Below are 72089 nucleotides of genomic sequence, written 5' to 3' on the forward strand. Positions count from 1 at the left end.
TTATGTTCAAGGTCAGAATACGCATAGAGAGAAGAGTGCATAAAAAGGGAATTGCATTCCATTTACGCGCGCTTAACTCGGGTCGGAATAAGGCCCGTAAAGCATATTCCTCCAGTTACTCCTATGAGAGTGTGTTTGGGGGGGATTGGAGAATAATGTGCCTGGGGAGAATTGGAGAATAATTAATCTCAAAACAGGGGGAGATTGATCAACTCTCGCTGACAGATTATTCAAGAGAACTAATTCCTAAATCACCACTTTTTCCCAGTATGGCAGGATACACTGTCAAATGGGAATGTGGATAGATGGAAGACTATCCAATGTAAAAAAAATATATGTGTGGTCAAAACTTCAACAGTACTGGTCTCCCATTAATCTTCATTTATAGTCAGTACTGTACATGTGAATGAAATACAAATAGCACTGAAGTGGAGGGCCAAGAGTTTCATTTGAGGTTTGACAGACAACACAACAAGACTTTGCCAACTCCTGTGTCTGCAGAAAGAAAACTTTGCAGGATAACTAAAACAGTTGATTTAGGGAATCAGTGGGTCTCACCAAATAACTTGTTTTTATTTGACAGGTTGTGTGACTTTAATTAATGTCACCCACTCACCTTATTTGGACAAGCATTCTTAAATAGCCTAATCTCGGGCCTTGAATAGAAATAGTCAGCCTCACAATACATTGGTGTGTGAAGAGCATTAGTTTTGGAGGTTGGGGCAGCTAAGGTGTGTTGACAGGCCTGACACACAGCAGAGGCCTGTGCAACAAAACCAACAGTTGGGCCTTCTGCTTTATTAATTGAAAATGGTTGCATCACCCAGAAGTAAGCATTTATTGATTTACTGACTGAGTCACTGCCTGTCACAGGTTACCACAGAGACACACAGCAGAGTTTCAGGTGAAATAATTGAGTAACTAAAATAAACATTAGTGGCCATGGCATCCACCTCCAGGATGCTGAAGCGAACACACGTTGATCAGGACCCAGTGAACAATAAGGAGGTTGGCTTTTCAGATGAAATGTTTCCTAGCAGCCAAGACATCAGCTGTTCAATGGCCCTTGGTTAACAAAGCAGGCAGGCAGGCAGATTATTTGACATTTTCAACACAAAACCAAATGGGTCTTGCAACATTATAGGGTCTCTCCTGGCAAATTGGCTTGGCTACATCTGACTGCACAAGTAGAACAATGAACAGGTGAGCCGTTGCATTGACAAGGCAAAGGCAACGACCATTGCAATGTCAACAGTGAGTGCATATCATACAATCTTCAATAAATGTGTTCGAGGATCTGTATCTTTGTTGGATTGTTGAGACCGGCCTTGGCAAGTTCTAAAGATATCACATATTCAAAGTTGAAACCAACTCAAGATGATGGCAGAGAACTGGCAGACAAAATGTGCAGAAGAGTGCAGTCAGCTAAAAGAGGTTATGTAATTATTTTAATCATTATTCAGTAGAACCTAATTCCTGAGTAATCATTAGAAATCCAATCATAATAAGCTACTCTGTGTTGAACCCTGTTTGTCCAAATATGTCCAAATAGTTCTGCATTAATGTACCTACATCTGTGACTAATTAGAGAGTATAATCTATTATATAACTGTCTGGAGACACAATCATTTATCTCATGTCAAACAGGGTTACAAATATGCTGAGTGGATCATGCAATCCAGATGTCACCGGAGTCAGAATAATATATGGCATTCCTTTCAGATGTTACTTTAGTCCTTCGGGCCTAGATATTATTTGCCTAAGAGACAGTTTTTTACAGCTTTTGCTGTGCAAATAACAGTGAAACTCAATGCATAACTTGTTTTGGTCAAACAGGCATCTAATTACTGTTACAGTGCTATTCATTATCTTTTCTTGGGCTAAAGTAGGCTACTGATTAGATCCCATGATAGAGATATGAGTAGCAGGCAGCCAGAGAAAGAGGGCATCCCAATGAAAAAAAAAACAATGTGAGGAAGAGAATGTAAATGGCTTATCATGATAGTGTCATCATAGTGTTATCTACATGGTAACAGATTATCAGTATAATGACTTCCTCATGACTTTTTGGTGTCAGGAACTCAGCATGAGGCAACAAACTATGCATACTTGAGTGTACTAAAAGTCCATAGTTTGTGTGGATCTTGGAACCCCAGGTTGCAAGTGAAACTGTCCATGCAAAAGAGGGCGCTTCTATCGTTTCTCTATCCCAACCACCACTCAGCAAGCGGATAAAGAGCTGAGACAAGGAAGTGTACTGTAATACAGAATCAGGTGTTCAGTCAATATAATTAAACTGCATGTGTTATTACACCTAAGGAAATGAGCTAAAGCTGAACTTTAGAGAATAAGACCAAATGTAGTCCCTTTCTTTTACACAGTAGAGTTGACCTCATTTCAAATAGGCCTAATGGACATATTTGAATTTAAAGAAGACTTTTAAACACCTTCATCTGACTTACCTGATCATAACCACACTAGGCTACTATAAGCACCTACAATGTTTATGTTGTCATTTGAGACTTAGTATACAAATGGTGTAGGCCTAAATCTTGCTTAAAAGGTAGCCTAATCATGTTGGTGGAACACTCTTTGGTAGGCCTATGCACATCTTAGTGTGGCTTTATGGTGTGACAATGTTCACACAGGAAATGTGAGTCAGAGGACTCTTGGACTGTTAAAAGCAGGTAGGCTACATCAACTGGATAGGATGTTTTTTACGCATGGGTGGGTATAAATTAGGCAGCAGGAGAAAGTGAGTGAGGAGAAGGGAGACCTAACAAGGCCAGCTGCATTGTCAGCATCTCCACCTGGGTTCGTTATTGGACAGTCCTGCCTGACGTGACAACCACATGTATAAAACAGTCTGGAGTGAGACAGCTATTTTTTTATACTATGATGCGCAGCCTTTAATTCAACTGTGAGGCGCACCACTGAGACAACTGTGTGTGTTGCAAAAAAAAGTAGATATGCAAAAATCATTTGCCGACCTCAGAGACTGACATATCATCGTCTACTCGAATGTGTTGTTGGTTTGTCTGTATTGTAGTGGGAGGCGCAGTGCCTACCTAAAACAGTTACGTTCTTGACATCACCTCGCTCCAGCATGTGAGAATCCAATACTCGATACCAGCCGTTGGGATAAACGGGTGGCAGTTCGCCAGTTTTCCGTCTCCGACGCACTTCGTTTGCCGCTTGGGCGCGGGAGCGACCGTCTTCCGCAATGTATCCAACCTCGTCGGGAGTTCTGAGCAGTTCCAGGGGGGCGAACAGTAGTCTATATAGCCAGCCCATTGCAAGAAGAGAAACCCCGGCGGAGATGCACGCCACGGCCCGGGCTGGGGCACCTGCCAGTCCCGCTTTCCTCCACAGCTCCGGGTATCCACCTCCTAAAATTGAGTCCAACGGGTCTCGCACTTGCACGATGAGACCTGCTACCACACTTATCCCTATAACTGCCATTATCTTGCCGAGTAGAGACATGCTCTGACCCTCCATCCTCTCGTGTTATTTAACCTATAAGGAGATCTTCAGACAGCGTGTATGGGTGTTTGTCCCTGGCTGCCACCCTCTAGCGGCCTGTCACAGCCGCGACACCATGAAAACCTCTCCTCGGGTTCGGCCCACTGCAGCGCTATTGTCGCACTGGTTCCTTTGCAAGATCGGCAGTGTGGCTTCGCAAAAAGACTGATTTAGTAGTGTGTCATACTGTAGGCTTGTCCTCAAGTGTGGCAAAAATGTTCTATAGGTTATTGTCGTGAGGCAGAGCGCCTTGGAAAAGAGATGCGACACTTGGGTGATAGGCCACGCCTCCGATAGATGAGAAGTCAAGTTCGGGATGAGTGTTACACAATAGTCTTTATACCCAGGGCCGGCGCCAGGCATAAACCAATGGAAACATTTGTAGAATTGCAGAAAACTTGCTTTAAACCTGCAACACTTTCTCTAAGCCCCATGGCAAAATGTGTAAAATTGCATGAAATGTAACCTTAAAGCTGCAATATGTAACTTTTTGGGCAACCAACCAAATTCACATTGAAATGTGAGTTATAGATCTGTGATTGTAATTGAAAGCAAGTCTAAGACGCAGTAGATCTGGTTTATGTGCACTATTTCTATGCTCCCCATTCTTAAGTTTCATTTTTGCATCTTTAACTTTTGGTTTTGTACACAAGCTTAAAACAGCTGAAAATACAATATTTTGGATTATTGAAAATATATTTCATGGTACAAGGATTCTCTATACTATATTTGCTTAATTTGTCACAAACAAAAAATAGGCAAACTATTAGAATTTTAGCATCTAGGAAATGGAGCAATTTCTGCATAGTGCACCTTTAAAACTCTCTGCTGTCATAAGGAGGCCACTAAAATGTTTTGCAGCAAGGTGGTGGGGCCCCCAACCAAATCTTGCTTAGGGCCCCCAAAAGGCTAGAGCCAGCCCTGGGTGGTTGTTTGATTTGATTTTGCGGATTTTATATGGCGGTTGGCAACCAACTTTAAGGTGCATTACCTCCACCAACTGGAATGGAGTGTGGACCTCGTTCATCTTTCAATCACCCATGTGGGTATATGCTCCTAAAAACCAATGAGTAGATGGGTGAGGCGGGACATGCAACACTCCCAAGTGTCTAAAATAGAACCAATTCTATTTTAGCACCTGGGAAGAAGACGAGGGAAAAAAGGAGGGAGAGACGTAGAAGGAAAATGGCATCCCTTGAGAGGGCAAGAACAAGATGTCAGGAAAACTGCAGTATTATCATGAAGAGATGTATACTTGGAATACGGAGGAGGAATGGAGGGAAAGAGAGGCAGATGACATCAAAGAGAGAGAGATGTAGGAAGAAGGTGAGCTTGAATAGGCTGAAAATGGCGGAAAAAAGGGAGATAGTTTGTTAAAGAAAAATGGTAGAAAGTTTAAGCAGAGTGAGCTGTAAGCCGGATCGAAGACGGGAGGAGAAATGGAAGCGAGTGAGGGCGAAGTATTGGAGGTGGTAGGTGTGGTGAAGTTTTCGGAGCCCGAGGCTTGCACCGAGGGTCAGGATAAAAATGAGTCTGTGATGGTAGGAGTGACATTTTCTGCTGGTCAGAGGGAGCAGGCGCTCCGTGTTAAACGAAATGGGGACAAGAGATGTGAATTGTTTTGCTCTCAAGAAAAGGGCGCCATTGAAAGGAGTGATTACTGGGGTAGCGGTAAATGTGAAAGCTGACCAACTGAAGGGGAAGATTCCCGGTGTTTGTGATGCTCGTTGTTTGGTGCGACGCAGACAGGGTGGTATGAGTGGTGACACAGAATAGTCGTTGTCTGTTCTTTTGAGTTTTGATGTTGAGTCTTTGCCCAACAAAGTGATGTTAGGATATACAAGTTATCCTGTACAAGCTTTTGTGCGGAATACATTATGTTGTTACAGGTGTCAAGCTTATGGGCATGTGGCAGCAGTGTGTAGGAGGGAGGTTCCTAGGTGTGAGAAGTGTGCATAAGGGCATGAGACAAAGGAATGTGTAGCATTGGGGAAAGTAGTGGTATGTGTTCATTGTAGGGGTGCCCATGGGGCTGGGGATCAGAAATGTCCCGTGCAAGAGAGGCAGGTTTAGGTTTCCAGGATTAGAGTAGTGTAAAAGTAGTCGTACGCTGAGGCAGTGAAGAAAGAGGAAGATGGTTCAAGGGGGAGGGATCCTGAGAGGAGTGGTGTGAGTAGTAGATGTGTACCAGTACAAAGGGATAGGCCAACAAGTGATTTATGCTTCAGCAAGATTTGATTTTTTGCATTTATAGCAATGGTTATCAACTACTGCAGGGATGGAATGTAAGTCGCAGAAAATTGAGGTTGTGTTGGCAGCTGCAGAGAGATATTTGGGTGTAAGAGACTTGACTTCAGAAGAGTTACAGGATGTGTTAAGTGGTGGTGTCCCATCCTTTCAGGATGTTGGCCTGAGGTACAGTGGGGAAAAAAGTATTTAGTCAGCCACCAATTGTGCAAGTTCTCCCACTTAAAAAGATGAGAGAGGCCTGTGATAGGTACATGTCAACTATGACAGACAAATTGAGAAAAAAAATTCCAGAAAATCACATTGTAGGATTTTTTATGAATTTATTTGCAAATTATGGTGGAAAATAAGTATTTGGTCACCTACAAACAAGCAAGATTTCTGGCTCTCACAGACCTGTAACTTATTCTTTAAGAGGCTCCTCTGTCCTCCACTTGTTACCTGTATTAATGGCACCTGTTTGAACTTGTTATCAGTATAAAAGACACATGTCCACAACCTCAAACAGTCACACTCCAAACTCCACTATGGCCAAGACCAAAGAGCTGTCAAAGGACACCAGAAACACAATTGTAGACCTGCACCAGGCTGGGAAGACTGAATCTGCAATAGGTAAGCAGCTTGGTTTGAAGAAATCAACTGTGGGAGCAATTATTAGGAAATGGAAGACATACAAGACCACTGATAATCTCCCTCGATCTGGGGCTCCACGCAAGATCTCACCCCGTGGGGTCAAAATGATCACAAGAACGGTGAGCAAAAATCCCAGAACCACACGGGGGGACCTAGTGAATGACCTGCAGAGAGCTGGGACCAAAGTAACAAAGCCTACCATCAGTAACACACTACGCCGCCAGGGACTCAAATCCTGCAGTGCCAGACGTGTCCCCCTGCTTAAGCCAGTACATGTCCAGGCCCGTCTGAAGTTTGCTAGAGTGCATTTGGATGATCCAGAAGAGGATTGGGAGAATGTCATATGGTCAGATGAAACCAAAATAGAACTTTTTGGTAAAAACTCAACTCGTCGTGTTTGGAGGACAAAGAATGCTGAGTTGCATCCAAAGAACACCATACCTACTGTGAAGCATGGGGGTGGAAACATCATGCTTTGGGGCTGTTTTTCTGCAAAGGGACCAGGACGACTGATCCGTGTAAAGGAAAGAATGAATGGGGCCATGTATCGTGAGATTTTGAGTGAAAACCTCCTTCCATCAGCAAGGGCATTGAAGATGAAACGTGGCTGGGTCTTTCAGCATGACAATGATCCCAAACACACCGCCCGGGCAACGAAGGAGTGGCTTCGTAAGAAGCATTTCAAGGTCCTGGAGTGGCCTAGCCAGTCTCCAAATCTCAACCCCATAGAAAATCTTTGGAGGGAGTTGAAAGTCTGTGTTGCCCAGCGACAGCCCCAAAACATCACTGCTCTAGAGGAGATCTGCATGGAGGAATGGGCCAAAATACCAGCAACAGTGTGTGAAAACGTTTGACCTGTGTCATTGCCAACAAAGGGTATATAACAAAGTATTGAGAAACTTTTGTTATTGACCAAATACTTATTTTCCACCATAATTTGCAAATAAATTCATTAAAAATCCTACAATGTGATTTTCAGGATTTTTTTCCCTCATTTTGTCTGTCATAGTTGACGTGTACCTATGATGAAAATTATAGGCCTCTCTCATCTTTTTAAGTGGGAGAACTTGCACAATTGGTGGCTGACTAAATACTTTTTCCCCCACTGATATATATATATATATATATATATATATATATATATATATATATATATATATATATAGTAAAGAGTTTATAATGTCCATATACGATCATTTTCTTGATAAATACAAACAAAACACCTTTCACTGGTGACTGGACGGTATTAAAAACAGACAACAGGGTGGACGTCTTAATTGCATTCATTTACTTATGAAGAAAAAATGGTTACAATCAGAAATCCATCTGGTGGTACTAGTAGCCTTGCATTTATTTGTGACATAACACAACCAATTTGTATAGCTGTGAATGTAGCATGATGTCAATTATGCATCGGGGAGCCTGTGCTTAGTGAGAGCTACCTCAGAGCTACCTCAGACGGAGGGAAGGCTGGGTAAGGTGTTAGACCACCAGTTCACAAAGCGCATCCTCATCTTCTCATGGACGGAGTTCCTGTTCATGTTGGCGTTGATCTCCAGGTATTTTTGCCCAGAGGTGGTGTATGCAGGCCAGGTCACAGGCACATTGGACTCCCCCTTGTTGGGGTCTCTGTGGCGGGAAAGGGGTTGAGGATGGTAAGAAAAACATAATGGTGAGAACTTTCGATTTATCATAGTTTTTGTGAGGATAATATCACTTTAGAATTTGAAAATTGAAAATACAATATTCAAATTCTAAAGTGATCTTATCCTCACAAAAACTATGATAAATCGAATATATATACACACAGTACCAGCCAAAAGTTTGGACAAACCTACTCATTCAAGGGTTTTTCTTTATTTTTATTATTTTCTACATTGTAGAATCATAGCGAAGACATCAAAACTATGAAATAACACATATGGAATCATGTAGTAACCAAAAGAAAATGTGTTAACAAATCTAAATATATTTTTTCTTTGAGAATCTTCAAAGTAGCCACCCTTTGTCTTGATGACAGCTTTGCACACTCTTGGCATTCTCTCAACCAGCTTCATGAGGTAGTCACCTGGAATGCATTTCAATTAACAGGTGTGCCTTGTTAAAAGTTAATTTGTGGAATTTATTTTCTTCTTAATGCGTTTGAGCCAATCAGTTGTGTTGTGACAAGGTAGGGGTGGTATACAGAAGATAGCACTATTTGGTAAAAGACCAAGTCCATATCATGGCAAGAATAGCTCAAATAAGCATAGAGAAATGACAGTCCATCATTACTTAAAGACATGAAGGTCAGTCAATACGCAAAAACCATCAAGCACTATGATGAAACTGGCTCTCATGAGGACCGCCACAGGAAAGGAAGACCCAGAGTTACCTCTGCTGCAGAGGATACGTTCATTAGAGTTATCAGCCTCAGAAATTGCAGCCCAAATAAATGCCTCACAGAGTTCAAGTAACAGACACATCAACATCAACTGTTCAGAGGAGACTGCGTGAATCAGGCCTTCACGGTTGAATTGCTGCAAAGAAACCACTACTAAAGGACACCAATAAGAAGAAGAGACTTGCTTGGGCCAAGAAACACAAGCAATGGACATTAGACCGGAGGAAATCTATCCTTTGGTCTGATGAGTCCAAATTTGAGATTTTTGGTTTCAACTGCCGTGTCTTTGTGAGACGCAGAGTAGCTGAACGGATGGTCTCCACATGTGTGGTTCCCACCGTGAAGCATGGAGGAGGAGGTGTGATGGTGTGGGGGTGCTTTGCTGGTGACACGGTCAGTGATTTATTTAGAATGCAAGGCACACTTAACCAGCATGGCTACCACAGCATTCTGCAGCGATACGCCATCCCATCTGGTTTGCGCTTAGTGGGACAATCATTTGTTTTTCAACAGGACAATGACCCAACACACCTCCAGGCTGTGTAAGGGCTATTTGACCAAGAAGGAGAGTGATGGAGTGCTGCATCAGATGACGTGGCCTCCACAATCACCCGACATCAACCCAATTGAGATGGTTTGGGATGAGTTGGACCGCAGAGTGAAGGAAAAGCAGCCAACAAGTGCTCAGCATACGTGGGAACTCCTTCAAGACTGTTGGAAAAGCATTCCAGGTGAAGCTGGTTTAAAGTATGCCAAGAGTGTGCAAAGCTGTCATCAAGGCAAAGGGTGGCTACTTTGAAGAATCTCAAATATAAAGTATATTTTGATTTGTTGAACACTTTTTTGGTTACTACATGATTCCATATGTGTTATTTCATAGTTTTGATGTCTTCACTATTATTCTACAATGTAGAAAATAGTAAAAATAAAGAAAAACCCTGGAATGAGTAGGTGTGTCCAAACCTTTGACTGGTACTGTATATATATCCCCCACAGGGTGTGATTACTGTATATGATTGCACTGCAGCTCTTTTTTACCCGGTCCTGGCGAAGTTGGTCCAGTAGGCGATAAAGTATTTGGAGACGTTGCGGTGCTTGGGCCAGTATGCCAGGGGCGTGCTGAAGGGCTTGCCGAACACAAACTGCAGGTCATCAGCGTGGTCAGCCTCCATCCAGCTGGGGAAAGGTAGGACTATCCCTGACATGCGGCTGGGCTCTGAGAACAGGTAGGAGTAGGTGCGTGCAGATCTGGGATAGGGCAAGGAGAGGGGGAATGATTAGATATCAGATATGTGACGCTGGGATGGGAAGCAGCACATACTGGGGGAGAAGGGCTGTGCTAGAGTAACAAGGAGGTGGACTCACTGGGCTTTGGAGGCGTGCAGATAGAGAGCAACCTGGGTAGGAACCAGGAAGATGAAGTCAGTCTCGATCATAACAACAGCCTTCTTGATGGCCTCCTGGCTGGGCTTATCTCCCCAGTCTGCCGTGTACTCTGTGAAAGCGCTGTTGATAGCGGCCTCTCCCTTCTTAGTCAAAGCACCCAGGAGCAGTTTCATATCTGACCTTCAGTGAGGAAGAGAGAGATTAGTCTCAAGAGATATAACAACCTGACAACCCCTTCTTAAGCCAACTGTGTTGGGGACCTGCCCAAAGTGATAACCCAAAGTGATAACCCAAAGTGATAACCCTATTCTTTTTAATACATTTTATTCTACTCCTACTTGTTAGTTAGACTTGGTTGGTTCTATAAAATGCTTTGTGGGTACATCTGCTGTCCCATTTAAGCTACACAGTGCACATGGCCAACACCGAACAGAGTACCCTCTTCCTCCCAGGTAACCAATCAGCCAATGGTCACTCACAGAGGGACGCTCTCGATTGGCTTGTTGACGGCGGGTACATCCAAGCCAGTGAATAGGTGGGCATCCATGCTGTTGACCCCTGCAAGGTAGTCAATGTCAGCAGCGTTGTGGAACAGGTTGCCTGGGTGATCAGGCAGGAAGTCCCCATCGATCACAGGGGAGAGGGCCAAGTTGTCCACTATGGGGGCTGGAGGAGGCAGGCAGAGAAAGACATACCTTTTAATGCTATGGGTAGGACATGGCCATCACTAAATTCCTGTGTAGAATGGTGGGCTGAGGAGATATGTGAGCGTCAGGCTAATGCTCATCTATACAGGCATCAATGCATGCAAATCACAACCTCCTTAGCATCTTGCTCAGTATGCCACAGCCCCTTATATTAACCTCAGTGAATACTCACTGGAGGGAGAACCACTCAGGGACAGGGTACCGGCAAGGGTGAGCTCCTTAGCGTCAATGAGCTTCAGGCAGGCCATCATCTGATCATCAATGGGGCAGCCCACCTTCTCAGCAACCTAAAGAGAGAGGAATGGGGGATGAGACAACCCTTTAACAACCAACATCCATCTCTGTCAGTCCATATTCCACCCCAATGTTACTGAAGTACACATACCATCTCTGCAAAGGTACGGGGGTTCTTGTTGATGCCCCAGGGGCAGAGAGCAACGCCACTCTGGGAGATGGCCCTGCGGATCAGCCCTTTGTTATGGGGAGAGAGCGTCTGTGTGGCGATAAAGTACATTCAAACTCGAATTAGTACATAGCATTTTCTGCATTTGCTAGCCTGTTAATACTGTGGACGGAGGACCCAAGCCGAATGCCATTTCCTTACCTACAGTAACTTTACTTACAATCGTAACAGGAGCAACCTGCTTAATGCTTACATATATCTAACAATCCAAAAAGGTATAACTTAAAATGGTCTAAAGTCCAAGTATTTTCCATCACCCTGTTTATTAGATCATGGAGGTCTCAAAAACTCGGCTGACCATCACTCTGTACAGGACATCATGGTTCAGAATAAGGTATCAGAAGTCTCCCTGTTCTCATTGTTAAAAGTATCAAATGTGGTAAACTAATGTCATAGACACGACAGTTACCAGAAACTACACACTGACAATAAACATATGTTTTATGACAGGAAGTCACTGAATAATCATGATATTATAATGAAGAGTATATAACATTGAGACTGAGGAAACATCATTGTCCTGGCCATTTTTGTATTTCGATATGACTACCTTTGCCCTGAAAGCTCTGTTTTAAAACTGTTAGTCCTCTTTTTAGTCCCACACCTGGAAGCTGACGCTAGCAGCGCCGGCAGACTCTCCGAAGACGGTGATGTTGTTGGGGTCTCCTCCGAAGGCGCGGATGTTCCTGTTCACCCAGGCAATGGCAGCATGCTGGTCCCACAAACCATAGTTACCTGACATGGAAGACCGCTCTGTGAGCCAGCAGCAGTAATCTCCCTACTAACATACTGTACATCTGGCTCCCACAGAATGGCAAAAGTTTCTGATAGAGCCAGTTGATGATTAAAGGTTAGATGAACACAGTAATCTTAATCAGCATTATCATATAGTGTTTTCAGTCACCTGAGAATCACTACATGAAGAAAAGGTAATTGTCATACATCAGCTGATGCGACAACGATTGTACCAAAGCCACCCACCCACCACCCACCTAGCCAGCCAGGCAAAGCCTTGGTTGATACCTACCAGGTCCGCTGGCATCTCCAGAGCTGAGGAAGCCCAGGGTGCCCACACGGTAACCCAGAGTCACCACGATGACGTTGCCCCTGTTTGCAATCTCCTCCCCATCATACAGATAGTTATCCAGGAAGTTAGCGCCCATAGAGCCTCCAACCAGGTAACCACCTCCAAAGATCCAAACCATGACTGGCAGACCAGTGGAAACTAGGAAGGGAGGAGAGATATTTCAATACATTTGTAGCATTACATCATAGTTATACTATTATTAGTATTATGACACATCAGCAGATCATACTGTATGATGTCTTGTTATGTGGATAAAGACAAGGGCTGATGCCTTATTAGCCGATGTCCTACTCTAGTGACAGGTATGGGTGAAAGACACAGGTACATGTTACATACCGCTGAGGCCCTGAGGGACCCAGATGTTCAGGAAAAGGCAGTCCACTTGGCCTCGGGTGTCAGACTGGAGCAGGTTCAGCTGCATGCACCTCGGCTTGAACTCAGTAGCCTTAAGAACACCTGGAAGGAGACACAGGGAGAATCAGTCAGTGAACTGAGATGAGTGTTAGGAAGGCTATGGTCCAATATGGCTGTCCAATATTTATTTTACAATCTGCTTCAGTATTACTACATTGTTTTCCTTGCTGAATGGATGGACATTGGAGGCATTTTATTTTTTGGTACCCACCATCCCATCCAGGGTGACGCTTGGGCTTCTCAAAAATGCCGGGCTTGTCAGCGTAGGGGATTCCTTTGAAGACGTCCATGGTGCGGAAGAGTCCATCAGAATTGACCTTCTTCCCCTGTACCATGCCTCCCTCAGTGTACACCACTCCAAGCTACACATCGACACCCAAAGGGCAGATACCAACTCATTACACATTCAGTAATATATGTAAGTGTGAAACTGTTTTTATTATGCACAAATCTATTCAGTGTTGCTGTTTTATGCATGTAGTGGTGTCATTGTTTTGCGTTTTGTATTAATGAACTGTTGCAAAAAAGGTGTTCAGCTGTTGAATTCACATTGCTTATCAACCTGTTGATGATAAAGATGTCAAAAAACCTGCAGTGAGTACAAATGCAGGTGAAGTTCTTAACCCTTTGTGTTTCACTATTGGTTACTTTATCAGTATAAACAATTTTACATTTAGCCTATTTTATTTGTCAAATTACAGTGAGCTCCAAAAGTATTGGGAAAGTGACACATCTTTTGTTATTTTGGCTCTGTGCTACAGCACTATGGATTTGAAATTATACAATTACTGTGAGGTTAAAGTGCAGACTATCAGCTTTAATTTGAGGGTATTTTCATCCATACCGGGAGAACAGTTTACAAATTACAGCACTTTTTGTACATAGTCCCCCCATTTTAGGGGACCAAAGGTATTGGGACAAATTCACTTATATGTGTATTAAAGTATTTAAAAGTATTTGGTCCCATATTCATAGCACACAACGACTAAATCAAGCTTGTGACTCTACAAATTTGTTGGATGCATTTGCTGTTTGTTTTGGTTGTGTTTCAGATTATTTTGTGCCCCATAGAAATGAATGGTAAATAATGTATTGTGTCTATTTTGGAGTCACTTTTATTGTAAATAAGAATAGATAAACCCCACTGCTAACCTCCCATTATTGTAAAATGAGAGGTTAGCCTGTCTTGGGGGTATGATATGTGAGTCTAACTTTCTCACTCATCATTATTCACGACTCATTCAGGATTATCTGTAATCATGGTAGCATCCACATCAATGTAGAAGTGTTTATAAACATATTCTATTCTTATTTTCAATAAATGTGACTCAAAAATTATTTACCATTAATTTCTATTGGGCACAAAATAATCAGAAACACAATCAAAACAGCAAATGCATCCAACAAATTTGTAGTCACAAGCTTGACGTAGTCATTGCGTGCTATGAATATGGGACCAAATAATTCAATTTTTACTACTTGAATACACATAAGTGAATTTGTCCTAATACCTTTTGTCCCCTAAAATGCACTTTTTGCACTATGTACAAAAAGTGCTGTAATTTCTAAACGGTTCACCCGATATGGATGAAAATACCCTAAAATTAAAGCTGACAGTCTGCACTTCAACCTCATAGTCATTGTATCACTTCAAATCCAAAGCGCTGGAGTACTGAGCCAAAACAACAAAATAATACTTTTGGAGCTCACTGTATATTTCTACTGTATCTTTTTACCTCAATGAGGGGATCAAAACCACAGATAGTTATAAAACAACAACATTATAGCTACATTAAAACACCTACATTATTAACAAATGTCATATTTGGAAATGTGTTTTAGAAAAAGAAAAATAAGATATCTTTAATTACACTAAAGATCAAATAATCAAAACCAAATAAACTAAAATGGACTTACAGTGGCGGCCGAGGCGGACCCCAGGAACAGGGCAGAAGCAACCAAAATACCCAGCGTCTTCATCATGCTGATCCAGAGACCCCTGTAAGCACACCTTTTATACAGGAGGAGACCCCTCCCATCTTTTCTGTTGCAGCCAGGGTTTCACAATGTCCATTACCCTGAGTCATAGTGACCACCACGTATCTTCCCCTCTACCCAGACAGATGGTAACAGAGAAACAAACTCGGGAGGGATGTTGTCATAGTAGCTTCCACGGTGGGCCCTGGTACAGTATATGAAATATTTATTTTTCAACTGATTCAAGATGACCATTTATACTAGGGTCTATAACCCTCAAATTCAACTCTGGACCTCGAAGCCAGTTCTACTGCTTGTTTTCATTGTTCCCCTCTAATAAGTGACTGATTTAGACCTGGGACACCAGGTGGGTGCAATAATTATCAGGTTGAAAAGAGAACCAGCAGGCTCCGGACCACATAGGGCAAGATTTGAATACCCTTGGTATTTATTTTATTTACACACAAATACATACATACATACATACATACATACATATACAGTGAGGGGAAAAAGTATTTGATCCCCTGCTGATTTTGTACGTTTGCCCACTGACAAAGACATTATCAGTCTATAATCTTAATGGTAGGTTTATTTGAACAGTGAGAAACAGAACAACAACAAAAAAATCCAGAAAAACGCATGTAAAAAATGTTATAAATTGATTTGCATTTTAATGAGGGAAATAAGTATTTGACCCCTCTGCCAAAACATGACTTAGTACTTGGTGGCAAAACCCTTGTTGGCAATCACAGAGGTCAGACGTTTTTTGTAGTTGGACACCAGGTTTGCAAACATCTCAGAAGGGATTTTGTTCTACTCCTCTTTGCAGATCTTCTCCAAGTCATTAAGGTTTCGAGACTGACGTTTGGCAACTCAAACCTTCAGCTCCCTCCACAGATTTTCTATGGAATTAAGGTCTGGAGACTGGCTAGGCCACTCCAGGACCTTCATGTGCTTCTTCTTGAGCCACTCCTTTGTTGCCTTGGCCGTGTGTTTTGGGTCATTGTCATGCTGGAATAACCATCCACGACCCATTTTCAATGCCCTGGCTGAGGGAAGGAGGTTCTCACCCAAGATTTGATGGTACATGGCCCTGTCCATCGTCCCTTTGATGCAGTGAAGTTGTCCTGTCCCCTTAGCAGAAAAACACCCCCAAAGCATAATGTTTCCACCTCCATGTTTGACGGTGGGGATGGTGTTCTTGGGGTCATAGGCAGCATTCCTCCTCCTCCAAACACGGCGAGTTGAGTTGACGCCAAAGAGCTCAATTTTGGTTTCATCTGACCACAACACTTTCACCCAGTTCTCCTCTGAATCATTCAGATGTTCATTGGCAAACTTCAGACGGCCCTGTATATGTGCTTTCTTGAGCAGGGGGACCTTGCGGGCTCTGCAGGATTTCAGTTCTTCACGGCGTAGTGTGTTACCAATTGTTTTCTTGGTGACTATGGTCCCAGCTGCCTTGAGATCATTGACAAGATTCTTCCATGTAGTTCTGGGCTGATTCCTCACCGTTCTCATGATCATTGCAACTCCACGAGGTGAGAACTTGCATGGAGCCCCAGGCCGAGGGAGATTGACAGTTCTTTTGTGTTTCTTCCATTTGCGAATAATCGCACCAACTGTTGTCACCTTCTCACCAAGCTGCTTGGCGATGGTCTTGTAGCCCATTCCAGCCTTGTGTAAGCCTACAATCTTGTCCCTGACATCCTTGGAGAGCTCTTTGGTCTTGGCCATGGTGGAGAGTTTGGAATCTGATTGATTGATTGCTTCTGTGGACAGGTGTTTTTTATACAGGTAACAAGCTGAGATTAGGAGCACTCCCTTTAAGAGTGTGCTCCTAATCTCAGCTCGTTACCTGTATAAAAGACACCTGGGAGCCAGAAATCTTTCTGATTGAGAGGGGGTCAAATACTTATTTCCCTCATTAAAATGCAAATCAATTTATAACATTTTTGACATGTGTTTTTCTGGATTTTGTTGTTGTTATTCTGTCTCTCACAGTTAAAATAAACCTACCATTAGAATTATAGACTGATCATGTCTTTGTCAGTGGGCAAACGTACAAAATCAGCAGGGGATCAAATACTTTTTTCCCTCACTGTATATACATATACATATATACATTTATACACACAAACACACACACATATACAGTGGGGAGAACAAATATTTGATACACTGCCGATTTTGCAGGTTTTCCTACTTACAAAGCATGTAGAGGCCTGTAATTGTTATCATAGGTACACTTCAACTGTGAGAGACGGAATCTAAAACAAAAATCCAGAAATTCACATTGTATGATTTTTAAATAATTAATTGCATTTTATTGCATGACATAAGTATTTGATCACCTACCAACCAGTAAGAATACCGGCTCTCACAGACCTGTTAGTTTTTCTTTAAGAAGCCCTCCTGTTCTCCACTCATTACCTGTATTAACTGCACCTGTTTGAACTTGTTACCTGTATAAAAGACACCTGTCCACACACTCAATCAAACAGACTCCAACCTCTCCACAATGGCCAAGACCAGAGAGCTGTGTAAGGACATCAGGGATTAAATTGTAGACCTGCACAAGGCTGGGATGGGCTACAGGACAATAGGCAAGCAGCTTGGTGAGAAGGCAACAACTGTTGGCGCAATTATTAGAAAATGGAAGAAGTTCAAGATGACGGTCAATCACCCTCGGTCTGGGGCTCCATGCAAGATCTCACCTTGTGGGGCATCAATGATCATGAGGAAGGTGAGGGATCAGCCCAGAACTACACGGCAGGACCTGGTCAATGACCTGAAGAGAGCTGGGACCACAGTCTCAAAGAAAACCATTAGTAACACACTACGCCGTCATGGATTAAAATCCTGCAGCGCACGCAAGGTCCCCCTGCTCAAGCCAGCGCATGTCCAGGCCCGTCTGAAGTTTGCCAATGTCCATCTGGATGATCCAGAGGAGGAATGGGAGAAGGTCATGTGGTCTGATGAGACAAAAATAGAGCTTTTTGGTCTAAACTCCACTCGCCGTGTTTGGAGGAAGAAGAAGGATGAGTACAACCCCAAGAACACCATCCCAACCGTGAAGCATGGAGGTGGAAACTCTTTGGGGATGCTTTTCTGCAAAGGGGACAGGACGACTGCACCGTATTGAGGGGAGGATGGATGGGGCCATGTATCGCGAGATCTTGGCCAACAACCTGCTTCCCTCAGTAAGAGCATTGAAGATGGGTCGTGGCTGGGTCTTCCAGCATGACAACGACCTGAAACACACAGCCAGGGCAACTAAGGAGTGGCTCCGTAAGAAGCACTTTAAGGTCCTGGAGTGGCCTAGCCAGTCTCCATACCTGACCTCAATAGAAAGGGAGCTGAAAGTCCGTATTGCCCAGCGACAGCCCCGAAACCTGAAGGATCTGGAGAAGGTCTGTATGGAGGAGTGGGCCAAAATCCCTGCTGCAGTGTGTGCAAACCTGGTCAAGACCTACAGGAAACGTATGATCTCTGTAATTGCAAACAAAGGTTTCTGTACCAAATATTAAGTTCTGCTTTTCTGATGTATCAAATACTTATGTCATGCAATAAAATGCAAATTAATTACTTAAAAATCATACAATGTGATTTTCTGGATTTTTGTTTTAGATTCCGTCTCTCACAGTTGAAGTGTACATATGATAAAAAATTACAGACCTCTACATGCTTTGTAAGTAGGAAAACCTGCAAAATCGGCAGTGTATCAAATACTTGTTCTCCCCACTGTATATATACACTGCTCAAAGAAATTAAGGGAACACTAAAATAACACATCCTAGATCTGAATTAATGAAATAATCTTATTAAATACTTTTTCTTTACATAGTTGAATGTGCTGACAACAAAATCACACAAAAATTATCAATGGAAATCAAATTGATCAACCCATGGAGGTCTGTATTTGGAGTCACCCTCAAAATTAAAGTAGAAAACCACACTACAGGCTGATCCAACTTTGATGTAATGTCCTTAAAACAAGTCAAAATGAGGCTCAGTAGTGTGTGTGGCCTCCACGTGCCTGTATGACCTCCCTACAACGCCTGGGCATGCTCCTGATGAGGTGGCGGATGGTCTCCTGAGGGATCTCCTCCCAGACCTGGACTAAAGCATCCGCCAACTCCTGGACAGTCTGTGGTGCAACGTGGCGTTGGTGGATGGAGCGAGACATGATGTCCCAGATGTGCTCAATTGGATTCAGGTCTGGGGAACGGGCGGGCCATTCCATAGCATCAATGCCTTCCTCTTGCAGGAACTGCTGACACACTCCAGCCACATGAGGTCTAGCATTGTCTTGCATTAGGAGGAACCCAGGGCCAACCGCACCAGCATATGGTCTCACAAGGGGTCTGAGGATCTCATCTCGGTACCTAATGGCAGTCAGGCCACCTCTGGCGAGCACATGGAGGGCTATGCGGCCCCCCAAAGAAATGCCACCCCACACCATGACTGACCCACCGCCAAACCGGTCATGCTGGAGGATGTTGCAGGCAGCAGAATGTTCTCCACGGCATCTCCAGACTCTGTCACGTCTGTCACGTGCTCAGTGTGAACCTGCTTTCATCTGTGAAGAGCACAGGGCGCCAGTGGCGAATTTGCCAATCTTGGTGTTCTCTGGCAAATGCCAAACGTCCTGCACGGTGTTGGGCTGTAAGCACAACCCCCACCTGTGGACGTCGGGCCCTCATACCACCCTCATGGAGTCTGTTTCTGACCGTTTGAGCAGACACATGCACATTTGTGGCCTGCTGGAGGTCATTTTGCAGGGCTCTGGCAGTGCTCCGCCTGCTCCTCCTTGCACAAAGGCGGAGGTAGCAGTCCTGCTGCTGGGTTGTTGCCCTCCTACGGCCTCCTCCACGTCTCCTGATGTACTGGCCTGTCTTCTGGTAGCGCCTCCATGCTCTGGACACTACGCTGACAGACAAAGCAAACCTTCTTGCCACAGCTCGCATTGATGTGCCATCCTGGATGAGCTGCACTACCTGAGCCACTTGTGTGGGTTGTAGACTCCGTCTCATGCTACCACTAGAGCGAAAGCACCGCCAGCATTCAAAAGTGACCAAAACATCAGCCAGGAAGCATAGGAACTGAGAAGTGGTCTGTGGTCAACACCTGCAAAACCAGTCCTTTATTGGGGGTGTCTTGCTAATTGCCTATAATTTCCACCTGTTGTCTATTCCATTTGCACAACAGCATGTGACATTTATTGTCAATCAGTGTTGCTTCCTAAGTGGACAGTTTGATTTCACAGAAGTGTGATTGACTTGGAGTTACATTGTGTTGTTTAAGTGTTCCCTTTATTTTTTTGAGCAGTGTATATATATACATACATACATACATACATACACATATATACAGTGGGGAGAACAAGTATTTGATACACTGCCGATTTTGCAGGTTTTCCTACTTACAAAGCATGTAGAGGTCTGTAATATTTATCATAGGTACACTTCAACTGTGAGAGACGGAATCTAAAACAAAAATCCAGAAAATCACATTGTATGATTTTTAAGTAATTAATTTGCATTTTATTGCATGACATAAGTATTTGATACATCAGAAAAGCAGAACTTAATATTTGGTACAAAAACCTTTGTTTGCAATTACAGAGATCATACGTTTCCTGTAGTTCTTGACCAGGTTTGCACACACTGCAGCAGGGATTTTGGCCCACTCCTCCATACAGACCTTCTCCAGATCCTTCAGGTTTCGGGGCTGTCGCTGGGCAATATGGACTTTCAGCTCCCTCCAAAGATTTTCTATTGGGTTCAGGTCTGGAGACTGGCTAGGCCACTCCAGGACCTTGAGATGCTTCTTATGGAGCCACTCCTTAGTTGCCCTGGCTGTGTGTTTCGGGTCGTTGTCATGCTGGAAGACCCAGCCACGACCCATCTTCAATGCTCTTACTGAGGGAAGGAGGTTGTTGGCTAAGATCTCGCGATACATGGCCCCATCCATCCTCCCCTCAATACGGTGCAGTCGTCCTGTCCCCTTTGTAGAAAAGCATCCCCAAAGAATGATGTTTCCACCTCCATGCTTCACGGTTGGGATGGTGTTCTTGGGGTTGTACTCATCCTTCTTCTTCCTCCAAACACGGTGAGTGGAGTTTAAACCAAAAAGCTCTATTTTTGTCTCATCAGACCACATGACCTTCTCCCATTCCTCCTCTGGATCATCCAGATGGTCATTGGCAAACTTTAGATGGGCCTGGAAATGTGCTGGCTTGAGCAGGGGGACCTTGCGTGCGCTGCAGGATTTAAATCCATGACGGCATAGTGTGTTACTAATAGTTTTCTTTGAGACTGTGGTCCCAGCTCTCTTCAGGTCATTGACCAGGTCCTGCCGTGTAGTTCTGGGCTGATCCCTCACCTTCCTCATGATCATTGATGCCCCACGAGGTGAGATCTTGCATGGAGCCCCAGACCGAGGGTGATTGACCGTCATCTTGAACTTCTTCCATTTTCTAATAATTGCGCCAACAGTTGTTGCCTTCTCACCAAGCTGCTTGCCTATTGTCCTGTTGCCCATCCCAGCCATGTGCTGGGTCTACAATTTTATCCCTGATGTCCTTACACAGCTCTCTGGTCTTGGCCATTGTGGAGAGGTTGGAGTCTGTTTGATTGAGTGTGTGGACAGGTGTCTTTTATACAGGTAACAAGTTCAAACAGGTGCAGTTAATGAGTGGAGAACAGGAGGGCTTCTTAAAGAAAAACTAACAGGTCTGTGAGAGCCGGAATTCTTACTGGTTGGTAGGTGATCAAATACTTATGTCATGCAATAAAATGCAAATTAATTATTTAAAAATCATACAATGTGATTTTCTGGATTTTTGTTTTAGATTCCGTCTCTCACAGTTGAAGTGTACCTATGATAAAAATTACAGGCCTCTACATGCTTTGTAAGTAGGAAAACCTGCAAAATCGGCAGTGTATCAAATACTTGTTCTCCCCACTGTATACACACACTATATATACACACATATACACTTATATATACACACATATACAGTGGGGAAAAAAAGTATTTAGTCAGCCACCAATTGTGCAAGTTCTCCCACTTAAAAAGATGAGAGAGGCCTGTAATTGTCATCATAGGTACACATCAACTATGACAGACAAAATGAGGAAAAAAATCCAGAAAATCACATTGTAGGATTTTTTATGAATTTATTTGCAAATTATGGTGGAAAATAAGTATTTGGTCAAAAACAAAAGTTTCTCAATACTTTGTTATATACCCTTTGTTGGCAATGACACAGGTCAAACGTTTTCTGTAAGTCTTCACAAGGTTTTCACACACTGTTGCTGGTATTTTGGCCCATTCCTCCATGCAGATCTCCTCTAGAGCAGTGATGTTTTGGGGCTGTCGCTGGGCAACACGGACTTTCAACTCCCTCCAAAGATTTTCTATGGGGTTGAGATCTGGAGACTGGCTAGGCCACTCCAGTACCTTGAAATGCTTCTTACGAAGCCACTCCTTCGTTGCCCGGGCGGTGTGTTTGGGATCATTGTCATGCTGAAAGACCCAGCCACGTTTCATCTTCAATGCCCTTGCTGATGGAAGGAGGTTTTCACTCAAAATCACACGATACATGGCCCCATTCATTCTTTCCTTTACACGGATCAGTCGTCCTGGTCCCTTTGCAGAAAAACAGCCCCAAAGCATGATGTTTCCACCCCCATGCTTCACAGTAGGTATGGTGTTCTTTGGATGCAACTCAGCATTCTTTGTCCTCCAAACACGACAAGTTCTATTTTGGTTTCATCTGACCATATGACATATGACATATGACATTCTCCCAATCCTCTTCTGGATCATCCAAATGCACTCTAGCAAACTTCAGACGGGCCTGGACATGTACTGGCTTAAGCAGGGGGACACGTCTGGCACTGCAGGATTTGAGTCCCTGGCGGCGTAGTGTGTTACTGATGGTAGGCTTTGTTACTTTGGTCCCAGCTGTCTGTAGGTCATTCACTAGGTCCCCCTGTGTGGCTCTGGGATTTTTGCTCACCGTTCTTGTGATCATTTTGACCCCACGGGGTGAGATCTTGCGTGGAGCCCCAGATCGAGGGAGATTATCAGTGGTCTTGTATGTCTTCCATTTCCTAATAATTGCTCCCACAGTTGATTTCTTCAAACCAAGCTGCTTACCTATTGCAGATTCAGTCTTCCCAGCCTGGTGCAGGTCTACAATTTTGTTTCTGGTGTCCTTTGACAGCTCTTTGGTCTTGGCCATAGTGGAGTTTGGAGTGTGACTGTTTGAGGTTGTGGACAGGTGTCTTTTATACTGATAACAAGTTCAAACAGGTGCCATTAATACAGGTAACGAGTGGAGGACAGAGGAGCCTCTTAAAGAAGAAGTTACAGGTCTGTGAGAGCCAGAAATCTTGCTTGTTTGTAGGTGACCAAATACTTATTTTCCACCATAATTTGCAAATAAATTCATTAAAAATCCTACAATGTGATTTTCTCGGAAAAAAATTCTCAATTTGTCTGTCATAGTTGACGTGTACCTATGATGAAAATTACAGGCCTCTCTCATCTTTTTAAGTGGGAGAACTTGCACAATTGGTGGCTGACTAAATACTTTTTTTCCCCACTGTATGTGTATATATATATATATATATATATATATATATATATATATATATATACATACATACACACACACACACACACACACACACATATATACATATATACACACATACATACACACACACACAGTCAAAAGTTTGGACACCTACTCATTCAAGGGTTTTTCTTTCTTTCTTTTTGATTTTTCTACATTGTAGAATAATAGTGAAGACATCAAAACTATGAAATAACACATGGAATCATGTAGTAGCCAAAAAAGTATTAAACAAAACAAAGTATATTTTATATTTGAAATTCTTCAAAGTAGCCACCCTTTGCCTTGATGACAGCTTTGCACACTCTTGGCATTCTCTTAGAAAAAGGGAGTACTTGCAAGCCGAAGAACACCATCCCAACCGTGAAGCACGGGGTGGCAGCATTATGCTGTGGAGGTGCTTTGCTGCAGGAGGGACTGGTGCACTTGACAAAATAAATGGCATCATGAGGAAGGAAAATTATGTGGATATATTGAAGAAACATCTCATGATATCAGTCAGGAAGTTAAACCTTGGTCGCAAATGGGTCTTCCAAATGGACAATGACCCCAAGCATACTTCCAAAGTTGTGGCAAAATGGCTTAAGGACAACAAAGTCAAGGTATTGGAATGGCCATTACAAAGCCCAGACCTCAATCCTATAGAAAATGTGTGGGCAGAAGTGAAAAAGCATGTGTGAGCAAGGAGGCCTACAAACCTGACTCAGTTACACCAGCTCTGTCAGGAGGAATGGGCCAAAATTCACCCAACTTATTGTGGGAAGCTTGTGGAAGGCTACCCGAAACTTTTAACCCAAGTTAAACAATTTAAAGGCAATGCTACCAAATACTAATTGAGTGTATGTAAACTTCTGACCCACTTGGAATGTGATGAAATAAATAAAAGCTTAAATAAATAATTCTCTCTACTATTATTCTGACATTTAACATTCTTAAAATAAAGTGGTGATCCTAACCTAATTTTTACTAGGATTAAATGTCAGTAATTGTGAAAAACTGAGTTGAAATGTATTTGGCTAAGGTGTATGTAAACTTCCGACTTCAACTGTATATATAAATAAATAAGATGTTCACCCAGAGCCCATTGCATTGCTAAATCATTTGTAGCTCATGTAACTCAATCTATACAATTTATAGATGAGTTATGTCTCAGATAATATGCAGACAGCAAAACAATTGGCATCCTGGTGGATAATAGTACAGGTACAGTGCCTTCAGAAAGTATCCACGCCCCTTGACTTTTTCCACATTTTGTTGTGTTACAAAAGTGGGGTTAAAATAGGTTTTCCCCTTTTATCTACATAACTTTTTCTACATAAAAAACGAATTACAAATAAAACACTAATATATCTTAATTAGATACATATTTAAGTAAAACCTGTAACTAGGCCACTCAGGAACATTCAATGCCGTCTTGGTAAGCTACTCGAGTGTAGATTTGGCTGTTTTAGGGTTATTGTCCTGCTGAAAGTTGAATTAGTCTCAGTGTCTGTTGGAAAGCAGACTGAACCAGCTTTTCCTCTAGGAATTTGCCTGTGCTTAGCTTTATTCAGTTTATATTTTTATCCCCCAAAAAAACTCCCTAGTCCTTGCCGATGACAGGCATACCCATAACATGATGCAGCCACCACCACGCCTGGAAATATGGGGAGTGGTACCCAATGATGCATTGTACTTTCCACAAATAACACTTTGTATTTAGGACAAAAGGTTCATTTCCATGCCATATATTTTGCAGTATTACTTTAGTGCCTTGTTGTTTTGGAATTGTTTTATTTTGTACAGGCTTCCTTCTTTTCACTCTGTCATTTAGATTAGTATTTTGGAGTAACTACGATGTTGTTGAGCCGTCCTCAGTTCTCCCATCACAGTCATTAAACTAAGTAACTGTTTTAAAATCACCATTGGCCTCATGGTGAAATCCCTGAGCGGTTTTCTTTATGTCCGGCAACACAGTTCGGAAAGACGTCTATCTTTGTAGTGACTGGGTGTGTTGATACACCACCCAAAGCCTAATTAACAGCTTCACCATGCGCAATCAGTGCCCTTCTTTGTGAGGCATTGGAAAACTTCCCTGGTCTTTGTTTTTGAAATTCCTTACACGACTGAGGAACCTTACAAATAATTGTATGTGTGGGATACAGAGATGAGGTAGTCATTCATAAAAATCTTGTTAACCACTATTATTGCACACAGAGTGAGTCCATGCAACTTATGTGATTTGTTAAGCAAATGGTTACTCAAACTTATTTAGGCTTGCCATAACAAAGGGGTTGAATACTTTGACTCAAGATATTTCAGCTTTTCATTTTTAATTAATTTGTCTAAAAACCCAATTCCACTTTGACATTATGGGGTATTAGGTGTCGATTAGTGATGAAATCTCAATGTAATACATTATATTCAGGCTGTGAGAAAACAAAATGTGGAAAAAGTCAAGGGGTGTGAATACTTTCTGATGGCAATGTATGTGACCTTGAGCATGGACTGTAGTATCCATGGTGACCGAGTTAGATAGCAGATTTTTGGAGGTGTGTTTCATGTAGCTTTTTCCATTGGTTATGGTTATCTGCACAGCCAGATAAGCTACCCAACTGATAGCTTATTGATAACTGATACACTTCTCCTCAATTGACATTTCCATTGTGGACAATAAAAGGGAAAGATCACTGCTCAACATAAAAAGGGAAACTTCACAATTTTTCAACTTCAAATTCATCTCCAGCACCACCCCAACATCATGTGAAAATGGCGCATTTCTATGTTTTGTAGTAAAACAAATATAGAGAAAGATAAGTGTTTCCAATGACATCAACCAATTAGTAGGCAATGCCTACTCACAATTGGTCAAAAATCAGACAATGTACACTGCTGATGTCATTGGAAACAATTATCTTCTTCATTACAAAACATAGAAACGCACAATTTTCACATACTGTATGTTGATGTTGGGGTGGTGCTGGAGATGAATATGAAGTAGAAATTTTTAAAAGTTTCCCTTTAAACATACTCATTGACACAATTTGCAAACATAAAAAAAGACACAATTGTATGCTTTTACAGTGAATGAAGCAAGTTTGTACAATTCCACAGTCCATTTCTGTCAGGGTAGGGATGGACTGTGTCCATTCTCACATATAATCCAGCATCTGTCTCCATCTCATTGTTACTTCCCTCTGACGGATGAAACTCATCTTCCCCTTCATCACCATCTTTTCCACTCTCTGGGGCCTTTTGCCTGGTAGCAAAACATTCAGGCCCAGAAGGGTATGGTGCTGCAGAAAACACAGATATAAGGTATCAATGATGGACGTCGTAGACAAAACTTAAACATGAATTTGTTAAAAGAACCCCACCAGAGGGCAATGCCAACCTTATTAGGATGTAATTCCTGTCCTATAGCGGAAATTCTCGTTTAGGTTCCACCTCCGAAGAATGACGCAGGCTGCTAAATACATATTCATGAATTGGGGGTGGGAACGGTGGTGATTTCCATGTGGAGTGGAGAAATAACAACAAGTAGGGCACTGACAGCTGTAAGTGTAGTTAGCTAGCATGCTAACCTTATGTAGCTAGCTAGCATACTAACCTTCTGTAGTTAGCTAGCATACTAACTTTATGTAGCTAGCTAATGTTATCAGCTGTTGCTACACCGTATTGAAAAGATTAGCCAGCTGGCTAGACTATGGATTGGTCAGGAGCTGGATTCGTCATAAGCATTTAGGGAAAACTTCACCACAGATGGAAAGGGGAACCAGTATCTTTGACTTTGCCATCTATTGTTATCTCAAAAGTTTTGGCATCTTCCATAAATTGCTGCCGCAAATACGCCATAGAAATAAGTGTAATATGGATAGACAAATATTTAATGATTTCGACTAGAGATACGTTTTTCTACATTATAATGGACATAGTGCAACCTTTGGTAGACTGCTAACAGGCTATTCGGCTGCGCTACAGCAACGCCATGTCAGCCTGTGCTCATCCCATGTTTCTCACAGCTAGGGTAAGTGAAATGATGGGCTACAATGACTTTGCTCATGATGCACGCCGCAAATTATATGGAGCAACACACTGAGCGCATCAGACACGAAACACCAATACAAATATTACAGCACAAAATAGATAAACAAGTTTGTGGAATTTTTTTCACGGGTGCCTTTTCATTATAGGATAGACACTTGTGATTCTAGTTGCACCAATCAAAGCAGTGGAGCATGGTCAAAACCATTCATCTTGTGGCGACGGGGTTCCAAAATGCAATCATATCACACGCAATTTTACCAAATATACAGTACCTTCAGAAAGTATTCACACCCCTTGATTTTTTTCCACATTTTGTTGTGTTACAAAGTGGGATTAAAATGGATTTGTAATTTCTTGTCAACGATCTACACAAAATACTCTAATGTCAAGGTGGAAGAAAATTATAACATTTGTAAAGAATGCATGAAAAATAAAAACACTAATGTATCTTTATAAGTACTCAACCCCCTGAGTCAATCCATGTTAGAATCACCTTCACAGCGATTACAGCTGTGAGTCTTTCTGGGTAAGAGCTTTGCCCACCTGGACTGTACAATATTTGCACATTATTCAAGCTCTGTCAAGTTGGTTGTTCAAATAATAATCATTGTAAATAGTCCGGGTGGCCATTTATTAATTAATTGTTCAACAGTCCTTTGGCTTGGGGGTAGAAGCTGTTAAGGAGCCTTTTGGTCCTAGACTTGACGCTCCGGTACCGCTTGCCGTACGTTAGCAGAGAGAACAGTCTATGACTTGGGTGACTGGAGTCTTTGACAATTTTTTGGCCTTTCCTCTGATCATTGCGAGACAGCCATTTTCAAGTCTTGCCATAGATTTTCAAGCCGATTTATGTCAAAACTGTAACTAGGCCAATCAGGAACATTCAACGTCGTCTTGGTAAGCAACTCCAGTGTATATCTGTCCCTCTGTCGTAGCCGGCCGTGACCGGGAGACCCATGGGGCGGCGCACAATTGGCCCAGCGTTGTCCAGGGTAGGGGAGGGAATGACCGGCAGGGATGTAGCTCAGTTGGTAGAGCATGGCGTTTGCAACGCCAGGGTTGTGGGTTCGATTCCCACGGGGGTATGAAAAATTAATAAAAAAATAAAAAAATAATGTATGCACTCACTAACTGTAAGTCGCTCTGGATAAGAGCGTCTGCTAAATGACTAAAATGTAAAATGTTTTAGGTTATTGTCCTGCTGAAAAGGTGAATTTGTCGCTTTGTATTGAGGACATGAAGTTCACCTCTTTGCCACATTTTTTGCAGTTTTACTTTACTGCCTTATTGAAAACAGGATACATGTTTTAGAATATTTTTTAAATTCTGTACAGGCGTCCTTCTTCTCACTCTGTCAATTAGAGTTTTCTCCTATCACAGCCTTTAAACTCTAACTGTTTTAAAGTCACCACTGGCCTCATGGTGAAATCCCTGAGCGGTTCCCCTTCTCTCCGAGTTAGGAAGGACGCCTGTATCTTTGTAGTGACTGGGAGTATTGATACACCATCTAATGTGTAATTAATAACTTGCTCAAAGGGATATTCAATGTCTGCTTTTAAAAAAAGAATTACCGTACCCATCTACCAATAGATGCCCTTTGCGAGGCATTGGAAAACCTCCCTGGTCTTTGTGGTTGAATCGACTGAGGGACCTTACAGATGATTGTATGTGTGGGGTACAGAGATGAGGTAGTCATTCAAAAATCATGTTAAACACTATTATTGCACCATGTAACTTATTATGTGACTTGTTAAGCATATTTTTACTCCTGAACATATTTAGGCTTGCCATAAAGGGGTGGAATACTTATTGACTCAGGACATTTTAGCTTTTCATTTTAAATTAATGTGTTTAAAAAAAAAATTAAAACACAATTCCACTTTTACATTATGGGGTTTTGTGTGTAGGCCAGTGACAAACAATCTACATTTAATCAATTTTAAATTCAGGCTGTAACACAACAAAATGTGGAAAAAGTCAAGGGGTATGAATACTTTCTGAAGGCACTGTATATTTTTAATACAGATTAGCGCAAATATAAGTGAAACTTGACACATTTTCTAATGGATTATCATAATTTGCTGGTAAAAAAGTGGATGTGCAAAAAGATAAGTTTGCACACCCTATTTATATTGCTTGCGAAGAGGAAGAACTTTGCTGGTGTTTCTGATTAATAAACAATGCCATGCTGGTGGGTGGTAACATTCAAATAGACTGAAAACTATTAGCACCTCATATCATAGGGGAAATGCACGGCATTGGCACAGAAAATATCCGAAGTTAACACTTTGGATTTCCCAATTCAACACCAGATATATCATACTTTTACTAAAAACGATGACTTCTTGACTTAAATCGTTGTGCAACATCATGAGTAAGCTATGGGCATCGTCTTTCAGCTGAAAAAAGGTGAATTTAACAGAAGTCAACAAGTCAACGGCACATACACTACAGACAGCCAGCGAACCTTATTTCATGGATAATTAGTTTCCATGTAATCTAGGGCTGGGAATTGCCAGGGACTTCACGATACGATATTATCACGATAACTAGCTGCCGAAACAATATATAATGCTATTCTCACAATTCTATATGGTATTGCGATTTTATTGCAATTTGATGTTCCAAACATATTGCTCAATGGACAGTTTGTTAGGTACACACATCTAGTACCAGGTCGGACACCCCTGTAGCCATGAAGGGAGGAACCTGGTCAGCAACAGTGTTCAGATATTCTGTGGTGTTCAAACGTTGCTTAATTGCTATCAAGGGACCTAACGTGTGCCAGGCAAACGTTCCCCACACCATTACGCCACCGCCACCAGCCTGTACCGTTGACATCAGGTAGGATGGGGCCATGGACTCATGCTGCTTACACCAAATCCTGACTCTGCCATCAGCATGATGCAACAGGAACCGGGATTTGTCGGACCAGGCAATGTTTTTCCACTCCTCAAATTGTCCAGTGTTGGTGACCGCTTGACCACTGGAGCCGCTTGTTCTTGTGTTTAGCCGATAGGAGTGGAACCCGATGTGGTTGTCTGTTGCAATAGCCCATCCGTGACAGGGACCGACGAGTTGTGCGTTCCAAGATGCCGTTCTGCCCACCACTGTTGTAATGCGCCGTTATTTGCCTGTTTGTGGCCTGCCTGATTCTTGCCATCCTCCTTCAACCTCTCTCATCAACTAACTGTTTTTGCCCACAGGACTGCTGCTGGTTGGATATTTTATATTTGTCGCACCATTCTCTGTAAACCTTAGACACTGTCGTAAGTGAAAAGCTCAAGAGGCCGACCATTTCTGAGATACTGGAACCGGCATGCCTAGCACCGACGATCATACCATGCTCAAAGTCGCTTAGGTCACTCGTTTTGCCCATTCTAACGTTCATTCGAACAGTAAATGACTGCCTCGATGTCTGTCTGCCTGCTTTATATAGCAAGCCAGGCCACATGACTCACTGTCTATATGAGCAAACCATTTTTGTGAATGGGGTGGTGTACCTAATAAACTGGCCACAGTGCATGTTTGCTGCAGACAGACAAGAGAAAACATGAGGAAATTAATTTTGATCAGTCATGGAAATAAAATTGCTGAAAACATGTTGGCTTACAAAAAAAAATTAAGATGGGGAACCATCTGGAGTTTTAGCACTGGTACAGCCAACCAGCGCTAGCTAAACTGTCAACTAGATTATTTATGCTGTCAACTAGATTATTTATGCATTTCTTCTATTGATTTACTATATCACTAATGTGTATACTGCAATTTCAGAGTGAATATTATATAGTTGAGTCTTTAGCTCTAAATTAGGCATACAGTGGCTTGCGAAAGTATTCACCCCCCTTGGCATTTTTCCTATTTTGTTGCCTTACAACCTGCATTAAAATTGATTTTTGGGGGGTTTGTCTCATTTGATTTACACAACATGCCTACCACTTTGAAGATGCAAAATATTTTTTGTGGTGAAACAAACAAGAAATAAGACAAAAAACGGAAAACTTGAGCGTGCATAACTATTCAACCCCCCAAAGTCAATACTTTGAAGAGCCACCTTTTGCAGCAATTACAGCTGCAAGTCTCTTGGGGTATGTCTCTATAAGCTTGGCTCATCTAGTCACTGGGATTTTTGCCCATTCTTCAAGGCAAAACTGCTCCAGCTCCTTCAAGTTGGATGGGTTCCACTGGTGTACAGCAATCTTTAAGTCATACCACAGATTCTCAATTGGATTGAGGTCTGGGCTTTGACTAGGCCATTCCAAGACATTTAAATGTTTCCCCTTAAACCACTCAAGTGTTGCTTTAGCAGAATGCTTAGGGTCATTGTCCTGCTGGAAGGTGAACCTCCATCCCAAATCTCTGGAAGACTGAAACAGGTTTCCCTCAACAATTTCCCTGTATTTAGCGCCATCCATCATTCCTTAAAATTCTGACCAGTTTCCCAGTCCCTGCCGATGAAAAACATCCCCACAGCATAATGCTGCCACCACCATGCTTCACTGTGGGAATGGTGTTCTCGGGGTGATGAGAGGTGTTGGGTTTGCACCAGACATAGCGTTTTCCTTGATGGCTAAAAAGCTCAATTTTAGTCTCATCTGACCAGAGTACCTTCTTCCATGTTTGGGGAGAATTGGTTGCACCAGATCTTATTTAGGGGCTTCATAGCAAAGGGGGTGAATACATACAGTATCTCACAAAAGTGAGTACACCCCTCACGTTTTTGTAAATATTTGTGTATATCTTTTCATGTGACAACACTGAAGAAATGACACTTTGCTACAATGTAAAGTAGTGAGTGTACAGCTTGTATAACAGTGTAAATTTGCTGTCCCTTCAAAATAACTCAACACACAGCCATTAATGTCTAAACCGCTGGCAACAAAAGTGAGTACACCCCAAAGTGAAAATGTCCAAATTGTGCCCAATTAGCCATTTTCCCTCCCCGGTGTCATGTGACTTGTTAGTGTTACAAGGTCTCAGGTGTGAATGGGGAGCAGGTGTGTTAAATTTGGTGTCATCGCTCTCATGCTCCCTCATACTGGTCACTGGAAGTTCAACATGCACCTCATGGCAAAGAACTCTCTGAGGATCTGAAAAAAAGAATTGTTGCTCTACATAAAGATGGCCTGGGCTATAAGAAGATTGCCAAGACCCTGAAACTGAGCTGCAGCACAGTGGCCAAGACCATACAGCGGTTTAACAGGACAGGTTCCACTCAGAACAGGCCTCGCCATGGTCGACCAAAGAAGTTGAGTGCACGTGCTCAGCGTCATATCCAGAGGTTGTCTTTGGGAAAAAGACGTATGAGTGCTGCCAGCATTGCTGCAGAGGTTGAAGGGGTGGGGGGTCAGCCTGTTAGTGCTCAGACCATACGCCGCACACTGCATCAAATTGGTCTGCATGGCTGTCGTCCCAGAAGGAAACCTCTTCTAAAGATGATGCACAAGAAAGCCCGCAAACAGTTTGCTGAAGACAAGCAGACTAAGGACATGGATTACTGGAACCATGTCCTGTGGTCTGAGGAGACCAAGATACTTATTTGATTCAAATGGTGTCAAGCGTGTGTGGCGGCAACCAGGTGAGGAGTACAAAGACAAGTGTGTCTTGCCTACAGTCAAGCATGGTGGTGGGAGTGTCATGGTCTGGGGCTGCATGAGTGCTGCCGGCACTGGGGAGCTACAGTTCATTGAGGGAACCATGAATGCCAACATGTACGGTGACATACTGAAGCAGTGCATGATCCCCTCCCTTCAGAGACTGGGCCGCAGGGCAGTATTCCAACATGATAACGACCCCAAACACACCTCCAAGATGACCACTGCCTTGCTAAAGAAGCGGAGGGTAAAGGTGATGGACTGGCCAAGCATGTCTCCAGACCTAAACCCTATTGAGCATCTGTGGGGCATCCTCAAATGGAAGGTGGATGAGTGCAAGGTCTCTAACATCCACCAGCTCCGTGATGTCGTCATGGAGGAGTGGAAGAGGACTCCAGTGGCAACCTGTGAAGCTCTGGTGAACTCCATGCCCAAGAGGGTTAAGGCAGTGCTGGAAAATGATGGTGGCCACACAAAATATTGACACTTTGGGCCCAATTTTGTTGCCAGCGGTTTAGACATTAATGGCTGTGTGTCGTGTTATTTTGAGGGGACAGCAAATGTACACTGTTATACAAGCTGTACACTCACTACTTTACATTGTAGCAAAGTGTCATTTCTTCAGTGTTGTCACATGAAAAGATATACTCAAATATTTACAAAAATGTGAGGGGTGTACTCACTTTTGTGAGATACTGTATGCACGCACCACTTTTCCGTTATTTATTTTTTTAGAATTGTTTTCATTTCACTTCACCAATTTGAACTATTTTGTGTATGTTCATTACATGAAGTCCAAATAAAAATCCATTTAAATTACAGGTTGTAATGCAACAAAGGAGGAAAAACGCCAAGGGGGATGAATAATTTTGCAAGGCACTGTATATATCAAATCATTGTTTGATATCAAGAGGGATTGATATAGATAAAGCAAGTGATTTATGTAGATACAGTGAGGGAAAAAAGTATTTGATCCCCTGCTGATTTTGTATGTTTGCCCACTGACAAAGACATGATCAGTCTATAATTTTAAATGGTAGGTTTATTTGAACAGTGAGACAGAATAACAACAAAAAAATCCAGAAGAACGCATGTCAAAAATGTTATAAATTGATTTGCATTTTAATGAGGGAAATAAGTATTTGACGCCCTCTTAATCAGAAAGATTTCTGGCTCCCAGTTGTCTTTTATACAGGTAACGAACTGAGATTAGGAGCACACTCTTAAAGGGAGTGCTCATAATCTCATCTTGTTACCTGTATAAAAGACACCTGTCCACAGAAGCAATCAATCAATCAGATTCCAAACTCTCCACCATGGCCAAGACCAAAGAGCTCTCCAAGGATGTCAGGGACAAGATTGTAGACCTACACAAGGCTGGAATGGGCTACAAGACCATCGCCAAGCAGCTTGGTGAGAAGGTGACAACAGTTGGTGCGATTATTCGCAAATGGAAGAAACACAAAAGCACTGTCAATGTCCCTCTGCCTGGGGCTCCGTGCAAGATCTCACCTCGTGGAGTTGCAATGATCATGAGAACGGTGAGGAATCAGCCCAGAATTACACGGGAGGATCTTGTCAATGATCTCAAGGCAGCTTGGACCATAGTCACCAAGAAAACAATTGGTAACACACAACGCCGTGAAGGACTGAAATCCTGCAGCGCCAGCAAGCACATATACAGGCCCGTCTGAAGTTTGCCAATGAACATCTGAATGATTCAGAGGAGAACTGGATGAAAGCGTTGTGGTCAGATGAGACCAAATCGAGCTCTTTGGCATCAACTCAACTCGCCGTGTTTGGAGGAGGAATAATGCTGCTATTGACCCCAAGAACACCATCCCCACCGTCAAACATGGAGGTGGAAACATTATGCTTTGGGGGTGTTTTTCTGCTAAGGGAACAGGACAACTTCACCGCATCAACGGAACGATGGACGGGGCCATGTACCGTCAAATCTTGGGTGAGAACCTCCTTCCCTCAGCCATGGCATTGAAAATGGGTCGTGGATGGGTATTCCAGCATGACAATGACCCAAAACACACGGCCAAGGCAACAAAGGAGTGGCTCAAGAAGAAGCACATTAAGGTCCTGGAGTGGCCTAGCCAATCTCCGGACATTAATCCCATAGAAAATCTGTGGAGGGAGCTGAAGGTTTGAGTTGCCAAACGTCAGCCTCAAAATCTTAATGACTCGGAGAAGATCTGCAAAGAGGAGTGGGACAAAATCCCTCCTGAGATGTGTGCAAACCTGGTGGCCAACTACAAGAAACATCTGACCTCTGTGATTGCCAACAAAGGTTTTGCCACCAAGTACTAAGTCATGTTTTGCAGGGGGGTCAAATACTTATTTCCCTCATTAAAATGCAAATCAATTTATAACATTTTTGACATGTGTTTTTCTGGATTTTTTTGTTGTTATTCTGTCTCTCACTGTTCAAATAAACCTACCATTAAAATTATAGACTGATAATTTCTTTGTCAGTGGGCAAACGTACAAAATCAGCAGGGGATCAAATACTTTTTTCCCCTCACTGTACATGTCTAGGGCAACAAGAAATGACAGTAGAGAAGCTGCATGTATCTAATTATAGCAAGTTGACTAACAAAATATCCTACCAAATGTCGGAAATAAGAACAATATATAAATTAGGCTTAAAACCCCTAAATATCAAAATTAGGCTTTTTGCCGCACCACCTGTCAAAAAATAATTATGGCATCTCTGCTTCACATCTGAACATTAATAAAGAGCAGCTTGCCTTGTGGGAAGGACTGTAGTCATCCCTTGTGTATTGTAACAGTTTAATCCTAGTGTTTGAAATTCTCCTGCACTTCAACCCACACTCAAAACCATCTGTTTTTAAATAACTACTCCCCATGGACTGGTATCTGACCCACTCCGTGGTTTGACTCCAGGCCAGGTTGGCCATAGGCGAGTGCCGCGTCAGTGTTACAGAGAGAGGTCTTACCTGGCCTCTTGGCGCGGATGACCTGCTTGATCATGGAGGACATGATATCTCGGAGGTCATCAGCGGTGTGGGACAGACACCAGCCGTCCCTCTCGTCACACCCCTCCTCCTGGCCATCGTTCCGATGAATCACGTTTCTTATGCTGAGCCAGGAGCAGAGTCATAACATTAGACACAAACAGACAACAAAATGCAGAGATCTTTGCCACTTCTACTCTATGGGCAATTCCAAATGAGATTGGCCCAAAGATATTTCTGATGTTTTGGATCTTTCCATTGAAAGGTAATTTGGGGGAAGGATGTTAGGCATATCTTTGAAGTCTGTATCCACAATGATTATTGAGAAGTAATTGACCAAAATTGGGAAATGTGACATTTTGGCCTTACCCACACCACCTTTTAGACACTATAACGATGAGTCTGTAGAGGCTAAACAGAACAAAAATATAAACGCAACATGTAAAGTCTTGGTCCCATGTTCATGAGCTGGAATAAAAGATCCCAGAAATGTTCCATAAGCACAAAAAGATAATTTCTCTCAAGTTTTGGGCACTAATGTGTTTAGATCCCTCTTAGTGAGCATTTCTCCTTTGCCAAGATAATCCATCCACCTGACAGGTGTGGCATATCAAGAAGCTGATTAAACAGAGTGATCATTACACAGGTGCACCTTGTGCTGGGGACAATAAAAGGCCACTCTAAAATGTGCAGTTTTGTCACACAGCACAATGCCATAGATATCTCAAGTTTTGAAGGAGAATGCAATTGGCATCCTGACTACAGGAATCTCCACTGGAGCAGTTGCCAGATAATGAATGTTCATTTCTCTACCATAAGCTGCCTCCAATGTTGTTTTAGAGAATTTGGCAGTACCTCCAACCGACCTCACAACTGCAGAACACGTGTAACCACACCAGCCCAGGACCTCCACATCCGGCTTCTTCAGCTGCGGGATCGTCTGAGACCAGCCACCCGGACAGCTGATGAAACTGAGTAGTATTTATGTCTGTAATAAAGCCCTTTTGTGGGGAAAAACTCATTCTGATTCATTTATGGATTTCACATGACTGGGCAGGGGCGCAGCCATGGGTGGGCCTGGGAGGGCATAGGCCCACCCACTGAGGAGCCAGGCCCACCCATGGCTGCGCCCCTGCCCAGTCATGTGAAATCCATAAATGATGGCCTAATTTATTTATTTCAATTGACTGATATCCGTATATGAACTGTAACTCAGTAAAACCATTGAAATTGTTGCATGTTGCGTTTATATTTTTCTTCAGCCATTATTAACATCACAAATGTTTAGGTATCTTAAGATGAATGCACTAACTGTAAGTCGCTCTGGATAAGAGCGTCTGCTAAATTACTTAAATGTAAATAAATATATTTGGGCCAATGGTATCGCCCATATTCCATGTTGGATTCTACCTCTGCACGTCCAGATCACAGAGCTGGTAGAACATTTGCCTGTGGGGGGGCAGGGTTCCATCTCTCGAAATATGTACGACGACTCCTGGACAAACAGGAGACAGGGGAGTTAGCATGTGAGGTCTTATTACTGTATCATTATTCTTATATGTACAGTGTTAACATGTAGAGCGTGTGAATAAGTTGTGGGAAAGTCTTTAGTCCAATACCTTGAGCTGGTACCTGGTTATATTAGCATTACGTCCACCGGCAGGGCCCTCAGGGGCTAAATCTGTAACATTAGCAGCCTGTTGAACTGAACAACGAAGAGGGACATTAGCGAGACAATCATCACTAAGACACACACCCAGTCACACACAAATACACACAGACTCCATGCCCAGTTGCTCACCTGCTTTGTTGAGTGTGATTGGCAGGGTATAGTTGAACGTGCTCCTCTTGGCCTTCACTGGCATGTCATTTATAGTATATCCTAAAGACAGTCACATGGGGGAAACAGACAGGGTCTCATAAAACAAAGCATGAGGACTGTATTAACAAAGGCTGTGGGATTCAATTGTATTGTGTCCCTTCAGATTAGTTTGAACCAAACCTCGACCCTGCCCCCACTCCTCACCGTGCTTGGTACTGCAGCGGATCCTGAAGTCCAGCACCTGGTATTTCTTGGTCTCTGTTGTTTTGCAGGGGTCGTTGCCAAACCTCACCCAGAGGCTCCTCCAGGGGCATGTCACCTTAGAGGAAACACATGTCAGGTTTGGATGGAATTTGAGTTTATTATGAGGACTTTGCTTTAATTTCATATCAAGTTGATTAAATAAGTCACTTTTTGTTTCTCTTCTTTCTCCTTCTCTCTATTAACCACTTCACAAGATTTTCAATTTAAGTGAATTCTGGAATTATACACGACATGGCATGTAAATTCAGAGATTTCATTTTTTTGCCAGAATTTTTGCCGGCCCACCCCAACCCGAATCGTATGACACTACCTTAAGTCAAAATCAGTAAGTTTTCGATTTTAACAACAACTAACCTTTAATTCATTACATTTTCATATCTTTAATCAAAAGTGAGAGAAGCAATAAATACATTTACTCAAATTGTCTTTTTCAAATTATCTCCAAAAAGTTTGTATATTGTCCCATACAATAACACCATTGCAATTCCCCCTACCCCGACTTTGAATACCACTGGCGGTCTAGATCTCCTTTCCATATAGTAGGCCACGATAGGGAGCAGCAGCTTGAGTTTATCAGGGTGGATGTCCAGGTTGGCCTTGACCGCGTTCCGGGACCAGATGGGCCGGCTCTCAAACATCTACACACAGTGTGGTTTGGGAAAAGATAACACAGAGGGGACATCAAAGCTATGTACGCAACATTAAGTAACACTTTCTATGTGTACATTTTCCATGGGCAAATACTGTAGGAACATCATCTGTATATGGTGATGTAAAGAGGCTAAATCATAGAGAAAATACAAACTAGCATAAGTAAACACTTGAGTGCAATAGGAGAAAAAAGAAAGGATCAAACTGACAAAAAAGTTATGTTCCTATGCATCTGTGTTAAACAATAATACTAAAACGTTTTAAACGTGAAAACAGCATCCCTTGTGTGTGACCGGTTCATGCAGACTTCACAATGGCTTGTAAAACAAGTAACAGAGAAACAACCTCAGAAGCCCAATGCAAAGTGTACTGACTTTTTTTCATTTGTTCCCTCTGTCACTGGGGTGAACACACACCCTCTTCCAGTTGACCTTGGCAGCCTCCAGGGGGGCCATGGGGACGTTCTGGCCGTCAAAGTTGAGGAAAATGGCGTTGTGAGGCCGACGTGCTCGACTCAAACCAATCACATTATCCCTGGATACTGTCGGGGGACAATAGCCTTCTTTGCACAGAAGACAAGTCCACAATGGTTTAGCTAAACTTAATCAATACAGAAATATATTGGCATGGCACCCCTATGGGTTGTCCAATGGCCACATCTATTAGCACCTGCATCTTTATAACTAAATAAGGGGATTCCTGTCTTCCTCCTGTTGTTGAACACGCCGTTGTGTAACGTTATTGGGGGTGGGGGATCCTAATGCATTACTACTGACACACTACATAACATGTTGATGTCCACTGGCATAATTGTTCCTGAGCTGAACACACGACCTCTGATGAGGGTGAAACTGTGTGTAGTGTTGCTCCCACGCCTGCCCCAGTGCACCTGCTTACTTGTGTTGGATTTCAGGTCGGTAGTTGTAGTCCACAGCACTGTCCAGGCGAGAGAAGATGGGTGGAGGAAGGAAGAGGGGCACCGGCTGCTCAAAGAACTCATTATTCTCTGGTTTATGCAAGATTATCTTATTGTAGTGGGATGTATGTGAGCCGACCTTTGCTGAATGCACCGCAAGATACTGGAAGTCAGCCATCCCTGCAACAATAAACAAATGTACAACATACATCAACAAATAGACAATGAAGAGTAATAACAGCACAGATCAAAGTAGGGAGGCAATGGGAAGGAATCACACAGTGATATAATGGGGTCAAGTGTTTGGAGTTTAAGAGTATGTTGTCCCAATGACACCCAGGACGTCCATGTTGATTTGGGCTTCCTTGGAGTTGCCTTTGCGCACCCTCCTTTTCACGCGCAGCAGCAGGTTGGTGGATGGGAAACAGTTTCCACAGACAGGGTGGCAGAACGGGTCCTGGGGACGAAAGCGCAGCTCCAACCGCCTGCTGGGGTCAGCATAGGTCTGTGGAGAAACACTTCCTGTTTAGTTTATCATAGTCAACAGAACAATACAAATGGTGGTGGTGAGTATGGGAACAACATATCATGTGAGCAGGTAGGCATAGCTGCACTAGCTAGCTAGCGCCTCAGTACAGTAAACAAATACGGTGTGAATTATAACATAGCTCATCAAGACTAGCTAGCTATAACGTTACATGCATAAACATAGCAAGCTGACTAGTCGCGCATGCATTGATTGACGTGTGTAGGTTGCTCACCTTGGACACCCCTTGAACACCCCCAATAGTTTCCAGCATCTTGTCCACATTGGAGATAATCCCTGGATATTTCACACAGACGAGTTTATTGTCCTCTGATAGGGAAAGAGTCGCCGAGCTCCCAGGCACACCACCGACAGTGGTAGCTTCATCGCCTGCGCTGCCCGAGCCGGTTCTCTCTTTCATTGTCAAATTCTAATCGTCCAGCCACCGACTGGCAAAAAGTGCTCTTCACTGACGAGTCGCGGTTTTCTCTCACCAGGGGTGATGGTCGGATTTGCGTTTATCGTCGAAGGAATGAGCGTTACACCGAGGCCTGTACTCTGGAGCGGGATCGATTTGGAGGTGGAGGGTCCGTCATGGTCTGGGGCGGTGTGTCACAGCATCATCGGACTGAGCTTGTTGTCATTGCAGGCAATCTCAATGCTGTGCGTTACAGGGAAGACATCCTCCTCCCTTATGTGATACCCTTCCTGCAGGCTCATCCTGACATGACCCTCCAGCATTACAATGCCACCAGCCATACTGCTCGTTCTGTGTGTGATTTCCTGCAAGACAGGAATGTCAGTGTTCTGCCATGGCCAGTGAAGAGCCCGGATCTCAAACCCAATGAGCACGTCTGGGACCTGTTGGATCGGAGGGTGAGAGCTAGGGCCATTCCCCCCAGAAATGTCCGGGAACTTGCAGGTGCCTTGGTAGAAGAGTGGGGTAACATCTCACAGCAAGAACTGGCAAATCTGGTGCAGTCCATGAGGAGGTGACACCCTGCAGTACTTAATGCAGCTGGTGGCCACACCAGATACTGACTTACTTTTGATTTTGACCCCCCCTTTGTTCAGGGACACATTATTACATTTCTGTTAGTCACATGTCTGTGGAACTTGTTCAGTTTATGTCTCAGTTGTTGAATCCTGTTATGTTCATACAAATATTTACACATGTTAAGTTTGCTGAAAATAAACGCAGTTGACAGTGAGAGGACGTTTCTTTTTTTGCTGAGTTATATATATATATATATATATACACACACAAAAATAACACCACCCTACTCCACTATTTAATTATATTTAGTCCTACCTCAGGCCAACAACCTGAAAGGATGGGACACCACCACTTAACACACCCTGTAACTCTTCTGATGTCAAGTCTCACACACCCAAATACCTCTCTGCAGCTGCCAACACAACCTCAATTTTCTGCGACTTACGTTCCATCCCTGCAGTAGTTGATAACCATTGCTATGAATGCTAAAAAACTAATCTTACTGAAACATATATCACTTGTTGGTCTATCCCTCTGTACTGGTACAGATCTACTACTCACACCACTCCTCTCAGGATCCGTCGCTCTTGATCCCTTCCTCTACTTTCTTCACTGCCTCAGCATATGACAACTTCTGCACTACTCTAACCCTGGAAACCTCAACCTGCCTCTCTCGCACAGGACATTTCTGATTCCTACAATTAACACATACCACTATTTTTTCCCCAATGCTACTTTCCCCTTATGCACACTTCTCACACATTTTTGTCATTTAGCAGACGCTCTTATCCAGAGCGACTTACAGTTAGTGAGTGCATACATTTTATTTTATTTTTCATACCCCCCGTGGGAATCGAACCCACAACCCTGGCGTTGCAAACGCCATGCTCTACCAACTGAGCTACATCCCTGCCGGACATTCCCTCCCCTACCCTGGACGACGCTGGGCCAATTGTGCGCCGCCCCATGGGTCTCCCGGTCGCGGCCGGCTACGACAGAGCCTGGATTCGAACCAGGATCTCTACCCTCACCTTAGACCACTGCGCCACTCGGGAGGCCTCCCTCCTACACACTGCTGCCACATGGCCATAAGCTTGGCCATAAGCTTGACCCCTATAACAACGTAATGCATTCAGCACAAAAACTCGTACAGGATAACTTATATATCTTAACATCACTTTGTCGGGCAAAGACTCAACGTCAAAACTCAAAAGAACAGACAATGACTTGTTTCACCACTCGCGTCGCACCAAACAACGAGCATCACAAACACGGGGAATCTTCCCCTTCAGTTGGTCAACTTTCACATTTACCGCTACCCCAGTAATCACTTTCAATGGAGCCCTGTTCTTGAGAGCAAAACAATTCACATTTCTTGCCCCATTTCGTTTAACGCGGAACGCCTTCTCCCTCTGACCAGCAGAAACACAAACAATTATCCCTTCTGGTTACCCTCACCGATTCCACAGCACCCAACTCTGTTTTCACCCACCCTGAAACCACAAATGGATCAGCCAAAAGGAAAAGTGTCCACTTTTTCCAAAAACGTAACTCCTACTGTCACAGACTCATCTTTATTCTGACCCTTGGTGCAAGCCTCGGGCTCCGATAACCTCGCCACACCTACCACCTCCAATACTTTGCCCTCATTCACTTCCATTTCTCCTCCTGTCTTCAGCTCACTCTGCTTACACTTTCTACCATTCTTCTTTAACAAGCCATCTCCCTTTTTTCCCGCCATTTTTAACCGACTCAAGCTCACCCTCTTCCTCCCGCTCTCTCTTAGACCTCCTCTGCCTCCTTTTCCCTCCATTCCTCCTCTGTATTCAAAGTATACGTCTCCTTATGATAGTACTGCAATTCTCCTGACATACATATTGTTCTTGCCTTCTCAAGGGACACCATTTAACCGGCTGTCACAATCTCCGTACAATCAGCACGAACCCCTCGGGATGTAATGTAGCGCTCAACAGTGCATCCCACTTATAAAGCAGCTGCTTCGTCTTGCTGTTCTTCTTTATCAAAAGCTACCACAACGCTTTTCCATTTCTTCTTCTTCATCTACATCCAAAAGTTGTATTGCCGCCACCAACTGGACGTTTTGAAACCAAAAATAAAATTAAAAAATAAATACATCCATACTTAGTGATTCTAACAATCCACCCTAATAAAAATACTACATTACCAAAACAAACAAAACTCCCACTTCTTCCTTCTTTTAGTTCTCCATATCTCGCTTCTCAGGCTCTACGACCTGAGAAGGTAGTACGACTTTTGCTAATATTCCATGTAACTCCTTTGCTGTGAAATCTTTCAGCCCCAGGAACCGCTCTGCTGCAATCACAATGACTTCAATCTTCCTAGATCATTTCTCCACCTTGGCAGTGCCATTTATCTCCATTGCGATAAAGGCCACAAAGTCCACCTTTTTAACCTTTAAAATGTCAGGATCCTCTTGGTGTAAGACAACACCTGCAGCCTCCAGTGAAGGCCTATCCATTACCATGGAGTCTTCAGGCGCAACATTCACACCCTCAACCCTTTTCACAGCTTCTGCATATGAAATGCTCTGTACAACCCTGACTTTGGCCACCTCATTTTCCTTTACCCCTGTGGGGCATTCAGAAGACGTGGCTTCATGATTCCCACCGCAATTACAACATGTCACATTTTCTTCACTTTTATAACACTTAATATGATATTTTCCACATCTTGTACATCTTGGCTTCTCCCTTCTGCAAACACTTTCTACATGACCAAAAGTTTTACAATGTTCACACTGCATTGTTCTTGGGATAAATGCACTAACTCTGTAGTTAATATACCCTAAAAGCACTTCATTAGGGAGATACTTTTTCCCCATTCACCACTCGATTCATCCGACGTGCTTCAATCACTCCAGGAATATTTTTAATCTCTTCCAAATCAATTTCCCACGAAATGCCAGATATAACCCCCTTAAGGGGTGACCTGTTCCGAAGCGACACACACAACACTTCAAACGTATCAAATCGATTAAGACAACGCACGTTCCTTCTGATCCGCTGAATCACAAAAAATCAAAACAAGCCCGCCTCTCGTGATCCTCACATCCTTCACTTTACCCAGCACTATCTCCACCAGTTTAGATAACTCAAATGGTTTCTTCAAGATTGGTACTCTGCTCAGCTGCTCCTTATTAACAAACCGTACTCCTACTAGATACGAAGGGTCATTATCATCACTGTACCCTACTTTGCTCCGTTTTCCATTATTTTGAACAATACTCAAATTCTCCTTGATTCTACCGCCATTGTTTTCAGATTCCACTTCATCATCCGCTTCCGCCATCTTCCCCCCAATCTCCCTCCTGACTTGTCCGAGTTCTGCGCAGTTTTTCGCGCTCTTCCAACCACCATCCACCCTACAGCGTTGTCTCCTGCCCCAGAGCCATCCTCCGGGTGTTTTTCTTGTTCTTCAGTGGGGTTTATCGGCGGTTGGCATCCAACGTTATGGTGCATTGTCGCCACCTACTGTACTGCAAGAGACGGGGAGAAACTAAATTCTGCCAGCCCCGTTGCTCTTAAAAAAGATAACAAAATATTTGAGACTATATCTAATGACTTTCTACTCAATAAACTAATTTCCTGTATCCGCTTCTCCCTCATACTAGATATCACCCTCTCTCTTTCCCTCTGATACTGCCCACACTGTAGCAATACATGCTCCATGGTCTCTGTTCCTGGCAATAATCACACTTTCCTGTTGGATGCTTTCCTATCACTTTTAAAGTCTTATTCAACTGGCTGTGTTCCACCCTTAATCTTGTAAAAATAGCCTCCTCTCTTCTGTCCCTTCCCCAACTTTCCTCTGTACTTGAAATAAATGCCTGCCCTTACATTTTACATTTGTTATATATTTTAGTCATTTAGCAGACGCTCTTCTCCAGAGCGACTTACAGTTAGTGAGCGCATACATTTTTCATACTGGCCCCCCGTGGGAATCAAACCCACAACCCTGGCATTGCAAGCACCATGCTCTACCAACTGAGCTACAGGAGGCCCTTAGTATCTCTATTCCACTGCTCCTGCCATCACTGTCCATATCGGGCTTTTTCCCTCTGCCTTGCTCATTGAAACTACAACATCCCCACTGCTAAGTGCTTGTTTAGCCAGTACATCAACTGCCTCGTTCCCCTCCACCCCCACATGGGCTGGGACCCAAGTAAATATTATCTGTATACCCATCTGTCTAATCCTGCCATGGGTTTGTAGCACCTCATAAAGCAGGTCTTGTCTGCTATGTGAGCTAAAGGACTGGATACTCATTAACACTGCACACGAATCAGAGCAAATAACTACTCTGCCTGGCTTAACTTCCTCCACCCACTGCAAGGCCAACAGTATGGCCATCAGCTCCGCCGTATATACAGCCAGATGATCTGTAATACGTTTCCTGACTGCCACCCCACATTCTTGCACTACAAATGCTGACCCAGTAGGTCCTGTCCTTGGATCTTTTGAACCATCTGTGTAAATGGCCACAAAATCCTAATACACAGTATCCAGACGTCTCTTAAACAAATCAGATGGATCAACACTCTCCCTATCTTTCTGTAGTCTCTCCAACACTTCTAGATCAACTACTTGAGACAGGAGTAGCCATGGTGGATTTACAGGAATAGCTACCGTTGGACTAAACTCCCTTCCATACAGTCCCATCTCCCCTCCTCCGGGTGGAAACAATTGGACATGTTTATATAATTGTGCAATTGGAGCTGTAGCTGTAGGACTATTAGCATGTTTGATGTCAGCCCATAGTTTATTTTGTTCATATAAAACCCCAGGTGTAATCGAAAAAGTGTCTTAAAGAGGTTATATTTTGTGCTTGGACTCAACTCAACCTTTTCCTCAACTAGATCTGAAGTCTGTAAAACAATTTTAAGCCAAAAGGGGACAGTAGAGAGCCAGACTAGCTACAAGGCTAAGCCACATAGAACAATGAGCCAGATATTTAACCGGATGTATAAATGTTAATCAAATCAAATCAAACCAAATTTTATTTGCCAAATGTGCCGAATACAACAAGTGTAGATATTACCATGAAATGCTTACTTACAGCCCTTAACCAACAATGCATTTATTTTTTAATAAAAAAGTAAAATAAAACAAAAATAACAAAGAAGTGTTGAGAAAAAAAGAGCAGAAGTAAAATAAAATAACAGTAGGGAGGCTATATACAGGGGGGTACCGGTGCAGACTCAATGTGCGGGGGCATCGGCTAGTTGAGGTAGTTGAGGAAATATGTACATGTGGGTAGAGTTAATGTGACTATGCATAAATAATTAACAGAGTAGCAGCAGCATAAAAATATGGGGTGGGGGTGGGGGGTCAGTGCAAATAGTCTGGGTAGCCATGATTAGCTGTTCAGGAGTCTTATGGCTTGGGGGTAGAAGCTGTTGAGAAGCCTTTTGAACCTAGACTTGGCGCTCCGGTACTGCTTGTTGTGCGGTAGCAGAGAGAACAGTCTATGACTAGGGTGGCTGGAGTCTTTGACAATTTTGATGGCCTTCCTCTGACACCGCCTGGTATAGAGGTCCTGGATGGCAGGAAGCTTGGCCCCAGTGATGTACTGGGCCATACGCACTACCATCTGTAGTGCCTTGCGGTCGGAGGCCGAGCAGTTGCCATACCAGGCGGTGATGCAACCAGTCAGGATGCTCTCGATGGTGCAGCTGTATAACTTTTTGAGGATCTGAGGACCCATGCCAAATTTTTTCAGTCTCCTGAGGGGGAATAGGTTTTGTCGTGCCCTCTTCATGACTGTCTTGGTGTGTTTGGACCATGATAGTTTGTTGGTGATGTGGACACCAAGGAACTTGAAGCTCTCAACCTGTTCTACTACAGCCCTGTCGATGAGAATGGGGGTGTGCTCAGTCCTATTTTTTTTCCTGTAGTCCACAATCATCTCCTTTGTCTTGGTCACGTTGCGGGAGAGGTTGTTATCCTGGCAACACACGGCCAGGTCTCTGACCTCCTCCCTATAGGCTGTCTCATCGTTGTCGGTGATCAGGCCTACCACTGTTGTGTCGTCGGCAAACTTAATGATGGTGTTGGAGTCGTGTCTGGCCATGCAGTCATGGGTGAACAGGGAGTACAGGAGGGGACTGAGCACGCACTCCTGAGGGGCCCCCGTGTTGAGGATCAGTGTGGCAGATGTGTTGTTACCTATCCTTACCACCTGGGGGCGGTCTGTCAGGAAGTCCAGGATCCAGTTGCAGAGGGAGGTGTTTAGTCCCAGGGTCCTTAGCTTAGTGATGAGCTTCGAGGGCACTATGGTGTTGAACGCTGAGCTGTAGTCAATGAATAGCATTCTCACGTAGGTGTTCCTCTTGTCCAGGTGGGAAAGGGCAGAGTGGAGTGCAATAGAGATTGCATCATCTGTGGATCTGTTGGGGCGGTATGCAAATTGGAGTGGGTCTAGGGTTTCTGGGATAATGGTGTTGATGTGTGCCATGACCAGCCTTTCAAAGCACTTCATGGGTACAGACGTCAGTGCTACAGGTTGGTAGTCATTTAGGCAGGTTAACTTAGTGTCCTTGGGCACGGGGGCTATGGTGGTCTGCTTGAAACTTGTTGGTATTACAGACTCAGTCAGGGACATGTTGAAAATGTCAGTGAAGACACTTGCCAGTTGGTCAGCACATGCTCGGAGTACACGTCCTGGTAATCCGTCTGGCCCTGCGGCCTTGTGAATGTTGACCTGCTTAAAAGTCTTACTCACTTCGGCTATGGAGAGCGTGATCACATAGTCATCTGGAACAGCTGGTGCTCTCATGCATGCTTCAGTGTTGCTTGCCTCGAAGCGAGCATAAAAGTGGTTTAGCTCGTCTGGTAGGCTTGTGTCACTGGGCAGCTCGCGGCTGTGCTTCCCTTTGTAGTCTGTAATAGTTTTCAAGCCATGCCACATCTGACGAGAGTCAGAGCTGGTGTAGTACGGATGTTATGCATCCGGTTGGCATTTCCACTCACTACCAAATATGGTGATGAGTCCAGTTGCCGGCAGTCCAGTTGCCGGCAGTAGGAGAAGATGGACGGATGTTATGCATCCGGTTGGCGTTTCCACTCACTACCAAATATGGTGATGAGTCCAGTTGCCGGCAGTCCAGTTGCCGGCAGTGGGAGAAGATGGACCAGATGGATTTTGGCCAACATTCTACTAATTCTCTATTCTATGAAACATTTTATCTCCACAGTTTTTTCTTTCCAAAACTAGAATCTGTGAAAAAATAGAGTGGACTGCGTTTTGTAGACTTCACCCTTTGACAAAGTTTTAAAAAATGGCGTTGTTTAGAAGGAGTGCAAGAGTAAATTGAATTATTGCACATAGTGTATGAATTACAATACGTAACATATCATACGTATTACAATTCGTAACATATCATACAAAATGGAAGCTGGATTAATACATACCATACGAAATGTGGTGTCTCGAATTTACGTACAGAATAATACGAAATGCTCTGAGACCACATTGTCTGGGATCTCCAAGGTTCTAAAATGTTATAGTCCTCAGATTTCCCTTTGATTTATTAGTTTTAATAAAAAAAGACTAGGGGAACATTGGTGTAGTGGAGACTGGAGAAGTGGGTATACTCAAATGTTATCCAACATTTCCCAAACAGCCCGCCCGGTGAAGGAAAGGTGCCCTGTTTGAAAGATTATATGAGAGACAGTGACATACACTCTGAATTACCTAAAATTATTAATCCAATAGTGGTCTTTAGCAGTCAGGCCAACCCAAGCTGTACTGTGCAGTAGGCTAACAGTAGGCCTACTATTGAAACAGATGAATGAGGCTGTCAACTGAGTTGCTCTCAAAGACACACTTTTTAAAATAGAAAACAACAAAATTGGATGTTATAAGTCCATAACAATGATTAAACCACATCACGAGACCACTTTTGAGCTCTGAGAAAAATCTAAGAAATTTAGATTTTTAAGTGTAGTTCAAATCAAAATGTATTTGTCAAATGCTTACTTACGGGCCCTTCCCAATAATGCTGAGAGAAAAAAATAGAAATAGTACAAAAATAGAAAAATAATAACACAAGGAATAAATTCACAATGAGTAACGATAACTTGGCTATATACACAGGGTACAAGTACCGAGTCGATGTGCATTGGTACGAGGTAATTGAGGTAGATATGTACATATAGGTAGGGATAAAGTGACTAGGCAACAGGATAGATAATAAACAGTAACAGCAGCATTCAGTGCATTCGGAAAGTATTCAGACCCCTTTACTTTTTCTACACTTTGTTACGTTACAGCCTTATTCTAAAATGGATTAAATAAACAATTTTCCTCATCAATACAATACCCCATAATGACAAAAGCAAAAACATTATAAAATTTTTTTTTACATAAGTATTCAGACCCTTTGCTATGAGACTCGAAATTGAGATCAGGTGCATCCTGTTTCCATTGATCATCCTTGAGATGTTTCTACAACTTGATTGGAGTACACCTGTCGTAAATTCAATTGATTGGACATGATTTGGAAAGGCACACACCTGTCTATATAAGGTCCCACAGTTGACAGTGCATGTCAGAGCAAAAACCATGCCATGAGGTCAAAGGAATTGTCCGTAGAGCTCCGAGACAGGATTGTGTCGAGGCACAGATCTGGGGAAGGGTACCAAAAAATGTCTGCAGCAAAAAAATGTCTGCAGCACTGAAGATCCCCAAGAACACACTGGCCTCCATCATTCTTAAATGGAAGAAGTTTGGAACCACCAAGACACTTCCTAGAGCTGGCCGCCCAACCAAACTGAGCAAACGGGGGAGAAGGGCCTTGGTCAGGGAGGTGACCAAGAACCCGATGGTCACTCTGACTGAGCTCCAGAGTTCCTCTGTGGAGATGGGAGAACCTTCCAGAAGGACAACTATCTCTGCAGCACTCCACCAATCAGGCCTTTATGGTAGAGTGGCCAGATGGAAGCCACTCCTCAGTAAAAGGCACATGACAGCCTGCTTGGAGTTTGCCAAAAGGCACCTAAAGACTCTCAGGCCATAAGAAACAAGATTATCTGGTCTGATGAAACCAAGATTGAACTCTTTGGCCTGAATGCCAAGCGACACGTCTGGAGGAAACCTGGCACCATCCCTACGGTGAAGCATGGTGGTGGCAACATCATGCTGTGGGGATGTTTTTCAGTGGCAGGGACTGGGAGACTAGTCAGGATCAAGGGAAAGATGAACAGAGCAAAGTACAGAGAGATCCTTGATGAAAACCTGCTCCAGAGCGCTCAGGACCTCAGACTGGGGCGAAGGTTCACCTTCCAACAGGACAACGACCCTAAGCACACAGCCAAGACAACGCAGGAGTAGCTTCGGGACAAGTCTCTGAATGTCCTTGAGTGGCCCAGCCTGTGCCCGGACTTGAACATCTCTGGAGAGACCTGAAAATAGCTGTGCAGCGACTCTCCCCATCCAACCTGACAGAGCTTGAGACGATCTGCAGAGAAGAATGGGAGAAACTCCCTAAATAGAGGTGTGCCAAGCTTGTAGCATCATACCCAAGAAGACTCAAGGCTGTAATCGCAACCAAAGGTGCTTCAACAAAGTACTGAGTAAATGGTCTGAATACTTATGTACATTTAATTTTTCAGTTTTTTATTTGTAATAAATCTGCAAAAATTTATAAAAATCTGTTTTTGCTTTGTCATTATGGGGTGTTGTGTGTATGTTGATGAGGGGAAAAAACTATTTTATCAATTTTAGAATAAAGCTTTAACGTAACAAAATGTGGAAAAAGTCAAGGTGTCTGAATAATTTCCGAATGCTCTATATAGTGTACATTTCAAAGATAAGAAAGATTTTAGCTGAGAATTAATCAAGGATTCTAATATTGTAGCTAGGCCAAAAAGTTTAGAAATAGGCCGATAATTATTTAGGTCACAAGGGTCACCACTTTGTGAAGGGGGAGTACATGGGCCGCCTTCCAAACCTTGAGGATAGTACCAGATATAATCGTCAGGTTAAAATATGGGTTAATGATTCAGCAGTCACGGGGGCAGAGAGCTGCAGCAAAAATGTATCAACCATGTCATCTCCAGTGGATTTTTTTTTTTTTTACATCAATCTTAAGCAAGGCATCTAGCACATCACATATAGTAAATTGAGAGAAATTAAAATAAGGTTTCACTAGAAGTTGACGGGTTAACCGTTGAGTCAGCTAGAGGCTGGCAGAGGGAAGAGCAGTCGATTGACTGGCCAGGGTCAACTACACCACCGTTTCTCTCAAATAAAAAGCCTGCAGAGATAAAATTATTATTAAAAGCGTCACTTATCCCATTCTTCTCAGTTATGATGCCAGAGTCAGACAGGACGTGCTTAGGCAATGAAGAAGAAGAATTTAGTGATAGACATTTCTGTTTACTTTTTTTAATTCCCACTTCTATGCTTTTAGGGCAATATATAAGCTAATATGGTGTGACTCAAGATAAACAGTATATGTTTTCCATCAGCTTCTTGTTTTTTTGTAGCCTTGATGATGGCTGGTGTCCCTCTGATAGGCAGTCTTTTGATTTGACCTCCTGTTTCAGTTGAACCACTTTATATTCATTCTAACACAGTCACAGTATATGTTACAAATAACTACATTTCCCACCATCCCCTGAAATGGAGAGGATATTGGTGTGTGACAGCTGTTTGAATAAGAATCATTGTGCCATGCTTTTCTAGAGGAGAGTCAGATAAGGCGTTTGTGCTTCCTGCGTTGGGACGTATTATGAAGTTCTGTGCTTTGTGGGAGATGATGAGGAAGCGGAAGACCCCATGCTGGGAGTGACAATCTGTCGTGTGGTGTGGTGGAGCCGGGGTGTCACACACAGTGGGATCTAGCACCTCTCTGTCTCTGGGTGCGTGCTGCCGAGCCCTGTGTCTCCCAGATTACGCCTGTGTTTGGTGCTATCTCTGTCGAGGGACTGTTCACTCCTCCCTGTCGTGCCTCTGCCGTGTTCCGACTGTTACAGTGTGGGGCAGCCATGATAAGACTATCACACACCCACCACGCCCAGCTTGCCCCGCAATGCCTGCTGCATGGCCCCAGATTTCACCCTCTCTCTTTCCACCTCTTTCTCTCTCTCTTTTTAATTTTCACTCTCTTTCTTGTTGATCCTGCTCAGTCATTCTCACTCCCTTTCCATCTTCTCTCCCTTCCCTCTCTCCCTTCCCTCTCTCCTTGTCTCTCTCTATGCATCATGTACAGTCAGAAACCCATGTCTTGCAGCTGATTGTGTGGCGGTTGAAGAGACAAAGCCATATTTGGATGACAAACTGCCTCAGAGCTGTGGCTAAGATGGCTGCTGTCATTATTTTCCTTCTGATCCACCACGCTCTTCCCCCTGCTAACTGTCAATCAACTGGTATCACCACCCCGCCACTCTCATATGTGATCAGAGACCTACTTCCTGTGTCCAGGCAAAATGAAGAAAGCTGCTGACAGCTGTCTCAGTTCGGCTTCTCCTTTAGTTCACTGGTTCAATAGCATTGAGATTCAAGGCTAAACATAAACATGTAAAGAAAAAACTCATTTAGCCAAAGGAAGATATAAATGTAACATTAGCAAAGGTAGACAACATCCAGCTTCAAGCCTCGTCAATGTTTTTCCTCTTCAACCTTCCCAGCATGGCTTTACCTCCAATTGGATGCTTTACGCAAACAAATAATCCACTCCCTGGATTTAAATAATGATTGTCCTTTATCTTCTCTTCTTCGGTAATCTGTGTGTGTTAGGCTCGGCCTGGTCACACCACTCCCTCTCTATGTCTCTAGCTCTATTTCCTACCATCCAGCTCCTGGCTCTGATGTCATAAACATGGATGAAAGGCACTGTCCTTTAGATGATTGCGAGCGGGGCAGTTCATATACCTAGAGACGTGTAACAAACAAAAAAATAAAATAGAGTCAATTCATACTTTCTATGGATTTTTTTTATATCAAGCATTGCTAACTGTATATGATATTAAGATATGGCTGCACAAGGATGTAGTGGCTTCAATTGCCTGAGACTGAGAGTAAATACTCAGTGTCTGCTAACTAAAGTGTCCTAAGTGGAGGTTTCCCATAAAATAGTAAATATTTCTTAAGATAGAGCAGCCCATGGGAGACATCCATCTCCCCTAACCTTTAGCCTCAGGTTGAAACTCACTTTCCCAGAGCACAGACCAGGGATATTTTGCATACTCATTTGCAAGGCAAATTCAACTCTGTGCCCCATCTTCTGGTTTCTCTACCTATGTGTCTATGTGGTGTGTGTGTGTTTGTGAGCTTGAATTTGGTGTGGTTAGGTTTGAGAGTATGTGCAGATTATTGTTTTCATGCATTACATGTTTTTGTCTGGGTGGAACAGATGTATTACTTTATTTCTGTTCATGTGTTGAGTCGGCTTCTGTTATCTGATTCCTCCATAAGCTCGCTGGCAAGGCAGCGGACATGGGCCTTTAGACTATTTAGTGCTGCACAATTGAAGAGAAAGCAGTTTGCTTTGTTGATTTGACCTTTTGTTTTATTATCTGATAGTTTTAACATACGTTTTACTTTTTATTAGCCTTTTTTATTTTCTGTGGATGCATCAAGTTCAAATGAGGGATAAAATAATTTGTCTTGATTTAGTTTAAGATTTTCGTTGAGCTGGAAGTGTTTAAAGATGTTCAGATTTGAGCTTAACTTTGAGTGGACAGTTTAACATTGAAGTTCCAGATAAACTTACAGTTTAGTACTTTGAAGGATTAGGATACCATGGTGCCCCAGGGCACAGGAGATGCAAATAAAGAGGGGGAGGCAGCAGACAGAGAGAGAGAGAGATAGAGAGAGTGAATCCTAGTCAAAGATACCTGAGAAAGAAAATAAGATAATAGAAGCATAAAATAATTAATATATAATTACTATTGAGACGTTACTATATTGTGTTGTTTTAAAACCCTGCATATTGTTGTACTGAATGATAAAAAGCATACATACACACACGCCTGTATGTGAATGTTAAAAAGGGAAGTTCAGATGCGTGTGTGTGGACCTGGTCCCCAAATTTCCCCCGTTTTTTCCCCCCAGGCTACAGTCTGGGCCCCGCCCCTCCTCTGCAGGACCCATATCCTGTTTGTTTAGGCCTACCCGTCCTGCTCCTATCTCTGCCATTGGCTACCTGTGCAGGATTTTGATTTGCTCAGTATCCTCACACCAGGATGCAGCCCTAACTGTTCCTCCTGAGCACAACTGACCCCGTTGCCTAGGTAATATAAATACTAATTTGCATGGCACCACAGATTTGTTTACCAACTGTACCAGACAGTGGACAGGCTGCCTGTTTTATTCCACACCAGGACACTGATTTCTGTAACAACTCCGCAACATAAACTCATACTGCTGTTGTGACCATGTCCATGTGTATGTGTGTTGTATTTCTTACCTTCAGTAAGTATTCTTCATCAACTGAAATATATTTCCTGGTAATTCCTCTGTGTATGGTTGTGTGGTGGTTAAACTCAGGTTGAAATCAGTTTTTGAGGCAAAGAGACTTGAAAACTCTAATAATGGGATAGAGCATGCAGTGGGACTTGAATATACAGTGGGGAGAACAAGTATTTGATACACTGCCGATTTTGCAGGTTTTCCTACTTACAAAGCATGTAGAGGTCTGTAATTTTTTATCATAGGTACAATTAAACTGTGAGAGACGGAATCTAAAACAAAAATCCAGAAAATCACATTGTATGATTTTTAAGTAATTAATTTGCATTTTATTGCATGACATAAGTATTTGATCACCTACCAACCAGTAAGAATTCCGGCTCTCACAGACCTGTTAGTTTTTCTTTAAGAAGCCCTCCTGTTCTCCACTCATTACCTGTATTAACTGCACCTGTTTGAACTCATTACCTGTATAAAAGACACCTGTCCACACACTCAAACAGACTCCAACCTCTCCACAATGGCCAAGACCAGAGAGCTGTGTAAGGACAACAGGGATAAAATTGTAGACCTGCACAAGGCTGGGATGGGCTACAGGACAATAGGCAAGCAGCTTGGTGAGAAGGCAACAACTGTTGGCGCAATTATTAGAAAATGGAAGAAGTTCAAGATGACGGTCAATCACCCTCGGTCTGGGGCTCCATGCAAGATCTCACCTCGTGGGGCATCAATGATCATGAGGAAGGTGAGGGATCAGCCCAGAACTACACGGCAGGACCTGGTCAATGACCTGAAGAGAGCTGGGACCACAGTCTCAAAGAAAACTATTAGTAACACACTATGCCGTCATGGATTTAAATCCTGCAGCGCACGCAAGGTCCCCCTGCTCAAGCCAGCGCATGTCCAGGCCCGTCTGAAGTTTGCCAATGACCATCTGGATGATCCAGAGGAGGAATGGGAGAAGGTCATGTGGTCTGATGAGACAAAAATTGAGCTTTTTGGTCTAAACTCCACTCGCCGTGTTTGGAGGAAGAAGAAGGATGAGTACAACCCCAAGAACACCATCCCAACCGTGAAGCATGGAGGTGGAAACATCATTCTTTGGGGATGCTTTTCTGCAAAGGAGACAGGACGACTGCACCTTATTGAGGGGAGGATGGATGGGGCCATGTATCGCAAGATCTTGGCCAACAACCTCCTTCCCTCAGTAAGAGCATTGAAGATGGGTCGTGGCTGAGTCTTCCAGCCGAAACACACAGCCAGGGCAACTAAGGAGTGGCTCCGTAAGAAGAATCTCAAGGTCCTGGAGTGGCCTAGCCAGTCTCCAGACCTGAACCCAATAGAAAATCTTTGGAGGGAGCTGAAAGTCCGTATTGCCCAGCGACAGCCCCGAAACCTGAAGGATCTGGAGAAGGTCTGTATGGAGGAGTGGGCCAAAATCCCTAATGCAGTGTGTGCAAACCTGGTCAAGACCTACAGGAAACGTATGATCTCTGTAATTGCAAACAAAGGTTTCTGTACCAAATATTAAGTTCTGCTTTTCTGATGTATCAAATACTTATGTCATGCAATAAAATGCAAATTAATTACTTAAAAATCATACAATGTGATTTTCTGGATTTTTGTTTTAGATTCCGTCTCTCACAGTTGAAGTGTACCTATGATAAAAATTACAGACCTCCACATGCTTTGTAAGTAGGAAAACCTGCAAAATCGGCAGTGTATCAAATACTTGTTCTCCCCACTGTATATGAGTAATACTTGGCCAGCTACTTCTATAGTATAAGACATATTTAACTAAGCAATGATCTGATTTGCCTGTAACAGCTTAAATGGCCTAACTGGATCTGGTGTTTGAGGAAGGTGGTGTCTTCGTGAGAAGTGCAATGTGTTTGTCAAAGCAAACCCATCAGAATGGATGGGTGTGGTACAGTATGGGGACAGGGTGTTTGAGTACTCTATCCTCTGTCTGTCTGTTGTTATACAGTATATCCCAAATCACAACATAGAGGGAATACACTTCTTCGCACTTGAAGACCAACAGTGTGACTGACTAGAGATTAAACTGAATGTGCAGACATTTGCTTACGGGTGTGAAGAACATGTATCATACATGAGGAAGGCCTAAGCAGTTTGTACATCAGTGACTGAGATTTTGGAAGAATTGGGGGGATTGATCAAGAATGAGAAATACACATTTCATTTCCGTCCTCTCCTCTCTTTGGTGAGCATGGTGGCATGCATGGAAAGTCCATTCCTTTGGCTGTGTGACATTTGAGAACCTGGTGGATTTGCATGTTGTTCCAGGTATAGATTTGAATGACGCCTGACTCTATCTCTCACTGGTCATACTAGAGATTTCTACCCCAGGCAACATGAGTTCATCCTTGCAAAGGACTGCTACATAGACAGTTGGAAGACTGTCTGCGTGCAACTTGCCCTATGGCGAAACGGTCACACATAAAGACTAGGTTTACAGATGTAGGATTTTAATTTGATCCAGTTTGCTATACAGCAGGAAACTAATCCTGTCGCAACAGGAAATGTGAATGAATCTGTCGATTATAATAAATAAATAAAAATTGTGGAGGCTGATACATTTTTCATTAGGGCAAATCAAGTCTGACACTTTAAAGTGGAAATTACAAACTTTAGAAGCTTTTTTTAAACCTTGAATACACTACACGTTTTCATTCTCAGCAACAAAAGAGTGTTCAAATTAAGATCCTACATCTGTACCATGAGCCATCTCATCTTACTAAGCTAACACAATGCGTGTTTTTTACCGTTTGACAGTGTTTTTCTTCTTCGGAATGTTTGTTTATTTGTCACATGAGATTGAATGTATGATTAAGTTAAATATGGGCGGAGTGTGAGTTTTCTTTTCTCCACACCTCACAACAATGACGAGGTTCACAATAACATCTCACAGTTTATTTGGAGAGCTTTTGTTCATTCATACATACCATTGCTTCATTTTATTTGACATAATATTAATTTATAAATATGAATGGCACACATACTGTTTGTGAACATATAAAGCTTTTTCTTAAATACATTATGCAACAAAATCATGAGACCTATCTCTCTTCACATTTGACTTCAAAGGCCTCTGATAAGTCTACAACATCATAATGACCCCAAAGGATGCATATCAGTTGAATTCGATTTTATTCCAAAGGGCTGTTCCTCTAGTCTGACTGACACCAGCTCTCAAAGTCCTCTTCCTCGCTGTGTAGTCACGTGGGTCACGTCAGTCAGGCTACTGTTCCTCCTTAAGTGATAGCAAATACTTAAGTACCTTCATAATTTGCATTGTCTTATTTCTACTGGTTAGCTGCCGGCTCTGATTGACTTAAAAATGCGTTTTCACAATAAGGATAATATTCAGTACTATACACGTACAATTCTTGTGTCCGTAGGGGCCATTTTTGTGTGACATCATGTTTGGTCTTTCTTTTCTTTCTTTGCTATAATGCTTTGCTAAGGGTGTAAGGCACGTTTTCTTCCTCCTCTTCTCCATCCATTGTTCTCAACCGCTTCACTTCAGGCCATGTTGGCTCTCATGGTGTCTGCGGAGATCCACCTTGCGTTGGAAGCCCTTGGCACAGATCTCACAGCCGAAGGGCTTGAAGCCTGTGTGTTTACGACTGTGTGTGATGAGGTTGGAGCTCTGGCTGAACGCCTTGCCACACACCTGGCATTTGTGGGGCTTCTCACCTAAATAGACACATTCAAAAACATGTTTAAACTGTGCCATCAAATCGATCATAATAAAATATCACAGTTTCATTTTGTATTGATGCCCCTACATGTGAGCGATATTGCATTCCCCATCTAGTATAAAAACAGATAACATGTAACGCATAAGGTACAGTATATATGTGCTGTAAAGCTGAAGTCAGTATCAATGACTGGGAGGAAATAATCGTGCCATTGTTCAGATTTGTCAAACATTCATTTGAGACATAGTCTGCCTACACAGAGTTCCTTTCACAGAGGCCTCGGCAAAGTAGGAAAACCAGATATGCAAATCAGATGGACATTTGTTTAAGTTTCTTTTTCTGATTTATCAGTAGTTATTACTCTTGGAAACAATTCATGTTAATAGCACCTAGAAAGCAGAGAACTACAGAGAGAGGCAATCGCTAAAGTTGCCTTTTAGTTTTCTGAGAAATTACAACACACTCAAATAAGTAATTGAATCCCTAACTTTGGTGCTATGTGGATGCTCTTCTCTCCTCACCTGTGTGGATGTAGGTGTGTTTCTTCATGTCTGACTTCTGGTGGAATCTCTTTCCACAGTACTGACAGGGGTAGGGCCTGGTGTCTGAGTGGATGAGTAGATGGGTGGAGAGGGTGGAGGAGCGTTTGAACGTCTTTCCACACATCTTGCATTCAAAACTTCTTTCCTTTGTTTAAAGAAACATGTACAGATGTAGGATCTTAATTTGAGCTAGTTCGTTACAGCAGGAAAATAACCCTGCAGCAACAGGAAATGTGAATTATATGTGGATAATATTTAATGGACATTTTTCTGTAGGGGTTGATACATTTTCTTTATGGCAAATCAAGTCTGACATTTTAAAGTGGAAATTACAATCTTTAGATGCCTTTTTCGTGATATCCAATTGGTAGTTACAGTCTTGTCCCATCGCTGCAACTCCTGTACGGATTCGGGAGAGGCGAAGGTCGAGAGCCATGCGTCCTCCGAAACACGACCCTGCCAAGCCGCACTGCTTCTTGACACACTGCTTGCTGAACCCGGAAGCCAGCCGCACCAATGTGTCGGAGGAAACACTGTACAACTGGTGACCATGTCAGCATGCATGCGTCCGGCCCGCCACAGGAGTTGCAAGAGCGCAGTGGGACAAGGACATCCCTGCCAGCCAAACCCTCCCCTAACCAGGACGACGCTGGGCCAATTGTGCGCTGCCTCATGGGTCTCCCGGTCGCGGCCAGCTGCGACACAGCCCGGGATCGAACCCGGGTCTGTATTGACGCCTCAAGCACTGCGATGCAGTACCTTAGACCGCTGCGCCACTCGGGAGGCTAGATGCCTTTTTAAACCTTGAATGCACTACAAGTTTGCATTTCCTGCTGTGCAACAAAAAAGTGATTTTATCATCACATTTCAAATATTATAATTCTCATTCAAGTACCTTGGGCTACTTTTCCATGGAAGTACACACAGAACTTAGGCAATTTTGGCACTGTGCCAGAGTACACATATCTGGTTGTCTGTCTTGTTTTCTTAATCTCCAACCAGACACTGTGCATTGTGAGTACCTGTGAGTGGACATTCATGTGTTGCTCCAGGCTGACGCCGTGGCCAAAGGTTTTCCTGCAGATGCTGCAGCCGAATGGTCTGGTCCCGCTGTGGGAGCGTCTGACATGAACCTCCAGACCATGAGGGGTTGAGAACACCTGCCGTGGCAGAGGAGGACAGGGGAGTTATCAACCGGCTAGTCACAATATCGATGTCAATTTAAAGACTGATGAATTTAAAAGATGTGGTGTTTTGAATAGGGATATGTGAACACATGCACAACTTTCCCTCTGGTGGCTTTGTGAAATCTTTGTATGCTGTGTGTTGTGGCAGTTTAATTCTGTATAGGCCCATTAGCTATTGTCAGTCACACAGTGTAAAGAGAAAGCTGTGACTCCACTCCTGCATACGTACCTTGTCACAGGTTGTGCAGTGATAAGTGTCTGAGGTGAGTGAGTAGTGTGTGCTGCAGTCTAGAGGTTGCTGTGGCTTAGGGCTGTGGCTGACGTGAGCACCGTACAGGTTGCTGGCGTGCTGCAGGAGGGAGGGGGGGAAGCCCATCTGACGGATATCATAGGGTGCATGTACAGGGTCCCAGGTGTAGGAGGGCTTGTAGAAGGGAGGGAACTCTGCCATGTGAGCCTCTGAGGGTAGACGGAATAAGAGAATTGAGTCAATGAACACTTCCTCTGAAAAACCTTCTGAATCATATGTTGTCCCATTTAGGACCAATAAGGTTCTACTATTTTCTATTCTATTCCCAACGATTTTTGTGGGACATCATGTCATCCCTTCACAACATCCCAGCCCAGTTGGAGAGTCTCTCACCTGATAAGTAGTATGGCTGTGGAGCAGGGCCAACAGGGTATCCTGTTGGTTTAGGGTAAGAGGGGACTTGGCGTTCAGGCTCCTGCTCTGGTTTGATGTTAGAATAGGGGTCTGGGTCAGGAGGGGAGGGCTGACCCACTGACTGAGGCCTGACTGGAGACTCTGGACTCTGTGGTTCTGACGAGATCACACCTGTCAATTCACAATTGCAAATAGGATTAATTGAGTGTCAACATAAAGTCAAAATATTTTGTCTGTCAAGATGTACATAAATGTACAGTGTAGACTGAAGTTTTATAATCCTTCAGAATAATGTCTCTTTTGCATATCTGTGAAACCCGCCCTAACCACTTAGTTTCAATAACTCCAATGAATTCAAGGAATTCAGTGAAGCATGAATGCACTGACAAATTCAAGCATCAATAACAGTCCAAGTATATTTCCCTTGCTTTGGAGATACTTCTAGTCCATCAGGTGTTGCATCTGTCCTCAAATGTAATGCATTTTCTATAATGATGTTTAACATAAAATTATGCTTCAATGCATCATTATGGATTCACTTTCCTCAAGTCAAATAAATCTAAATTATAATGTATTTTTAGCAATAGCCTTTATTTAATCAGATAATTAAAAATGACTAGTCTATGATGGACAGGGATGTGAATAAATCACCAGGAAATCTAAACATGGCATTGTGACTGTGTCAATTGATTCATTATAAACTGCAATGCATGAAATAACTGGCAAATCATTATACACTTGTCATTATACAGTTGTAAAAGTCTTGTTGTGTCGCCATGATAATATTGACATTCTTACTTGTAAATTCAGGTTCCCTCGGTTCGGCTTCGTCTTCGTAAGAGCGGTGCACATTGTAAGATGCGCACCTCTTGTTTTTCACCAAAAAGGATCGTGGCATGACAACGCTGTTGGAAAAAATTATTATGATAAATGCTTATAGACGACTCTAAATGTTTTTATGTAGGGCTAGGCCTAACATTTTATAATGTACAGTTTATTAGTCTGTTAACTTTCAAGATTTTTAGGTAGGCTGATATAACATTTTTGATGGAGCGATTCTGAGCGAGGGAAACAATAATTAAATGACCGTTACATTATTCTTAGACATATTGTGTCATATGTGTAAATTCAGTCAATGTAGGTTGTTTAACTATATGTTAACACTCATGTTTTAAATGTAAATATTTTAAACAATAAAATAACCAAATACTTTCACACTTTCTCACTAATTCATTTCCGGAATATGCTGTGAAGTCCAATACAAGAGAATGATCTATCAGTAGGCCTTTTTCAGTTATCTATTTAACTATGTATGTATCCTGAAATATAACGCTGTAAAAGACAGAAATTCAAAGCGTTTTCTTTCCAAAAGCATATGATTGGCTAATTATGTTTAAAACATCACTGACTTGGATAAGCTTATTGTAAAATGTATTAATTCCATTATAGTCTTCATGAATCCATCGTCATTTTCATTCTTCAAATTATTAATATAAAATGTTTCTAATAATAGGCTACAGGGAAAATGCGTTATAATATTGTGCACCTGCTGTAGCCTACTTACCGTTTGTTTATAAGAAGTAGGGAGGATAGTGCTCTTATTATATAGGCTAGGTAAATTATTTCCCCAGTCTTAAAACAGCATCCAATCTGTCGAAGAATAAATATTTCCTAAAATCATTTCGCAAAAGTCAGAATCCAAACCACTGTAAGACATCACACTTGTTGCTCTCTTTCTTTTGCTCCCCTCCCTGATTTTCAATCAGATAATGTTGTGCAGGAATCTGACTGTGGTTTCAACCAATGAGAGAGCCAACTCGCAGGTGGAAATTTGCGTAGAAAAACATTTGCCTAGACACTGTCCCTCGAACTGTTACAAACGATTTCAAGTTTCAAACAGTTCGCAAATAAATGGAAATAATTTTAGAACATCTTGTCATCCTCATGATTGTATTTAGTTTGGCCACATATAGGGCTAATGTTTTTCAAATTGGAATGAACAAATGTAATTTGACCAATTAATTACAGAATATTTTATAACCTTTAACATGGATTAGAGAAACAAACATAAATCCAATCCAAAAGTTTCACTCCTTAGCCTACAACTTGCAATATTTGATTTACAAGATTTACAGTAGTAGTTACATTCTCACTGTTGTGTAAATGAAATTGCCAATACATCTTGGGTGGCTAAGATTTAAATAAGCTAAACTAGGCCCCAGCACCTCCATAGATACACACACCAAACCAGTCTCCTGCAATTATTCACGTTTACACAGTCTTGTTTGCGCTGTACTGTATTTTGTGTATAGCTGTTCATCAGTTAGCCTACCGACATAGATTTGTTTCTATCCTAACTCTGTCATAACTTTTGTCAGTTGGTCTACTCTATCCAAACTGACATAAAGAAGCCTATTTCTCTTCAGGGATCAGTATGTTGAAAATAACGAAAATATTATTTTGAAAAATATATATAATACAATGAAGTATACATATATATACCGTTATTTTGTGGTGTTACAATAACAGTATATATAAAGCAATGAACGTCATCTTTGTAAGCTACACTAATGATATATTTCCAAGACAAGACTGTTAAATTCATTTTCAGTGCATGAACTCACAATGTCATGAAGTGCAGAGCACACTTGTGACACCATGTGGCTGTTTTCCGTCAATATATTAATTATCATGCAGGCATCTCCACTAGTCTCTAGAGCAGGGGTATTCGACCTGGGGCCCACGGAGGTACTGCAAGGGGTCCTCGAAAATAGTTATATTTTTGAATAAATTGTAAAAAAAAAAAAATGTAAAAAAAAGTGGATTATATATATATATTTTTTCTATGTTTTTCTGAATATTACTAGCAACAACAAAATAAACGCATTTTGAATTAGATACATGCAGTATAAAATATGAGAATATCTTATTTGTAATCTTATTGTATTTCTCAATTCCTAATATTGAGCAAATTACACTCATTGGAGCTAATTACACTCACTGGAGTATATGACAGCAGCAAGTGCTGCTGGCTGCTGGCATGCTTTCTTGACTTGGACATACATTTTTGCCAACACATGGATAACCTTTGTTTAACCAGCTAAACAGCTTTTATTAGCAAAAATGTGTTTGGAGTTACATTTCTAGCAAATAGGATATGTAAGAGTTTACACTTCCTATTTCAATTATAATGTTGGAAGCAGTGGCGTAGCCAGAAATTAATTGGTGAGTGGGCCTGCAAAAAAAACAGCTAACATCCTGCAATTTCACACATTTTGCCATGGGGCAAAGTGACAAATGTACAGTTTTATAGCTCATCTCATGCTATTCTACACATTTTGCCATGAGACTGAGAGAAAATGTTGCATTTTTAAAGTTAATTAAAGCTAAAATATAGGTGTGTTGACTGTGATAAAGTCACTGGATTATGAGATTTCTTGTTTGCTAAATGAACAAGTGTAATACACAGTGGCATGGTGTATTAAGCCATAGAAGCACAGTGACACATGCCTCAATGCTGTCATATTCCTGGCTTATTGAGGGTATGGCTTTCAGTTATTTCTTTTTGGCAACCCATCCCGTGAGAGTGAATGTCATTCCAGTTAATCTGTTCGGTTATATTTAATCAAATCTGACTAACCCAGTGCACTGCTTGCTATGAATTATATCTGATAGTGTTTGCATATTTAGGTAAAAAATACAAATAATGTCCCGTTTGGAACACTGAGCATAACAAAATGATATACACTACCCGTCAAAAGTTTGGACACACCTACTCATTCAAGGGTTTTTCTTTATTTTTACTATTTTTTACATTGTAGAATAATAGTGAAGACATCAAAACTATGAAATAACACATATGGAATCATGTAGTAACCAAAAAAGTGTTGAACAAATCAAAATATATGTTATATTTGAGATTTTTCAAATAGCCACCCTTTGCCTTGATGACAGCTTTGCACACTCTTGGCATTCTCTCAACCAGCTTCACCTGGAATGCTTTTCCAACAGTCTTGAAGGAGTTCCCACATATGCTGAGCACTTGTTGGCTGCTTTTCCTTAACTCTGCGGTTCGACTCATCCCAAACCATCTCAATTGCGTTGAGGTCGGGGGATTGTGGAGGCCAGGTCATCTGATCCATCACTCCATCACTCACCTTCTTGGTCAAATAGCCCTTACACAGCCTGGAGGTGTGTTGGGTCATTGTCCTGTTGAAAAACAAATGATAGTCCCACTAAGCACAAACCAGATGGGATGGCGTATCGCTGCAGAATGCTGTGTTAGCCATGCTGGTTAAGTGTGCCTTGAATTCTAAATACATCACAGACAGTGTCACCAGCAAAGCACCCCCACACTATAACACCTCCTCCTCCATGCTTTACGGTGGGAAATACACATGTGGAGATCATCCGTTCACCCACACCGTGTCTCACAAAGACACGGAGGTTGGAACCAAAAATCTCAAATTTGGACTCCAGACCAAAGGACAACATTTTGGCTATGTCCCCTTTTCCCCATGTTTTCGACATGAGGCATGACAGGCTCACAACACTAGAAGCAGTGCATGATCAACCCCACCCTCAGCAAGGAGATCTGCTGGAAGTGATGTACTCTCTCTCTCACGCTCTCTCACTCTGGGGGAAAGACATAATTTAAACATCAAAGATATACATTCCCACTGTGCCCATGATAAAATGCAATGTGAATTGTGTTGTACTACTGAATAAAACTGTGAGGAGAGGCACTCAGACCAGCCTTTGTGATTGAACTTACGTTAACTACATTACTTTAATTGGCTGCTTTGAGCAAAACTTGAACGTAATATAACCTATTCTAGGAGCCTATTGTTTGTAAATTGTGTATGATGTTTATTCATTGTTCACTTGTTTTTCAACAATGTCAGGTACATGCAGGGATGACTGGGGCCTTCAGCAAGTAAGACACAGGGGGTAAGAAATAATGTGTGACTCGTTTCAGGAAACTAGGCTTATGTCGCACATCACTACTTCACAGGAGAGGCATTTGAACGTAAACATTTATTTTGTATCAAAATGCGTTTTTTGTCAGAAATGCCTTCTGGAACATGTGAAATGTAATGTGCCTTAATAACAAACTTGTATGCCATATGTAAATATGAATAAAATTGTGAAATTATTAAACTGGTTGGTTTAGCCACGGAAAAAGACAGGAACCTTCCCGCTAGCCATGATTGGCTGAGATAATGGTTGGCCTGGACATGCCGAGAGATGAGTTCGGATTGGTCTGCCATGTCAACGCTTCTGTCTATAATGAGCTGCTCAGCATGTGTAGGTAATCCTTTCTAACGCTGATTTTTTTTTTAAAAGATAGCTCTCCACTTTCTGGAGGACCGAGTTTTGAAATCAGTGGAATGCCCGGTGGAAGCAGAGTATGATAGCTAAGGAGATAGAGAAAATTCAGGCGTTTGATTGCAAATGTGGAGGGAGTCAAAAAGAGAACAAAGAAGGCTGTTGTATAAAACACCTGTCTCCGGATTACATCTTCAAACTAAGGGCAACCATGGCATCGGTGACAGAGAGCGAGAAGCGTTCATCCATGTATACGGGTAAGAGAGTCTAGCTAGCTACATTTTCAGATATTATAAGTTTCTAATTTGGTCAGAAAGTCGTTTTCATTGCAAGTTAAACTGTACTGTTAGCTAGCTAGCTAACGTTAGCTGGCAGGCTGGCTGGTTCGCTAGCTAACGTTACGTGTATGATCTTTGTAGTAATATTATTCGTATCTCAGAGCCATTTGCATTGCTAGTTATATCCTAATGTTAGCTAGCCAGCTAACATTGAACCTAGTTGGTTAGCGTTTAGCTACCTGTAGATTCATGCAGGGTAGTAACGTTATGAGTTGGGATTATGGTTCATTGTTTAGCTAGCTAGCTATCTACATGTCTAAACAAAAGACTCCACTATGCAAGTAACCATTTCACTGTACCGTTTACACCTTCTGTATCCTGTGCATGTGACAAATAAACTTTGTCACATGCACAGGATGGTTTTATTTTATTTTACATGAACAGCATGACCTTGCATCAAAGTCAAATTAGGATATAACGTTAGGTCAATGAGGCAGTGTCCAAGTTCTAAAATTCTCCGGTAGAATGCCCTGCTTTTATTTCGTCCCACTCACAACCGTAAGCTTCTGTAATTAGCTTGCCTTTAACTTGTAAATAATGATCTTGTAAGTTTATTTTCCTGTAATAAGGAATGACAACTGTATACAGACATGTCAATAGATGTAGTATAAACCAGCCTTTAGTCTTAAAATCTTTGGTTGTTTAGTACACGGCCTCACATGTGAATCCTTAAAGAGATGGTTGGGGCTAATGTTTAAGAGGGTGTGAACGATGCTGAATGGGTGTAGACAAGGACGAGCTCTCCAGTAGGTGTATCAAAACATTCAAGGGCTATTTTCTCAAAAGTGGGGTTACAAGTTTATCAACATTCAAAGCAGAATTACTTTCCCATTGTTCCTCAACTGCAGTGTATGATATACATTTTTGGTTGTTGCTCTGAGTCTCTACTTTAATCCAATGTAAAAAAACAGCATTTCACATTTTGCTACATAGGACCGAATTGAGCCAGCCGGTCACATTTTGCCATGGGGAGTAGAGAAAATATTGCAGTTTGACATACCATTTTCTAGCTCTGAGTCTCTACTTTTATCAAATGTAAAATACACAATTTCACATTTTGCTGCATAAGATCGAGCCAGGCGGTCACATAAAGTTAACTACATTAGTTAACTGCTTTGAGAAAAACTTGTATGTAATATAACCTATCCTGGGAGCCTAGTGTGTGTGTATGAACTATGTGGAATATTTTGGGACCATTGGCTTCCCTGAAAACAGGTCCTGACAGGAGGAGCAATATGAGTACGTCAGAGGTCGTCAAGCTGGATTGGGATGGTGATGAAGGCTTTGGTGGTCCACACAACGAAGAAGCAGGTGTCCCTTCCAGTGATGTGGAGCTGACCTTGTACCTGGTGCCAGTAAGGATGGTCTTCACAGAGGCGGTAAGACCCTCCCTTGATATACAAATCCTTCGACTTCACTGCCTCTTCAATGGTAAGGTTCCTGCACCATAGGGACACTTGACCTCAACCACTGCTGTGGTGCCCACCAGACCATGCAGTGAGGCACCCAGGATCCCAGACCCTATGACCCAAAGCCCTGACTCCTGCACATCCATCAATGTAGCCATTTTGAATACCTTGATGCCCTCCTCTTCGTTATCTGTGCCCCACTTTACAGACAACACCCCATCCAATGACTGTGATCTGAGGAGCCTTTTTAGCGCTTGGCCCTAACCACTGCTCCCTCTACGCATGGTGTGCCAGTTGGGGTTGTTGCCAGTGGCGGCTGGTGAAAAATATTCTCGGTGGGGCTGTGCCATACTTTTTTTTTCCTGTAACCATCGCGATATATTTTAACACAAACTGCAGGACAGCAGTGCTCAGTGAAACATTCAGTAATTATTTAATGCCAATATTAAAAAGTTGAGGCATTCTTACACAAAAACATATTACACAAACCCAAGCCTTTCATTTGCATTTAAAGTGAACTTTTCACCATTGGTAGTAAACAGGCAACGCAACAGGCATGCTGTCAGAACAGAGTGGAAAGTGGACAATAACATGAAATTATTATAAAGTTTATAGGAAATCTTACACTGTATAAAAGGATGTATAATATAGAAATGGATATCAAGTGGATGAACTCAAACCTTTGACTGGAAGAATAGCATACAGTATTTTATGATCATACTAAATGTGACTAATTGTTAATGTGCTCCAGAACTGCAACAATTAATTGATACAAAACAACATATATACAGTAATATTAGCAAAGACACTATTAAGACTTTCTAGAGTACCATATATAACTGGATTTTTTATGCTAAGGTCAACTATATACAAAGAAACATGCGGCCAGAGCTGCTCTGTGTGTGTGTGTCTGTCATCTTATTTGTACAGGAATTTTGCCCGTCTGTCCTTCTGAGTGGCAAACCACTCAATGACCCTTTGATTAAAGTCAGGAATGTCCCTGACAAGTTTCTTCTCCATGGAGAGCATGGCCAGAGCGTTCAGGCGATCCTGTGTCATGCTGTTTCTCAGGAAGGTCTTGATCCTTTTCAGTGTAGAGAAGCACCTTTCTGACTCAGCAGTTGTCATGGGTGTGGTGATGAGGATCTTGAGGAGGCTGGCAGTCTCTGTGAAAGTGCTCTGAAGGTTGTTCTCCATGAAGAACTGGTACAGGGGCACTGCACCACTACAAGCCTTGAACTCACTGTTCTCATAGATGAGGGACAGTTCGGTTTTGAGCTTGGCCTTGTTCAACATGGGGTACGCCTCCACGGTTGTTTCAAGCGCTGTATCGGGGAACTTCACACTGTGTTGTGGGAACAACTCTCCGTGCAATAGTGTTGCGCTGATGAGGTGCTGGGTGAAGGAGAACCTCTCTTTGGCATGACTCAGGATGGTATCACATACCTGTAAAGATACATCATCAGCTTTAATTTGCAATTAAGCTATTTTGATGCAAGTGATCCTGACTGACACATGCCTATGTCCAACTCAAGTATATGATTACCAAGGTGCTGATTGTTCAGGGTTTTGGCTACATACTACCAGGCCTGAAAAAAGTTCTAGGGGGAAACACTGACAATTACATCACAACTTACCTCTATAGCCAACCTCTGTTGTTCTCCTGGTCCCAGCATCCTCCGTCGCTTGATGGGCTGTTGCTGCTCGTCAGATGCGCTGTCCCCACACAAAGAGGGAATTGAGGCCCTGGGTCCAAAAAATAAAGTTTAATTTGATAACTTGCAATCAGACTTCTTAACTCACTGTAATTCCCCCTCAACACACAACCAGTGACTTTTATATATATATATATATATATATATATATATATATATATATATATATATATATATATATATATATATATATATATATATATATATAGACAGACAGACAGACAGACAGACAGATAGTGTGTATATACACACAAACTATGTCTAGTAACTGCTTTTAACCTGTGATGTACATAATTAACTGATGTTATTACGTTTTAAAGCCTTTTTCTATTACATTTGTGAGAGGGATGCAACATCATTTTGTTCTGCTGTGCACTTAGCAATAAAGTTAATCTTCAATAACAACTAGGCCTCTTCTAGAAATTGACCTGGTGGACACCTGAATAATTATTACAAACTGTGTAGTACTTTCCTGCATTATTATCAACGTCTGATTGTGTCTTCTCTTTCCTTTTAAAATACTAAAACAAATATAATTGTGACGGCTCTATGATAATCACTCACTTTGATGACCAGACACATTTAGGCTTTTAAACTGTTGTAAGTGAACTATTCATCTTTCTAACAACATCTTTATCAGCCAATAGTAAATATAGTTATTTACCTGATTGTTAGCATGCTGTCTGTGAACCTCTGGACAAGTGCTTTAATGAAGACAGGGTCGATGTTCCTCTTCTGCAGCTGGCTGAAAAGCATGTCCACATTTGGCATGATCTTGTGGAACAGTGCCAGGAAAAAACAGAAAGCCTCGTCTTCGAGCATCCTCACAAAGCCCCCCGCCTCTCTGACAGTCGGGGCATCAAAGTTCCCAGAGTCTCTGATGGTCTGGAAACACGTTAGGAGGTCATCCCTGTACTCGTACACAGTGTTTACAGCGCGACTGTGGAAGTTCCACCCGTGTTGTAGAGGCTCTGGGGAGTCTATGCGCAACCACTTCGTCAAGCACGGTGGTTCGCTTGGGAGACCTGGAGAAGAAAGCAGAAAATCCTGCAAGGTCGGAAAAGAAAGTGCGATCCTGGGGATGCGTGAAGTAGCCTGCTGCATGATGAGGTTCAGCTGATGTGCATAGCAGTGGACGTAGTGCGCATTTTCGTACACATCCACTATTTTACGCTGCACTCCGCCGGTGGCTCCCCTCATCACACTTGCTCCGTCGTAAGCCTGGGCAATAAGTTTGGCCTTTTGTCCATGTGAGAGTATGGTGCTGAGCCTCTCCAGCAGCGCTGTAGCGATGGTGTCGGGCGGTTGCGTTCTCGATCAAAATGAACTCGAAAAACAGCTCTTGGACGTTACTTTTAGCATCGATGTAGCGTATCACAAGCACCAACTGGCAGTGGGTGGAAAGCGTCAGTCGTCTGCGTCAGCTTGAATGGCGATAAAATCAGCACTCTTTACTTCCTCCAGGATGTAATCCTTAAGCACTGACAGCATACAGTCCAACAGCTCGTTCTGTATCGTCTTTGACGTGCCCTTAAAAACGGTAGCTGTCTTCAGGTGCTCCTCCAGCACACTGTCGAGGGAGGCAACAAAATCCACTAAGCCCCGGAAAATGCCGGGGTTGTCCGAGGAGTCAGTCTCCTCGTGCCCACGCAAGGCCAACTCAAAAGCCCCACAGAACTTCACACAATCGATAATTTTGGATAGAATGTGCCTGTTTTTATCCACCTCCTCATTGTGTTTCCTCACCGCAATCCTGTGGCCGTCATCCAGCTGCGTAGCAATGTTCACCCCTTCCTAATACAGCTAGCTTTACAGAGTTGTCCATGTGTGCCCTGGTGTTCTCATGTTTCTTTACCTTCTCTGACAGGTGCTTCATATCCCTCACTCCGGTACCTGTCCATGCTGAATCTGACCCCGTCGTTTTAAAAAAGCAAGCACGGAAAGCAAAATAAAGCATTAGCATCAGTGCACCCAGCTAGCCAAGCCTTCCTGGTGTACCAGCTACGGGAGAAGCCGCGCATATACTGCTTCCCTTTCTCGCTAGCCTGCTGTCTGATTGAGAGGTCAGGTTGATCTGGGCCCAGCTCTTTCACCCGAACTTTCTCTGACAAAGTTCTCCTCTCAAACGGATCTTGGAGGAGAGATTTCACCGAGTTAGGGTTGGGTCTTGGAGGAGTAACGTTTGCGCTCGCCATTGTCGTCTAGTAAAAATGGCGCCACTGGAGCCCGGTCCTTATTTTATCAGGGGCGAGCTTGAGGGCGATAAAATAATCGCCCTCCTTGGATTCGAATTAAAATCGCTGATTAGCTACATTTTATGTCATACATTCATATCTTAAATTAGCAATTGGCTTAACTGCTACGTAGACCCGCCTCCTCGGGGCACTTTCTGTATCGCCCAGAGCTGACGAGGCGTTTGACAGGCAGAGGAAAGGTTGCGAATATGATTTTCTATCATATCTTACACATAT

General features: G+C 42.7%; 4 protein-coding genes across 4 annotated transcripts in view; all 4 read right to left on the reverse strand.

Moving 5' to 3' along the window:
• The window catches only part of LOC121582460 (cholesterol 7-desaturase nvd), a 16554-nt gene extending 12779 nt beyond the window's left edge, over positions 1–3775 (reverse strand). Inside the window, exon 1 of the mRNA XM_041898252.2 lies at positions 3069–3775. Within this exon, the coding sequence (XP_041754186.1) occupies positions 3069–3498 (430 nt within the window). The 5' untranslated portion in view covers positions 3499–3775. The remainder of the gene's footprint in view (positions 1–3068) is intronic.
• A 3890-nt stretch (positions 3776–7665) lies between these two features.
• LOC121582457 (bile salt-activated lipase-like) lies at positions 7666–36076 on the reverse strand. The gene is made up of 12 exons (XM_041898251.2): positions 36062–36076; positions 14760–14841; positions 13054–13204; positions 12765–12884; positions 12369–12566; positions 11946–12076; positions 11264–11371; positions 11051–11165; positions 10651–10837; positions 10151–10351; positions 9824–10033; positions 7666–8031 (listed from the first exon to the last, which is right to left on the reverse strand). Exons 2-12 carry the CDS (start codon positions 14823–14825, stop codon positions 7857–7859), a joined length of 1662 nt encoding a protein of 553 aa, XP_041754185.1. The 5' UTR covers positions 14826–14841; positions 36062–36076; the 3' UTR covers positions 7666–7856.
• A 41-nt stretch (positions 36077–36117) lies between these two features.
• Positions 36118–40774, reverse strand: LOC121582458 (general transcription factor 3C polypeptide 5-like). The gene is made up of 9 exons (XM_045225130.1): positions 40494–40774; positions 39714–40237; positions 39191–39378; positions 38660–38803; positions 38106–38220; positions 37881–37961; positions 37699–37784; positions 37490–37574; positions 36118–36204 (listed from the first exon to the last, which is right to left on the reverse strand). The coding sequence occupies exons 4-9, from the start codon at positions 38801–38803 to the stop codon at positions 36200–36202; spliced, it is 516 nt and encodes a 171-aa protein (XP_045081065.1). The 5' UTR covers positions 39191–39378; positions 39714–40237; positions 40494–40774; the 3' UTR covers positions 36118–36199.
• A 16855-nt stretch (positions 40775–57629) lies between these two features.
• Positions 57630–62574, reverse strand: LOC121583308 (zinc finger protein Gfi-1b). Its single transcript, XM_041899490.1, has 7 exons — positions 62393–62574; positions 61627–61733; positions 60808–60999; positions 60394–60623; positions 60000–60137; positions 58957–59122; positions 57630–58430 (listed from the first exon to the last, which is right to left on the reverse strand). Exons 2-7 carry the CDS (start codon positions 61724–61726, stop codon positions 58252–58254), a joined length of 1005 nt encoding a protein of 334 aa, XP_041755424.1. The 5' UTR covers positions 61727–61733; positions 62393–62574; the 3' UTR covers positions 57630–58251.
• Between the last annotated feature and the right edge of the window lie 9515 nt (positions 62575–72089).

The sequence above is a fragment of the Coregonus clupeaformis genome, chromosome 15 (assembly GCF_020615455.1).
Source record: "Coregonus clupeaformis isolate EN_2021a chromosome 15, ASM2061545v1, whole genome shotgun sequence".
In the NCBI taxonomy this organism is placed as follows: domain Eukaryota; kingdom Metazoa; phylum Chordata; class Actinopteri; order Salmoniformes; family Salmonidae; genus Coregonus; species Coregonus clupeaformis.

What these genes read in the sequence shown, in the direction of transcription:
- LOC121583308 (XM_041899490.1), bottom strand. Translation starts at nt 61,726, where the DNA reads ATGCCACGATCCTTTTTGGTGAAAAACAAGAGGTGCGCATCTTACAAT. An exon ending in ACATGAATGTCCACTCACAG is followed by an intron (nt 59,123 to 59,999) that starts GTACTCACAATG and finishes CTTTAAACAAAG; the next exon opens with GAAAGAAGTTTTGAATGCAA. An exon ending in ACACACCTACATCCACACAG is followed by an intron (nt 58,431 to 58,956) that starts GTGAGGAGAGAA and finishes GTGTCTATTTAG; the next exon opens with GTGAGAAGCCCCACAAATGC.
- LOC121582457 (XM_041898251.2), bottom strand. Translation starts at nt 14,825, where the DNA reads ATGATGAAGACGCTGGGTATTTTGGTTGCTTCTGCCCTGTTCCTGGGG. An exon ending in CCCGTACCTTTGCAGAGATG is followed by an intron (nt 11,166 to 11,263) that starts GTATGTGTACTT and finishes CTCTCTCTTTAG; the next exon opens with GTTGCTGAGAAGGTGGGCTG. An exon ending in CCTGAGTGGTTCTCCCTCCA is followed by an intron (nt 10,838 to 11,050) that starts GTGAGTATTCAC and finishes TGCCTCCTCCAG; the next exon opens with CCCCCATAGTGGACAACTTG.
- LOC121582458 (XM_045225130.1), bottom strand. Translation starts at nt 38,803, where the DNA reads ATGTTTGAGAGCCGGCCCATCTGGTCCCGGAACGCGGTCAAGGCCAAC. An exon ending in CAGTGGTATTCAAAGTCGGG is followed by an intron (nt 38,221 to 38,659) that starts GTAGGGGGAATT and finishes GTTTCCTCTAAG; the next exon opens with GTGACATGCCCCTGGAGGAG. An exon ending in AATCACACTCAACAAAGCAG is followed by an intron (nt 37,785 to 37,880) that starts GTGAGCAACTGG and finishes TTCGTTGTTCAG; the next exon opens with TTCAACAGGCTGCTAATGTT.